At 49.4% G+C, this 72,089-nt stretch overlaps 1 protein-coding gene across 1 annotated transcript; it reads right to left on the bottom strand.

Moving 5' to 3' along the window:
* Positions 1–27,626: 27,626 nt before the first annotated feature.
* Positions 27,627–39,187, bottom strand: LOC144125499 (uncharacterized). The gene is made up of 6 exons (XM_077658940.1): positions 38,913–39,187; positions 38,057–38,150; positions 37,447–37,522; positions 35,257–35,386; positions 28,870–28,905; positions 27,627–27,781 (listed from the first exon to the last, which is right to left on the bottom strand). The coding sequence occupies exons 1-6, from the start codon at positions 38,926–38,928 to the stop codon at positions 27,627–27,629; spliced, it is 507 nt and encodes a 168-aa protein (XP_077515066.1). The 5' UTR covers positions 38,929–39,187.
* Between the last annotated feature and the right edge of the window lie 32,902 nt (positions 39,188–72,089).

Genomic DNA, 72,089 nt, shown 5'->3' with positions numbered 1-72,089 from the left:
AAACAGCGTAGGTACGACATAAAGTGACGGGACATATAGGGTGCTGATGTTCCGTTGATCAAACGCATGAACAAAGTAGACCACATCACAACTCTCTCTCAAATTCAAAGACCCACTGCTAAAGTGCACCGAGCTAGCATGACCTGCGCAGAGATTTTTCTGCCACGACGTTTCAGCGCACTTTAAAACCCACCCACATTTCCCGTCCAAGACACTGCCCCGCTTCTGTCCGTGGCGACTCGACTCTCCTGTGTTTCGTCCCATCTCGACAACACGGACAGTGAGAAGGCAGGGGAGAATCATGAAAGACCAGAGGAGACTTTTGTTGTTGTTTTGTCTCTAGCGCGCACAGTATCTGTTTATTGGATGCTATATGATTCACATACCAGATGTTTTTTTTCCTTTGTACCAGTAGCAAATAAATTATTGTCTGAAATACAGTTTGTAAAAATACTATAGTGAATATATATGAAAATAGAGTCGTAAAAAGAAGGAGATCACAGAAGGAACAAAGGGGTTTCAAGTTACACATTTCTGTCTACTCTGATACAACAGTATGGCACAGCGAGAAACAATTATTGCCCACAGCAGCGCCCCCCGCCCCGCTGTTGTTCATCGCGGAGAGTAGGAGGGGGTCAGCATGTCGATTCCGGTCGAGCCAATTGAGCGCCTTCGCCCTTTCCAAGCCAATCGGCTGACACGTGTGCTTCTTCTCTCTCGCCTCCTCTTTTTTTTAACCCAACGAAATGGGAGGGAAACTAAAACGACCGGAGCTTTCGTTGCTTCAGCCAGTAAACACCAGTACCCGCGTGCATTTCAGTTCCTCTCAACCACGTTCTCAACCAACGAATGCACTTGTTCTTTGGCGCTATACTCTTTTTTTTGCGAGAGGTCACGAGTATTTGACAATTACAGTGCTACACGCCCGACTCGGAGGTGCGTTGGCCTGCTCTTTCGGCGCTATGTAAATGTGTACGTGAAATGACGAACCCAGCGGCGGATGGCGGCCGACAGAGTTACATTACCGCAACGTGGCTACACACGTGGGTGAGTAAATTGCATTTGTGTGCGAGCAACTCGTGCGCGCCGGAATTTAATGCTCGAGAGTGAGAATGGTGTGAGGGAGTTCCCACGCGACGACACAGGCGCGAACGAAAGACACGCAGAAACCGCGCCGCCACCGGTACGCACGGGAGGCGCTGAAGTCGCGACCCCTAATGCGATGAGCGCACGTCCATGGCGTGGCGAAAGAAAGCCTCGCGTTCTGGTGGTTACCGTCTTCGTTGGAGTCTTTTGTTGCAGGTGCGTTCTTCAGCGCACCGTGCGTGCCGCGTGGGCCGCGAAAAGCGGAAAGAATAAACGAAGGGAAACGCAACGCAGCTGCCCGACAACAGTGGACGCGCACGCACACACACACAGATTAAGACTCTCTACAGCGGAAGCCCTGAGTGTGTTCCGTAGGAGGTGTGCGCGCTGCCCGACCACAACGTGACACACTGTCGTAGTATACAGACTGGAGAGAACGGACAGGCCAGCGGCGTGGAGAGCGGACCAATCCTGCTCCCCCGAAACAGCAAAAATACGTGTACTCTCAATGTAAGACATCTAAAGTTACCCAAAAAGTTACAGACACCAAGCAGGCATGCGGATACCTCTGCGAAATGGAAGACATGATTAATCAGGAGTTTTCGGCCCTGACTTGATCACAAAGAGCGAGAGGGGGCCCCTCGCGCGTGGCTGCTGCATGCGCGGCCAGTTAGGAACGGGCCGTCCAAACACAGGCTGCGCCAGCCGCGCAGCACGGAACGCCCTCCACGCACTAGCTCGGCCCTCGGGGGAGGCTGCAACGTCGTCCCACGGCCGACGGGAAAGGGCACGCTTCGGGTTTGTTGCCGGAGGCTTTTCCCGCAAATGCATGACGCGCCAAAGCGGCGCAGCGTCGGAGAGGTCGTGGCCGGCGTGTCGCAAAGCAGTTTTAACTGTCGCAACGATTCGTGATAAGCCGATGTCTTCCACGGCGCAACTTGGTTTTAGCGCTGCGAAGCGTACACACGCTCTTGCTCATCGTTTCTCCCTAGCGCGACTGCGGGGTTTGATTCGGTAACGAGGCTCTGTTTTCGTCGTCATTTCGACGCCTGCCAGAGAGCGTCACGGCAACGCCGCCCGCGGTCCTGCTTCACTCGGCGGCTCTTGATCGACACGTGGAATAGGGCGCGGAGCGGTAGTACGCATAGGACGACGTTGCACTCCCGGGGCTGTTCACACGTTCAGCGTGCGAGGAGCGGGCTAAACTTCGGAGTGCATGCTTTCTTCTTCGCCCACTGGCTTCGTGGGGGAAAACAACGAACCACGAGGAACGCCAGGCGATAACGCTCTGGGGTGGAGCCGCGGCATAATTCGACATCTACGGTCAACAGCAAAAAGAAAGCGAGAAGCCTCCGCCAATTTTGCGAAGCGCAGGAAAAACGCAGTTGGCGGAGTTTGCGCGCCTGCGTTGGGAGGAAGCAACAAGAGGTTTCTAGAGAGCCCTGCGTGCTCACAACAGCTTGAAACGATATGTCGTCACATGCTCTAACGGCAACTGCTTCGCGCGTCCGCTATACGCGACACGCCTGTACAAAAACTGCGTTTGAAAGCGGTTTTGAACGCTCGAACCAAGAACTGCGTGCGCAACGAAACAAGCACCATGTACAGGGTCTGTGCAATTCAGGCGTTCGAACCAATGGCGCGTATAGAAACTGTACACAGTGCGTGTGTGTCTCGCGAGTATGCAAAATAACGAGCGGCTCAAGCGTCGCTAGGGACAACTCAGGATGCTCTAAGAACAGCGGCGCTCCGGCGGTGGCTGAAACCGAGGCGGCCCTACGCCATAAGGACGGACTGCAGCAGCATCTCCCGGTGCGAAGTGCGCATGTGCCGGATCAGGGTGGCCTCCTCGGCGAATTTCTTGTGGCAGTGGCCGCACATGAGAGGCTTCACTTGAAGTGAATGGAGCGCAGGTGTCGGTTGAGGTCCCCTGCGAAGAGCACCCACTTAGCACCGATGACCCCCGCAGGGAAAAAAACTTCTCTCGTTCGCCACTAGGTGGCGCTGTCTCGACAGACGCGCTCTGCATTGTTCCGAAGAATAAGAGCGAGGCGTAGCTCAGAAACACCCTTATCTTTGTGACGTCGCTTGGTCATTGCGCTGACGTAGAAACCAATTAGCAGCAATTTATGTATCATGGAGGATTTCCAGGATATGTGTCACAGCTGCCCGTCGTCGGCGTACTGTCCCATTACGGGAAATCTAATGGTGTCACCGCTGCACTGCCATGAGATCCAAGTGGGCCTTGGCCGTGCGGGAATTGGTTACATCACTACCCCACCGCAGAAGAGCTCGTTAGGCCAGCTGGTAGACATATACAGGGAGAGCATTCTGGATAAAATAGGAGCACACACTCGCTGCGCAGGAGTACGTGGTGGTGCTCGTCCTGATGTCCCCTCTAAGGAATGTGCGTTCCCCTTTACGCCAGAATGCTCTTTCTAGGCTAGTTGTCTCCGTATGGCTTGTGGACACGCTTAGCCAACTTGGAGGACATGACCCCATTCTCACTGCCACCAGGTGAACACGGCTATGTGCAGAAGGTTATCACGTGATCCTGGAGTGGTCACATCGTCAGTGTTCTTGTAACGAAAAACATGCTATAGCTGCCGATACCAGAGAACATGGGCAGTGCTATCGTCTCCGTGGGCTAGAGTGGGTGCACTGAAGGCGCGGCGTTAGAACGCGGTCCTGTGGTCCTGTCGTCCAGGTGGGTGAGGGTGAGGTGTAGGGTGGGGCGCAATATAGCTATAAATTGCACCTCTTGACATGATAAACTGCTGAAGACACGTGTGTTATAACAGTGGCATAGAATCATATCGTCGAAAGCATAACTGCCACAGATTCCGTTAAACGCAGAAGACGAAATTACAGCTTTTCATGTTGAAACAATCTGCCGCAACTGCTACGACTACAGAAGGAATCTATTTGTCCACAACTACGACAACAAGCAAGGTGCATGAAGTGATACCATGGTGAAAAGATCGCAGCTTAAAAGACACTGCAGCGGCACATACCTACGGGAAGCCACGTTGCTTCCATGGGCACAGAAACTAAAAAAAACAGTGCAAGACAAATCGGAACGCTATTGCCTTCCCTACAACTTCGAATAATGAAGGAGCCCACCAAGACAACACCCTTTTAGCACAAATGCGTCCTAAGAGCGAGTTTCTTGACCTCATGACTAGAGGTGGCAACCAGCCGGTAGGCCGCATTCCTGATTTTGAAAATGGCCCTGTGAAGAACTGAAGGAGAGGCACTCAAGACCTGGAATCTAGAGGTAGGTGGGTATGTGGTCACTCCCGTGGGTCTCCACATCACAAAACCACTGGACACGCCGGCGTAGAGACCGCGAAACTAGCGTCAGGTCTAGACAACTGCTGTATGAACTGCCTCGCAGGTATGTCGGGCTGCCGTCATTCATTACCGAAAGTTCATTTTCTGAAGAAAATAAGGCCAGATTCCGCCCTCTGGCGTTGACTATAGGACTTCCCCACAGTTGGTGTCGGGCGTTGAAATCTCCGCTAATAATCCAAGGAGCCCGGGTTGCCTCCATAATTGTCTTCAAGCTCTCGCAGTCCAATTGAGAGGAGAAGAAGACATACGCCGCAATCAGTGTGAACTCTATGGATCCCTTTTTGACAATGAAACATACGTACTGATGGTCATTGTGGGGTTGAACTGGGCAGCAAACGTACGTTATATCGGTGCCGATGTAGACCAGAACATTGCTGCGCTCCCCGCATGTCGGAACAAAAAAGGGCTCGTACCCGGAAGTCTGATTGCTTGAGATAAGTTAGGTTCACATATGACTAATATGGGGAATTGGTTGTTGAAAACATATTGCCGAAAACTAGCGATTCGTTACTTTAGGCCTCTTGCGTTCCACTAAAAGACCGCAACGCCCCTGACTTCCTCACGAACCGTGGAAAGCTGGTCAGCTATTATGTTTTAAAGATCTTGTAGTGCTGGATCCAGAGAGTCCAGAACCAGTAAGACGCTTCGGGCGGTTGACGATTGCAGGGCCTGTCTCAGATGGCGAATGGCATTGACCACCGTCCTGAGCGATCTTGCTCTGGGAGCGCTTCTCTAACGACAGGTGAGCTCGGCGATGGGAGCTTGCGCTAAGGAGGCTCAGTAGGACGTAACGGTAGAAGCGCTGGGCAAGCATCCGCACACGAAGAGGTCTGATTATTCTTGGCGATATTTCGCGGACTGGACACACTTGTGCGTGGCAGCACGGGATTAGGTTGATAAGTAGGTGCCGTGCGCGCGTCGATGTGGTTGCTTTTTGCAATACACTTTCTTGAGTTCTTGCGGCGAGAACGTCTTTTCCGAACTGTCGCGGCAGCTTCACGGTGCGTAGAATTGTCCCGAATCATTTGCTTTAGAACGGCACGCTCGTTTTTAATGCGCGGACAATGCTTAGATGAGGCGTCATGAGGCCTCTTGCAGTTGAAACACTTAAGCACTTGTGCATTACAGGACTGAGCGCCGTGAGCTCCGGCACAACGAGGGCACACTCGTGTTGTCGCAGACCCCGCTCACATAACCCAGTTTCAAACATTTGTGGCACTGCAGGGGTTTCGGAATGAATGGCCGCACTGCATGACGGAAATGGCTCACCTTCACGTGTGATGGAAGGCTGTCGCCTTGGAACAAAATCTTCACAGAACGGGAATTGCCCAGACGTGATACCCGTAGAATTACGGTGCCATCATTTGCCCTCTTCACGAGTATGGGAAATGATCTCGCGTGATAGCCTCGTCGACATCATAAATTACGCCCGAAGAGGGGGATAACAGTACGTACTGATAATGCGCCGAGCTGGGTTATAACCCGCAGTGGTTCCAACGCAGCCGCGTGGTGGACATCAACGGCTACAATGTTCTTCCTCGCATTCACTGGAACGTCTTTGATTTCGCTAGGCACGAGGGCTTCGAGTTCTACAGAGACGACTTGCTTGTTAAGCCGCCTCATGTTGTGGGTTGACTGCACAGGAAGGATGAGGATGGTGTGTGCCGGTGTGTTGCCACATGTTTGTACAGTGGACTCACTGGATGAAGATCCAGCTCTGAGCAGTCTTCTCTTAGTCCTCCGGCTGATGTAGGCCTCAAAGCCGTCCTCACTGCTGGCCTCGCTGAGGTACTCGATGGTGCATCGCCGTCGGGTAGCTCGGATGGCTACACCGCGTCCTCGACGAGCTCGAGGAGGAGGCCTCCAGGCCATTCGGATGCCCCAGAGGGTTCAGATCTATCGCCGTATGATGGGGGACAGCGTCCCCGCAGTAAACACGCAAAAACACAGAAAAAAGCTGCAGGCTAAATGAAAGCTGTTGTTGTTGTTGTTGTTGACCTCTCACAATGGCACATGCCCACAAGGGGGATTGGCCATAACCAGGCGGTGACTATTTAAATGACCAGTTGCATGTGGCAAGCATGGGATGACCTACCAAAATTTGGATCGCACAGTTTCGGTAGCCTAGGTGGTTGCAGGAGGTTAGGGGGGTCATACAAACTAAAATTTAGGCAAAAAAGGGGTAGGGATTACTATACGGGGTTGTAAAAACCGAAATACAGAAGCTGATAATGGGATGGGCAGGACGAAAGCTCATGATGGTAGACGTTTTGATTCTAGGAGATAATTTTGAACAGCAGAGCAAACATTCCCATTGGTATGGCCAAGCATAGAAGCGCCAAGTAACAGAACAACCGCAGAAGACAGGCGCAAACTGAGATTCTGTATTGGAACTTTTAATAGTCGCCTCCTAATCGATGAGTAGCGACGGCAAAAAAGAAGAAAGTGCTCTATTGTTTCCGGATCCGCACAATACGGACACAATGGGGAGATCGCCAGACCACGCCTGTAGAGGTAAAAATTTAGTTGCGGCACCCGGCAACGAAGCCTCGTGAAGGAAACTTCAAGATTGCGCGATCGCCAGACTGAGCTTCTCTAAGGGAACAGTAGGTGCTGGAAGTCGTCCAAGGAAGTAAGCGCTGATGCGCCCAATTCGTTCATTACAGTGTACCGTCGAAAGCGTGCCGACGTGATGCAAGCAATTGTTGGAAGCGATTCAACAATCGGTCCACTCAGGGCTGCCTTCGCTAAAGCGTCAGCTGATTCATTTAATATAAGACCCCTGTGCCCAGGAACCCAAAGAAATCGAATTGATGTGATGTGTGGAGGGATCAGGAATTTTAGTATCCGAAAGAGCTGCGATTCAGCGGACGCCGAGAGGGAAGTGCATAAAGTTAACGAGTCCGTAATTAATATTACTGCTGATAAAGAAATTGGTAACTTGAGCAGAGCGAGAACCACTGCTAGAAACTCAGCCAGATAGATAGGAGTGAAATCTTGGAGACGGAGAGAAAAAGACCAGTCAAGGGACTGGGAGTAAATACCTACACCTGCCTTTTCTGCACACACCGAGCCATCAGTCGCAATTGCATCATGTGAGCTGAAGGTCGACATATAACCCTGCAACATACCATTTAACCATGAGAAAGGCAGTAAGTTTGCATTACATGGATAAATGTCATCGTGGATGATAGACACAGTTGCGGGGATGGACCGCACCGGAACAATTTCAGGTATTCGCACGTTGAGTGGGCCCAGCAAAGATTCAACGAAACAGATTTGGGGAGTTTGAAGGCGAGACCATCCGACACCCAAGAACTCCGCTCGCTGCCCTAGGAAGATCAACTCGGATGCATGCTGCTCCGAGTCGCAAAACTTTAAAAATGTTTGTACTGTCAAAAGGCGAAACCATGCAGTAAGAGACGGCACCCACGCTTCCAGATACAAAACATTGTTTGCCACGTATTTAGGGAGACCCAAACACAGGCGCAGAGCTTCTCGCTCTAAGAGCTGAAGTGGGCGCAGTTTGTATGCAGCTGCTCCAGAAAACAAAACGCAACCGAATTCCAAGATTGGCCGGATATACATTTTGTAAATCAGCAGAAGAGCATGACTACGCATACCGCAGCGAGGGCTACACATCCTTCGCAGAAGGCCTACCGCCCGAATCCCTTTCGCAGCAACCTGATCTATATGTGACCGCCAAGAGAGAGGAGTCATAAGTTACCCCGAGATACTTTAGGGAACATACCTGAGGAATGACATGATGACGATAAGACAATGAAATGTGTACCTGTTGAGTAACCGGAAAAGGTAACAAAGCGCACTTGGTTACATCAAGACTTAAGTGTAATTCAGATAACCATCGGTCAAGGGAATTTAAATATGACTGTAAAACCATATACACAGAATGTAAATCACTCGCAGCAGCAAATAAAGCTATATCGTCTGCATACACGTACGTAGTCACGTCAGGGGAAGTCGGAATCGAACTGAGTAAGAGGTTGAATAGAACAGGGGAGAGAACTGCACCTTGAGGCACACCTCTAGATTGATGAAATTTCCTTGTAGAAACTCCGCGTTGACGACAATAAAATTCTCTGTCAGCCAGGAAAGCTGACACCCATTCCACAAAATAACTTGGCAAGCCCAGAGCCCGTAGTCTGTACATCAGAGGCCCATGTTCGACACTGTCTTATGTTTTCGAGATGTCTAGAGTTACCAGCGCAGCATACTGTCGACGCTGGCGCGCTAGTCGGACACGGCTTTCGAGGTCAGTATGCGCACACCATACAGACCACCCAGGCTTGAAACCAATCGGACCGGGGTTAAGTAGTCCCTTTTCAGTAATAATGGGCATGATTCGTCCATACAGCACGCGTTCAACCAATTTCACCAGATACGATGTCAATGAAATTGGTCGAATGTTGTCTAAGACCAACCCTTCGCCTGGCTTTTTAAGCACAGCAATAATTTTGGAAACACGCCATACATCCGGGATCCATGGGGTTCTAATAGAGTAATTTACCAGCTCCAATATAGCATTGGGGGATTCGTCGAACAGTATTTTAATCATCGCATAGGTGACACGGTCAGGACCGGGAGCTGCAGAAGGTAACCGATTTATCACCTGGGAGTGCTCAGAAACCGAGACATTAAGGAAATCATCATAGTGATTCCCAAGCAGTTGTGGGCGAGAGAGCGCAGCCGAAAAACGGTGTTCCAAGCCTTTGCCAATTTCTTCTAATGACCTGGCAAGCTTTACTGGAGTCAGCACATTAGAGGGAATGTTGTGAGGCGGTGGCAGCCTGTTCCTTGACCTCAGAAAGCGAAACAAGGCTTATCTGTTATTAGATTTTTATAGATGGTCATAATTCTCTTCATCATATTTTCTTTTGCCCTAGCGACTGTGCGCTTGAAGGTAGCTGCAAGAAACTTATAATCGATCCAATTCCGGGGACATTGATTATGGATAAGTTTCTTCCAGGCTGCCTTGCGCCGCCTATAATACTTTGAACATTCTGCATTCCACCAAGGGCTCAGAGAAATGCCTATGCTATCGCACACTGTAAACTCTGATTGCCTCCGTACCCGATCTAAAATAGAGCATAAGCCTAACACCCTGCTCTCCTGAGACAAATTCGGCAAAGAGTGTAGTTCTGAACTGAGTGAACCTTTGAACTTGTTGTAATCGACTAGGGTGCAACTGAATCCGCCGATAGAAGTCATCGGACATACAATGTCAAAAGTGAGTGGGAAATGGTCACTGTTTGTTGCAGAATCAACCGGAGTCCAGGAGGAAACTGCTACCACTGGGGTTGAAAACGTTAAATCCATTGCTGATCGGGAGTGCCCACGGAGAAAGGTCGGAAAACCAGAGTTATGACAGTTTAGGTTATTCATACAAGCCCAATCCCATAAACGCAAACCGCACTGGTCTGTTCGATAACCCCAAGTCAAGTGATGCGAATTGAAATCCCCAACAAGCAACAAATGTGATCTGCTGACAGAGAGTAAGGAATCTAATGGCTGTGTGTCATGAACCCCAGATGGAAAATATACATTTGCGACAGTAATGGGATGGAAACCAGGAACTGAAAGATCCACTGCCTGAATTTCGCAATGAGCGTCCACACGCTGAAACACCAATCGTGCCTTGTGACAGAATCTGGATGAAACCAACAGAAGCAAACCGCCCCCCCCCCCCTTGATGGGCGGTCCATTCTAAAAATTCGATAATGTTCCATTTGAAATGAAAACTCTTTCGAGAACCAGGTTTCTTGAAGCGCAATGACATGAGGAGAAAATCTATTTGAAAGAGTTACTAAATCAGTGAAGGCTGATTGAATGGAACGGCAGTTCCACTGCAGCACTCTCAGAGACCCTATTCTGCCGAGAAATCTGCAGCAGCAACTGCCTTTTCCAAAATGCTGTGGTGACCAGTTTTTTCTGAATTACTCTTTTTGTTTTGGATTGAGGGGAGCTAGAAGGACCAGCAACGGCCAAAGGAGACCGGCTACGTTTCTGAGCTCGAGCATCGAGCTCCATCAGCTCAACACACCCATCAATTGCTCCGGTCGTGACTTCAGGTACATGAGTTGGAGGCGTGCGCTCTTTTTGCAGCTGCATTGAAACAAGGGAAGGCGTCTCCGCACTGAGTTCAGTAGGTACTGTAGGATCCACGGATGACTTCAACGCAGCATTGGAGGTCTTTATTGAAGAGGTCATTTGCGCCACCATGACTTGCGATATGCACTCTGTTACTGAATTCACTAGCTGATCTGTGACTATGGCCATTGCCTTTTAAACCGCTGTAGCAATCGCATCTGACAGGCTTGAATTCACGACCGCAGTCGTCTGCCGTGCTGCCACACTTGAGTACCCGTACGTCCTTTCCTTAACAATAGCCATAGCCTCGCGCCTTGAGCACCTGCGCTTTTCTAACACTTCGAGCACCTTAACCTCCTCAGCCCTTGCAGGACAATTAGAATATGTGGCGGAGTGACTACCTCTGCACAAGCAACACATCTCATCTTTTGAACACCTTCCTTCACGGTCATGATTACCACCACACACACTACACCTTGAGCTCGACTTGCAGGCGTTCGCGCTGCGGCCAAACCTCCAGCAGTTGCGGCATTGAAGTGGCCTTGAAGAATACGGATCGACCCTGAAAACCAGGGGCCACACCTTCAACTCAGATGGACAGGAGAGAGCCGCAAAAGTGGCAATTACCGGTTCAGTTGGAAGTTTAGTTTCCTCGACGACCCGAGTGCACCGATGTACAGAAATCACCCCTGCGGAGGAGAGTTTCTCTAGCGTTTCCTTAGGGCTAAGGCGTGGGTCAACCCCTCGCACCAGACCTTTAGAGCACGCCAAGTGCGGCGGTATAAATGCGCTTACCGACTGGCTTCCTAAAGCTGTGCACGTTAACAAATCCATGATGCAGGCCTGGTCGGCCGACCTGCACACCACGCCTCCTCTGCCGTACTGCCGGCCATCACAGATTTTTAGGAAGTGAGGCGTAATCGCCTGTAGCGCAGTCTGAACCGCATCCGGGTTATTGAGTCGAATGGCGCCACCATCCGATGGAACCAAGGCCACGGGAATAGTGCCGACGCCACCCAGAAAGAAGGCGTCCAGGGGGCGTTGGTTAGGGGGGAGGCTGGCCGACCAGGGGGAGTTCCCCTGGCCAGGAGAGGATGTCGACATGCGCCCCTAGCGACCTGCAAGCGCCCTGTAAAAGCGAAAGACAATCAAGCAAACAGAAGCTAGAGATACGAACAGTAACCGCCCAGTGAGACCACACCCGCCTGTGGTGTGTGGTCTTGACCACAGCTTCCTTGACGGACGCAGCCTTTTCTTCGATCTCTTATTCGGATCCTCTTCTTTTCCCACAACTAATAACACCTCGCAACTAATCAAAGCGTTCCACAAGGATGCACTTCGTCGTCTTCTTCCCTCCTTTCCTCAAAAACTAAACAAACCAAGTGAGCCGACGGCGTTCATAGAGTTCATTGGTGTTGACAACTTTGCAAAGGACGTTCATTTTCACGAAAAGAAAGGCGCACAACCGGCTACGTAGGTCAGTGGAGACCTGAATCTCGCTTTCATGTAAGTGGCGTTCGTGTCCAAATGCAAAAGCCTGCTTTGATGTTAATGGTTAATGGCAGTTAATGGTTGATCACGAGCGACTGATCACGAGAGATTGATCACTAAATGAACGCTGTGGCCTAGCTACAGCTGCAGTGCCGCATGTCAGCCACAACGCTGCCAGTGCTAATGAATTCAGGCCACATTTTTCTCACCACCGCCACATGTATCAAAGCACGAATGAGGCGTCCGCATATCCAGGGAGCCAGTTATCCGACCTTCGTTTGCTCAAAGCCATCGCTATCTAGAACATTGTCAAATGAACACAGTGAATGCCGACATCTTTCGCTTTGTATATCGTGGATCAGCCGGTGGACTCAACGCACGCTACAATATCTATTCGTATTTAGCGCTGGAATTAATGATGGCTTGCGTGTCATAATTAGGTTATGCATTTATTGCAACTTTGTAAAGGCCGCTGTTGTTTTCATTACTGGCAGTGCACTTAAAGCATTGCATGAAATATTTATCAGAATTCACTTAGGCCGCAAACCAGCATTCTGGCTGTTATGCGATTAGTGTAATGGCAGCCACGTGAATGGACCGTATTGCGGGTGCCTGGAGATTGAAAATTGGTTTTTGAGGAAACGAAATGGCGCAGTAACTGTCTCACCTATCTCGGTGCACACCCGAATCGCGCCGCAAGGGAAAGGATAAAGGAGGGAGTGAAAGAAGACAGGAAAGTGGTGGTACCTTAGCGATGGTGCCGTAGCGGAGGTGCGGGTTTCTTCCCTTATAACGCTAAGCTATGATGCACCGGCCTGACATCAATAGACAGAGGGTCTGGGAAATCTATTAAAAATTAATGTGGATTAGCCCAGCTAATCCCGGATATACAAAGCAAAAGCGATATTGAGGTCTCCACTGACCCACGGAGCCGGTTGTGCGCCTTTCTTTTAGTGAAAATCTGTTGTCAACGTCAATGAACGCTATGAACGCCGTCGGATCACTTGTTTTGTTTGGTTTTCGAGAAATGGAAATTGCACACTAATCGTCTCACATATCTCGGTGGACACCCGAACCGCGTCGTAAATGAAGGGAGGGAGGGAAAGAGGAAAGACAAAACTGAAAATTGATAGTTTGATTTTGAGGAAAGTCGCAACGCTGCGCAGCGGCGGAACGCCTGTCGCTCGGTCCTACTACTGGCGCATGCGCAGTAGTGACTAGGGAGCGAGAGAGAGAAAAACAAACGGATGGAACCAGGCTACGGAGATGGCGGCGGCCACCTGCGCCGTGCGTGACGTCACTCGTGCTCCGACATACGCCGGCTTCGCGAAGCGCGTTGTTAACTAGCGTAGTGAAGCTTTTCACTTAAAAAAAATATCTGCGGCTTAACTTCTGCTGATAGGATAGGATAACTTTATTGAGCTCTAGCTTAAGTGCTTTTATGCGGTTTAGGAGAGCCCATCTCCGCAACGGTCGGTGCCCCTATTCCAGCGCTCCGCTGGATGCTGCCGTCAGCTGAGCTCGCCGTATCAGACCGATGTGGTCATCGCGGCAGTCGCTGGAGAGCATACCCTCCCATTGCTCCGCACTTGGGTTTGGTATAACGGGAACGACGTCGACTTTTGAAGCGACAAGCTTCACTAGGATCGTCAACACCGGGCTTTGCGTGAGCCACACAACAGATTTGCCACAGCTGCGCATGCGCGAAACCGAGTGACGTCACGCGGAGCGAAGGTGGTCGCTGCGGCCGCAGACTTCGTAGCCACCGCGCGCTGACTCTGTTGCCTGACCGTGAAACCGAGTGACGTCACGCGGTGCGCAGGTGGCCGGCGCTACCGCAGCCATCGTCACCGCCGCGCGCTGCCTCCGTCGTCGGACCTTTAGCCATGGAAGGAGGAGAAGAAGACCCAGACGTGGTAGCGTGGGAGTTGGCTCAAAAGCAGCGAAGATATGAAAAGTGCAAGGCTAGACAAGCGGCTGAAACGCCAGAATCACGAGAGGCACGCCTTGCTAAACGGCGGCAAAAAGATCAAAAACAAAACACGTGATTTGACGGCATTCATAGAGTTCATTGGCGTTGACAACTTTGCAAACTCCGTTCATTTTCACGAAATGAAAGGTGCAAAACCGGCTCCATGGGTCAGTGGAGACCTCAATCTCGCTTTTCGCTTTGTATATCCTGGATAATCTGGGATAATCCACATTAATTTTTTTACTCACTTTCTCCTAGCTGTTTCTCCTGTGCACAGCTGCACGCTGCGCCGTTCGCGCACCCCCCCCCCCAAGCCCCCCCCCCTACGATCTTCTTTCCTCTACCTTGCAGCTGGAAACTTTTTTTCCGACCACAAAAGCTGTGTAAAAAAATGGCTCTCCCCCCTTCAGCCACCACCCCCTCCTTCCCTTATCACCGTCGTCTCCCATGTCATTCTTCACAGTGCTATGCATCGCCACGACACATTCTTGACTGGACGAGTCTTGCGTTGTCTCGCTCGGCGGCGCCCAACCGCACGACCAGCGCGACGAAAGAGCATACACAATCGAGCTGGCTCCGTTCGTAGTCTGTGCAAGCGAAAACCGACATCTGATACTATATAACCTTTTGAATCTTTGTAAATAATGGTGTATATATGACCTCTTCCTGTGTTCTTTCTTGCTGTCCCCTCACCTCTTTCATTTCTCTTCTTCATACTGCCTTTTATCCTTTATTTTCGCTGCCCCAGCTCAGGTGCCGCCGATACAGTGATGGCAGATGCCGCGATGAGCAAAAATTTTTTAACTTCCTTTTTATTATAATATTATCATTAAACACTTACTACTACTATATAACCGCGTCGGAGCTCTCAGAGGCCATGTTACGCCGCCATTGACTTCAAAACGGTGGCAACCAGTCATTTTCGCAAGAACGTCACGAGTGTGCATCGGCAGGCGCGAATATTTTTAATTCCAAATTTCTCGCTGATAAATGTGTCCTTTGCTGCCGGACAAAACGTCAAGTTTTTCAGAAAGAGCCAGAAAATTCATTTTTACTACATCGCTGCTGTGGCCTAGTTATAAATAATAGAAAAAAGATTGTGGTGGTCTAGTGGCTTGAGCATCCGCCTCGCATGCGGGAGGTTTGGGGCTCAATCCACACTGCCGCCAGGTATCCACCGGTGATACAACGGGTACAACCCTGGCCTGGTGGTAGGCTTATTCGAGGAGAATTGCTTGGGAAACGCGTCTTGGAGTCTACCTTGTGTAACAAAAATATCTTGCGCCAGGGCACTCTTGGCCGAAGCTGCCCCTGCGCCATAAAAATCCATTATCATCGTCATCATTGTAAACTTTTTACTGAGAGCAATTACGCGATGGAGCAGTTCTCAGTATCCATATAACGTTAAGGGACATGAGACTATGATGCGATGTAGTCTATATAGGTCAGACTTAAAACGGTGAAATCATTGCAACAGGGCGATAAATTCAGCTGTCACCAACAAACAAACGCGTGTAAGAACGAAAGAAAGCTGCTGTTGGTGGTGTTAATGTGAAGGTGGGATTAGACTTACTCGATGTGTTGTCACAAGACGCCTATTGCTACTGTCATTGCAATTGTGCAAGTGATAGGTTTTGTGTCGCATTTATACTTGAGGTGTTCGGAAATTTTATTTTATGCTTTATGGAAAAGAAATAGAGTTCGGCAGCTCGTCCTCCGGATAGCGCTTATGCAGCGACTTCCGATGATGTGGCCTTCACTTTGCATATCGGTCGCGGCCGCCAGCTTTTAGCGGGAGCACGATCCATCCATCAAAGTTCCCCCATGAAGAATTAGAACGTTTTTTCAGTTTTTCTGACGGAGCATTTGATCATCCACGCTTCTCTTTGAACTAATGTCTACAGGGAGGTTATTCTCACAGATTGGTAACTTCTGTTTACAATGCTCCATTCATGGATCAGTGCAGTTTACTTTTATGCTTCCTAACCGGTTTCAATCTTTTGCAATTTTCACATTCTCCAGGGCTCTCTTCCGAAAGGTGGTGTCACGGCACGCTTTAAATCTTTATAAAGGAAGGAGGAAGAATTGGTGGTGGGGGGGCTCTTCATAGGTAAAATACCACTGTGATTTGCGGTTCTGCATTCGAAAAGCAGTCATTCAGCCTTCACAAAGTGGGGCTGTGAATTGCCCTCGATATAAAGTATAGCCAGGTGCAATTGAAATTCTGTCCTTGATCATACCTTAAGTTGCTGTCTTGAAAATGCCTCAACATTGAAAGAGGGACATAAAACGATATCCCGCTATTCTGGCTTGTGTTTGCTGGCCACGGGCCGCAAGAGGCAAAGGCGGCCCCTGCCAGCTCTCCCACCCCCCTTTTACCTTCTCTGATTTTAAATATTTCATTCAAGTATGAATTCAAAAATTTCAAATATTTACTTCAGCAGTCGCCACGTTTGATGACAATATTCGTCCACTGGAAGGGCAGAAAGTCGCACTGTGATGATTGTAAGTTTTCTCATGTACTTAGTTCAGTCCAAGGTTCAGCAAGACGGACTTGATAATGGTGGTGATGATGACTTGATTTCAATGCTGAAAAAGCAACTTGGCCAAAGAGCGCAATAACTGACGGGTTCTTGGTATGCACGAGGTAGAGTCAGAGACGCATATTCTCAAGCATTTAATCCCAGAGAAGCCAAGTACCGGGCTAGGAGAAAACTTGTTACCATTGAAAAATCGGTGGGTACTCGTTGGCCAGACTTGGGACTTCAGCATGACTAGGTGCAGCTGGCGTTACACATTTCCTGGGGCAAAAAGAAAAGCAAACGTAGCGCAATGCCACATTCATGCTGTGTGTTATTATCGTTTTTTTCCAACACAGACTGCTTCAAAGTATGCCCGAATTTTGTGCAGATATTCGCACGAGACACCGCGCCCACACAGCGTGCAAGGGCATCGTCGTTCTGATTACCCGTGCATATGTTTTTCACACTTTCTCTGAGAACACGAATTTTTGAAGGAAAACCGGTCTCAGGTTGATTTTTGCCACAGCAGTAATGAAGAATAAACAGGAAAATACGGAACTTAATCCGAAGGCAAAACTATCGGGCATGGTGGAAGCGAAAGTAAGGCCAGTACACAAGAGCACATTCATCCGAGACACAATGTCTGGACTTCAAGCGAACTTTTGCTAGAGCACAACCACCAATGAAACCACAGGGGAGTCACACAGGCAACATAAATGAAAGATCAAACAAAAAAACAAAACCAAAAAAGGAACGGCAGTTTCTTCACACGCTTCCTGAAGAAAGCACTGCTGTCTTCAAACCACAAACCTAATATTCGTGGGGTGTGTCTGGTTTGTCCGCTGTCAGGATTACAGTGATGTCCCTCTTGCCTGCAAGAACGCAAGCAAGAAATATATATGCTAGAATAAATAAACGAAGTTACGCCAGCATATCAATTAGACCAAGGCGTGCGAGAGAGTTTGTGCGCCTCTCCCGCACGCTAAAGAGAAGGTCGTCGTATAGGCCGGCCAAGCAGCCACCACTGACATGCCCGTTCGCCTTTCTACTAAGTGGCAACTCGAGAAGCACGCAGGGAGCTTCGTAAGCCTTACCTTTGAAATTTGAGACTCCCCAGGAGACTCCGTCTATGTCCGGCACTCAGGACGCTGGTTACTGACGTGTTAACGGACTCTGATAAAAGCCAACGACGAGATGGTGGTCGGGAAAAGAGACGCTTAGCGTCCGCCGCCTGTGACCTGCACTCGTTGCCCAGATAAGACTGAATGGACAGTGCGCTGGCTCTCTTGAGCCTGATGCCTGCCTCGTCCATTGAGATTGTAGTGCTGGCAACGTGCTACACGTACAGTGTTATGCAACGGGGCTCATCTTTTTGCAACTAAAAATAAAAATGAGCACCCTCTTTTTTCTTGACCCGCACAGTTCACTGGAAATAATACATTCATAGGTGAGAGGCCTCTTTCAAGCTTTCTTGCTTGTTTTCCCACCATGCATAAACTAGTTGTAAGTCTGCGCAGTGTGTCGTGCTGTGTGTACCTTGAATTGACAACGTTTTTGCAGCGGTAGGTGCATCAGCCCAGTTTCTCCGGTTTTCCATCGTCGTCGTCGCCCCGTCCGCATGCCCCTTTTCCCCCACGTTGGGGAGACTCAGAAAGGGGGGGGGGGGAGAAAAGACAACTATATGCACAAGCACGAAGCCGAAGGCTCATGTTTACGGCAACTCTATATACTCTGGTCTCCACCCTCCGGCGAAGGCCGATTTGGGCAACCGGATTCAAACCGGAGGCGCTAACCCGTACCGTGATGCTGTCTACGCTTCCTCTCACCCACGAATCCGCATAATTATTAGTATGCTACTGCAGCTTATTTGTGTTTGATCAGTGGCAGTTCAGTGGCAGTGGAAAAGGAGCTCAGTGGCAATCATGCACGGCGTCATCATTTCGCGCACCACCTTGCGCGGATCTCTCGCCGTACCTTGGGGGTAAGCGTGTAGACATTCAGGTTAGACATTCAGGTCGTTATTATAAGTGGTAATCCAATGATTTCCGGTTTCATGACATCAAATCGAGTCACAGGATGAAGGGCATCAAGATAGTTTATTGTGGTTGAAACTCCCGTTAACGATATATTTAATACTAAACAAATTCCGAATATAGCCACGATTAATTCTAGCCACAGAGATGCATTTCTCAGCTTTGATAACTACATTATTTGAGTCTGGTTTTCAGCGGGACTACCTCTTAAGAAAATAGCAGTGATTTTTTTTAAAGGAAGCACAAGTTTATTATTAAGACTCTGTACCGCCTCTCATCAAGTTGTGGTTTTCTTTGCCTCAGATGGTTTTTGTTGAGATTTCTAGTATCCTGGAGGCCACAGGAGAATGCCCGGTGCAGCACGAGCAAAGCGGAAGCTGTAGTACACGCAGCGTTCCTGATACTCGGCCAATAAAAAAAATTGGCTGTGGTTTAGCTCAGGTTAAACCTAGAGTGACGAGATAGCTACATCTGGCCGAGTGGAACCAGCCCAGTCGAATTGCGAAGTCAGTCTTTCGCCGCTCCGTTTCGCTGGGCGTTCCTTCTTCAGCTTCGTCCCACTTGACACGGTGCATGCGCACAGTTGTTGCAGCTGTTGCGCGCCGCGCCACCTGCAGCAGCAGCTGCTCCGCATCACGTGACAAACCACGTGACCAACGGCCGCACCACGTGATCAACCAACGTGACCAACCACGTGAAAAACGGCGCCGCCAAGGAGCTCAAGTGGGGCCACGATGAAGGGTCGAAGAGGTGGCGTAGTGTAGCTATCGCCACAAAACGTCGCTTGCGTCGGTATTATTTTTTTTGCAGCGAGTTTCTGCGAGTTGTGACATGCCAGGCATGCCACGACCGTAAATTTACTCACTCGCACGCGGGCTTACGGCAGAATGTTCCCTAGGCGTGCGCTCGTGGGCCCACTCATCTCCCCTCTCGTGTAAGAAAGGCCACCCCGTGATGCCATTCTATTTTCATGACAATACGAGCACCATTTTAATGCGACAAGGAAGGGAAACGGCCTGAACGAAAGCAAGAAAGATATCTGGTGGCAGGTGTGGTTCGGGACCGCTTTAACAACGCGAAGTGCCCAGTCCGACGGAGAAACGTCTCCTTGGTCGCCTGTGCAGGAGGCGGTCTTCACCGCACGCACAGGACTTCGGAACGAAGCACGCTTGCCGTCAGCGTCTTTTTTTTGTGTTTGGGAGCGCGGTCGAATGCGACGCACGCGTGAGCCCCGATGGCCGCGAACGCATGGGGCCCGCTACTTCAAGGAGGTGTGCATGCGTCTCGTACGTCGACGAGGTGCACGTGAACAACATACCGCAACAAAAAGACGGACAATAAGGCACAACACGAGCTTTTGCTGTCCTTTCTTGTCACTGTCTTGTGTTTTGTGCTGCGCTCTTTGTTCACGTAGAACACGAATAATAGCTAACCCTAATGCGGACTTTGCTGGCGTCGATGATATGCCACGGCTACTTAACGTAATAAAGAGATAACACTGTAACCGTTGGCCGTAGAAAGATTAGGGTTGTGTAACGTCATGTTCACGAAGTTGTCCACATGTGTTCGTATGCGAGATTAAATTTCAGTTGGTGGGCGCTTTAGCTGTGATCTTTGTGGCTTATGTCGACTAAGCAGCCTACGGGCCAATCATAATACTGCCTTAGTTAGCGCTGCACCATCATGATTGCGTTGGTCACGAACAGGTCTTACGCACAGAGACGTATGAACAACTTCGAATGCCTGACCTCGGTCCGTATGCTGCCACGACGGAAGGATTGGTACTATTCAGAGGGAACTATGCGGTTAAAATTTTCAAACAGACACAAATTTATATTAGATGAGGCAGACATAAGTTTATTATAGACGAGTAGGAAGACGAAAGGAATGAGCTTCGAGTGGATACGCTTGTTTTAGCATATTTAGTTGTCGCAATACCCGCTGCAGTTTTTATATGAATGTCTGTCTCGATGCGCCAGAACAACAAATACTGAAGTGTTGTTCACTTACCCGAAATGCAGATCTTGCCCAAACCAGCTTCGATCAATATAAATGTCTGGCGAATGTACCGACAGAGAGCTTTTAGCGCATGTCTTTGCACGATTTAAATGTATAACTGTTTGGAAACAAGAACGAAAAAAAATAAACTGCCGGTGTTATCTTGTCTCTGGCCCCCATTGAATTCATAACTACTGGAGTTTGCAACCAGTGCGTATTTTTGTGCTTATTGCAGTTTGTAAATAACAATGAAATGCCCTAGAGGTACAGACAAAATCCACCGCATTACTCCGAGAAACCCTTTTTTTTACTGGCTAACTTTTGCTTAGTTCGTAATCGAAGCTGGCGGGCCCGGCCCACGTTTTAAACTAGCTTTATTCTGCCTTTGCGTTCTGTCAATGAATAATCAAATTTTGGCAGAGCCACTTAAGACTCCTTACGTGTGGGAATGCGAAAGCATTACTGTCTCTGGGTGCGTTGGTTACGCGTAATGTTTGTACGTGCATCAAAGTTCTCTTCTGCGAGTTTGTGTGTTTGCGTATTGGTTGCACAAGAGACCGCAAACTTTCGGATCCTCTCGCTGCACGGCAGCGAGGCCGGCCGAGTTTGCGTGTTGTGAACGCAAGACGTAGGTAGACCTTTGGTTGTTTGTGACGCCCACACACACACATACACGCGTGCGCGTATGGCACCACCCGGAACGCTGTACGACGAACGGTTGCATCACAATTTTGGTACGAAAGTCTGGAAGGCGTAAAATTGATGGTGAATATGTCGTCGGTTTGAATCTCTGTCGCTAGTTTGCCTTCAAAGTGACTTGCACATGTAAGGTTTATGCAACGAGAAATCGTATGACACCACCTGCAACGCTGTACCCCAAACGGTTGCATCACAATTTTGGTTCGAAAGTCTGGAAGGCATAAAAATGATTGTGAATATGTCGTCGGTTTGAATCCATGTCGCAAATTAGCCTTCAAAGTGACTAGCACATGTAAGGTTTATGCAACGAGAAATCGTATGACACCACCTGCAACGCTGTACCCAAAACGGTTGCATCACAATTTTGGTAGGAATGTCGGGAGCAATGCCGCCACATGGAGGTCGGCCAGTGGCGAAGAACGACATGTATAGGATTATCTGAGGTGGCAGCGCTCGTCTTGTTGTGCATGTCATACGGCCGCTTGATGACGTCACCCAATATTTCTTGTCATCGGTGGGAGTTTCTGTACCATCTTCGAGTAGACACACACACACACACACACACACACACACACACACACACACACACACACACACACACACACACACACACACACACACACACACACACACACACACACACACACACACACACACACACACACACACACACACACACACACACACACACACACACACACACACACACACACACACACACACACACACACACACACACACACACACACACACACACACACACACACACACACACACACACACACACACACACACACACACACACACACACACACACACACACACACACACACACACACACACACACACACACACACACACACACACACACACACACACACACACACACACACACACACACACACACACACACACACACACACACACACACACACACACACACACACACACACACACACACACACACACACACACACACACACACACACACACACACACACACACACACACACACACACACACACACACACACACACACACACACACACACACACACACACACACACACACACACACACACACACACACACACACACACACACACACACACACACACACACACACACACACACACACACACACACACACACACACACACACACACACACACACACACACACACACACACACACACACACACACACACACACACACATGCCACCGGCTTTTCTCGTAATCGGGATAGTAATGCTTTCCCTAAAGAGATTGTACTGCCTAGTAATAACCGAGAAGAAATCTTGAAATGGCTAATGGTAAAAGCCTTAAAGAAGGTCAGGTAGCCTCAGCGGCTATCCTTGGCTGGCCAAGGATCCTGAGGCTCCCAACCGATGAAATAAAAAACTTCAGCCTTTGTCTCAGGGATGACAAAGTGGCTGAGGTGTATCATGTCATAAAGCGAGCCAGTGGTTCAAAATTTACAGTTTTTCAAGTATGCCTGCTTCTTGTACAAAGCTAAAGACGGAAGATATGCTAACAGTGGCATTATCATCTAATAGTAGTGTTGGATGAAAGGGAATGTATTCATTGTAAAATTTAGTATAGTACATTTTCTTAGTTTTTCCAGTTTCACACAAGAGAACAAAATGTGGTTAACCGTCAGTTCATTTCCGCATTCTTCGCAAACAGTCTTGTCTTGTTTTTTGGCATGAAGTGGTGCGTAAAGTGCGCGTGGCCTATTCGGAGACGGGTTAAAATAACTTCCTTGAAACGTTCCTAGTGGATGCATGTCTTAAATTCACCTAAAACCACCTTTACCAACTGCTTTTTATTATTCACTTCGCGATTCCAAGCCGATTGCCACTTTGCCTGTAATTTCCGTTGTAATAATATCATGCAATCATTAAAGGGTACATTTACTTTTTTATTTTCTTGCCACGAGCTTTAGCAACACACAAATCTGCTTTCTCATTACCTTTTATTCCGACATGACTCGGGACCCAGCAGAGTTTAATGTTGTGACTTGAGCTGTGGCTCTTGCTGTGTTTCGTATGATGTCACCAAATATAGGAGTGATAGCGTTTCTAGAGTGGAGAGCTGTAAGTACGCTTACGGAGTCTGTGTAAATAATACTGTTCGTGGGGTTCTCGTTTACTATCTTTTTTACGGCCACACAGACTGCGTAACATTCGGCAGTGAAGATGGATGAGCACTGCGGAAGTCGTACTGTTTTCTCCGACTTCCCTCGGACCACTGCGCTTCCTACGTAAACGTCCGTTTCTGAACCATCAGTGTAAAATGCTGTAAAACTACTGTATTTTTCTTCGAGCGCAAGGAATTATTGTATTATATGTTGTTGTGGAGTGTGTTTTTTTACGGAACTGTGTAAAAGTGAAATCACAGATTGCAGGAAAATTGCACCATGGAGGCAGTGGATCTCGTCTTCGAGCAATGGCAGGTAATGTGTCTAGTACGCCGAGGTTTTGGCACATCTCTTAAAAACGCAGGAGGAGTGGCCTTATAGCTAGTGGTTTGTTGTTAAACAGTGTTCTTGATGGACACTTTGTGACTATGGGGTAACATAGATGTTTGGGAAGCCAACGGATTTTTAAAATGTACGAGCAAGTGAGCATGGTTCTTCGGTCTGTAAGTGATGGTTCGTTGGTTTCTACATAAAGACTGTTTGTGGGTGACGTCCTGTATGCACCAATGGAAAGACGCAAACCTAAGTTATGTGCTGGATCCAGTCGTTTAAGGTATGATGGTCTCGCCGACCCATACACTGTACATTCATAACGAAGGGTAGAGCGTACTACAGAGCGGTAAATTTTTAAATGACATGTCCTGTGGGCACCCCAGTATTTTTGTGACCGTACTTTGAGTATGTTAAGGGATCGGTAGGCTTTCTTTTTCAGTGCATTTATATGAGGCATATGCATTTATATGCACTATATGCATATATATGAAGTAAAGCGTTGCTCGTTAATAATAACCAAATACTGCTCAATCAGATCGGCAGTGCAAGGAGGTTGAAGGAGCCCAGTGGCAACGGGTGGAACGCATGGTGAGGGCTGTCTTGCCTCCGTCTAGCGATACCTGCACTGAACGTCTCAACGCAGACCCGAGAGGTCCAGCGGGAATGCTATCCGCCAGAAAAAAAAATATACCGAGGATGCATGACACTTGGCGACAGAAGTGGCAGGTGTCACTACCTGTTAGAATTTTATTGTATAAGAGCCTTATTTTCTTACATTCGAAGAGTCAGTGCTTGCATTACCACAGTTCCCGCGAACAAATGCAAGTGCCCTTTGGGGCCTGGCGCCAAAGTTTGAGCAACGAGAGGTGTAGTTTCCATCGCTTGTTCTCCTGTTTTTATTTTCAATTCGAGCCTGGCCACAGTTCTTCGATAGGAAAGCAGCCGTGAACTGAAAGCCAAATAGCCAAAGCCCGAAGCAAAGGCGGACTGCCGACCCCATCTCGGTGGTCATCCACGTAAATTCAAAAGCTTTGATGCATGGAAAAACAGCGTAGGTACGACATAAAGTGACGGGACATATAGGGTGCTGATTTTCCGTTGATCAAACGCATGAACAAAGTAGACCACATCACAACTCTCTCTCAAATTCAAAGACCCACTGCTAAAGAGCACCGAGCTAGCATGACCTGCGCAGAGATTTTTCTGCCACGACGTTTCAGCGCACTTTAAAGCCCACCCACATTGCCCGTCCAAGACACTGCCCCGCTTCTGTCCGTGGCGACTCGACTCTCCTGTGTTTCGTCCCATCTCGACAACACGGACAGTGAGAAGGCAGGGGAGAAACATGAAAGACCAGAGGAGACTTTTGTTGTTGTTTTGTCTCTAGCGCGCACAGTATCTGTTTATTGGATGCTATATGATTCACATACCAGATGTTTTTTTTCCTTTGTACCAACAGCAATTAAATTATTGTCTGAAATACAGTTTGTAAAAATACTGTAGTGAATATATATTAAAACAGAGTCGTAAAAAGAGGGAGATCACAGAAGGAACTAAGGGGTTTCAAGTTACACATTTCTGTCTACTCTGATACAACAGTATGGCACAGCGAGAAACAATTATTGCCCACAGCAGCGCCCCCCGCCCCGCTGTTGTCCATCGCAGAGAGGAGAAGGGGGTCAGCATGTCGATTCCGGTCGAGCCAATTGAGCGCCGTCGCCCTTTCCAAGCCAATCGCCAGACACGTGTGCTTCTTCTCTCTCGCCCCCTCTTTTTTTTTAGCCCAACGAAATAGGAGGAAAACAAAAACGATTGGAGCTTTCTTTGCTTCAGCCAGCAAACAAAAGTACCCGCGTGCATTTCAGTTCCTCTCAAGCACGTTCTCAACCAACGAATGCTATACTCTTTTTTTTGCGAGAGGTCACGAGTATTTGACTATTACAGTGCTACACGCCCGACTCGGTGGTGCGTTGGCCTACTCTTTCGGCACTATGTAAATGTGTACGTGAAATGACAAACCCAGCGGCGGAAGGCGGCCGACAGGTTTAAAATACCCGCAACGTGGCTACACACGTGGGTGCGTAAATTGCCTTTTTGTGCGAGCGACTCGTGCGCGCCGGAATTTAATGCTCGAGAGTGAGAATGGTGTGAGTGAGTTCCCACGCGACGACACAGGAGCCAACGAAAGACACGCAGAAACCGCGCCGCCACCGGTACGCACGGGAGGCGCTGAAGTCGCGACCCCGAATGCGATGAGCGCACGTCCATGGCGCGCGCGTGGCGAGAGAAAGCCTCGCGTTCTGGTGGTTACCGTCTTCGTTGGAGTCTTTTGTTGCAGGTGCGTTCTTCAGCGCACCGTGCGCAACGCGTGGGTCGCGGAAAACGGAAAGAATAAACGAAGGGAACCGCAACGCTGCTGCCTGACAACAGTGGATGCGCACACACACACAGATTAAGACTCTACAGCGGAAGCCCTGGGTGTGTTCCGTCGGAGGGAACGAGCGCGCTGGCCGACCACAACGTGACACACTGTCGTAGTATACAGACCGGAGAGAACGGACAGGCCAGCGGCGGGGAGAGCGGACAATCCTGCTCCCCTGAAACAGCTAAAATACTGCACTCTCAATGTAGACATCTAAAGTTACCCAAAAAGTTAGACACCGAAAAGGCATGCGGATACCTCTGCGAAATGGAAGACATGATTAATCAGGAGTTTTCGGCCCTGACTTGATCACAAAGAGCGAGAGGGGGCCCCTCGCGCGTGGCTGCTGCATGCGCGGCCAGTTAGGAACGGGCCGTCCAAACACAGGCTGCGCCAGCCGCGCAGCACGGAACGCGCTCCACGCACTAGCTCGGCCCTCGGGGGAGGCTGCAACGTCGTCCCACGGCCGACGGGAAAGGGCACGCTTGGGGTTTGTTGCCGGAGGCTTTTCCCGCAAATGCATGACGCGCCAAAGCGGCGCAGCGTCGGAGAGGTCGTAGCCGGCGTGTCGCAAAGCAGTTTTAACTGTCGCAACGATTCGTGATAAGCCGATGTCTTCCACGGCGCAACTTGGTTTTAGCGCTGCGAAGCGTACACACGCTCTTGCTCATCGTTTCTCCCTAGCGCGACTGCGGGGTTTGATTCGGTAACGAGGCTCTGTTTTCGTCGTCATTTCGACGCCTGCCAGAGAGCGTCACGGCAACGCCGCCCGCGGTCCTGCTTCACTCGGCGGCTGTTGATCGACACGTGGAATAGGGCGCGGAGCGGTAGTACGCATAGGACGACGTTGCCCTCCCGGGGCTGTTCACACGTTCAGCGTGCGAGGAGCGGGCTAAACTTCGGAGTGCATGCTTTCTTCTTCGCCCACTGGCTTCGTGGGGGAAAACAACGAACCACGAGGAACGCCAGGCGATAACGCTCTGGGGTGGAGCCGCGGCATAATTCGACAGCTACGGTCAACAGCAAAAGAAAGCGAGAAGCCTCCGCCGATTTTGCGAAGCGCAGGAAAAACGCAGTTGGCGGAGTTTGCGCGCCTGCGTCGGGAAGAAGCAAAAAGAGGTTTCTAGAGAGCCCTGCGTGCTCACAACAGCTTGAAACGATATGTCGTCGCATGCTCTAACGGCAACTGCTTCGCGCGTCCGCTATACGCGACACGCCTGTACAAAAACTGCGTTTGAAAGCGGTTTTGAACGCTCGAACTAAGAACTGCGTGCGCAACGAAACAAGCACAATGTACAGGGTCTGTGCAATTCAGGCGTTCGAACCAATGGCGCGTATAGAAACTGTACACGGTGCGTGTGTGTCTCGCGAGTATGCAAAATAACAAGCGGCTCCAAGCGTCGTTAGAGACAACACAGGATGCACTAAAAACAGCGGCGCTCCGGCGGTGGCTGAAACCGAGGCGGCCCTACGCCTTGAGAACGGACTGTAGCAGCATCTGCCGGTGCGAAGTGCGCATGTGCCGGATCAGGGTGGCCTCCTTGGCGAATTTCTTGTGGCAGTGGCCGCACATGAGGGGCTTCACTTGCAGGTGAATGGAGCGCAGGTGTCGGTTGAGGTCTCCTGCGAAGAGCACCCACTTAGCATCGATGACCCGCGCAGAGAAAAAAACTTCTCTCGTTCGCCACTAGGTGGCGCTGTCTCGACAGACGCGCTCTGCATTGTTCCGAAGAATGAGAGTGAGGCGTAGCTCAGAAACACCCTTATCTTTGTGACGTCGCTTGGTCAGTGCGCTGACATAGAAAGAAACCAGTTAGCAGCAATTTATGTGTCAGGGAGGATTTCCAGGATATGTGTCACAGCTGCCCGTCGTCGGCGTACTGTTCCATTACGGGAAATCTAATGGTGTCACCCCTGCACTGCCATGAGATCCAAGTGAGCCTTAGCCGTGCGGGAATTGGTTACATCACTACCCCACCGCAGAAGAGCTCGTTAGGCCAGCTGGTAGACTCATACAGGGAGAGCATTCTGGCTAAAATAGGAGCACACACTCGCTGCGCAGGAGTACGTGGTGGTGCTCGTCCTGATGTCCCCTCTAAGGAATGTGCGTTCCTCTTTACGCCAGAATCCTCTTTCTAGGCTAGTTGTCTCCGTATGGCTTGTGGACACGCTTAGCCAACTTGGAGGACATGACCCCATTCTCACTGCCACCAGGTGAACACGGCTATGTGCAGAAGGTTATCACGTGGTCCTGGAGTGGTCACTAAGTCAGTGTTCTTGTAACGAAAGACATGCTATAGCTGCCGATCCCAGTGACCATGGGCAGTGCTATCGTCTACGTGGGCTAGAGTGGGTGCACTGAAAGCGCGGCGTTAGAACGCGGTCCTGCTGTCCTGTCGTCCAGGTGGCTGAGGGTGAGGTGTAGGGTGGTGCGCAATATAGCTATAAATTGCACCTCTTGACATGATAAACTGCTGAAGACACGTGCGTTATAACAGTGGCATAGAATCATATCGTCGAAAGCCTAACTGCCACAGATTCCGTTAAACGCAGAAGACGAAATTACAGCTTTTCATGTTGAAACAATCTGCCGCAACTGCTACGACTACAGAAGGAATCTATTTGTCCACAACTACGACAACAAGCAAGGTGCATGAAGTGATACCACGGTGAAAAGATCGCAGCTTAAAGGACACTGCAGCGGCACATACCTACGTGTAGCCACGTTGCTTCCATGGGCACAGAAACTAAGAAAAAACAGTGCAAGACAAATCGGAACGCTATTGCCTTCTCTACATCTTCGAATAATGAAGGAACCCACCAAGACAACTCCCTTTTAGCACAAATGCGTCCGAAGAGCGAGTTTCTCGACCTCATGACTAGAGGTGGCAACCAGCCGGTAGGCCGCATTCCTGATTTTGAAAATGGCCCTGTGAAGAACTGAAGGAGAGGCACTCCCAAGTGTTCCGTTGAAAACGTCCAGCACCACAGCTCTCCTCGAGTTTGGCACTGATTGCGCTCAACCTCAAAGCTAATTCTTTACCTCTTCTCCTTAGTCTTCACCAATATTCCGACTGTCGCTTGTCCTCTCCTGCTTTCTCCAAAGGCTCAGATGTCTTTAAAGATTGTAACTTTACTCGTGTCGAATATTTCTGTTTTTAGCTGTGAGCATCTATTTTTAGACGCCGCTTCAGCTCTGGGATTCAGAGTCCATATTGTTTATTTGCTCACTATCCGGTTGCCGCAAGTGGATATCTCGTCGCCATTGCTTTTGCTTGAAGGTTTTCTAAATTGTGAATACAGCCTTTTGTCTCGTCTTCCACTTTCAACTGAAAGGAAATAAAATGGTCTGAATTTGAATCTGAATAAAAAGGCGAAAGCACCTCGAAGACGTACGAGTCATTGTAAAGAGAGAGCCCAGTACATGTGTTGTACTTCGATTTGTCTCTACGGTGCGGGCTTATAATTGTCAAAGATCGAGGTTCGCCTCTCCCCCCCTCCTCCAAATACAAAATTTCACTATCACCCGAAAAAAATAACTCAGCTCTTTCCCGGAGGCCAAAATACTATTGCATAAAAATATTGCTACGCATCACATAAGAACATCCTTAAATAATTAGGAGCACGAAGAAAAGAGTATCGAAACCCAGTCAAAACGCACTACAGGATTCTAAGACAAAAAATTTCTGTAGTCTGTAGTCTTGTCGTATTTTGGGCATGTCTTGTGTAGTCTGTCTTGTCTTCTGTAGTCTGTCTTGTCTTTTGTAGTCCTGTCTTCTGTAGTCTGTCTTGTCTTTTATAGTCTGTCTTTTGTAGTTTGTCCTCTCTTTTGTAGTCTGTCTTGACTTCTGTAGTCTGTCTTGTCTTCTGTAGTTTGCCTTGTCTTCTGTAGTGTGTCTTGTGTAGTGCTCGTACACTGTGTAACAGTCGTTACTGTCACCTGTCAATTAACACAGGATTTGTGTTCTGGAGTAGGCTATGCACAAAAATGCACAGCTTGTTAATGGTCGCCTGTCAACACAAGCTTTGTGCATTCCAGAGTAATTCGTGCACAAAACCACTAGAATTGAAATGAAAATGATCAATATTTATTTACTGTTTCGTGTTTTTCGAGCTTGCTGATGCATGCTGTCCAGCGTTGTCCTGGCCGCAGGTTCCTAGATACATCGCCCATGAGCCAAGAAAAATGGTTTTTGTCTTGGCTGAAAAAAACAAAAAATAGAGATCACCGCTGCTACCTGCGCAAAAAAAATGTGAAAGCGTTGACGCCCCCTCGACACTGGTCGCCTTTCAAATTTGGCGCCATGATTGTTTTCTCGTTGACTTGATTGGTTATCAATTAACTCTTATTTTACCCTCACTTCATCCCAGCAACGATTTCGAGTTTTCAAATATTCCTCCATGGATCGTTCCTGCCCACTCACTGAATACTTGCCCAGTCTAATCAGGCATTCATTGCCTTTCGCTTCTCAATAATTACCTAATTGCCTCTAATTTATCATTCTTGTTCCTATCTCCTGGTTAAGTATAGGACACTTATCACTGGTCACGTGATTGCTCATTTCGAGTTTTCAAACTTGGCGCCAAGCTTTGGCTTTGTCCATACTTCCAGTTTTTTAAACTTGGCACTATGCTGTAGCTCCTACTTTCAGCGTTTTCAAATTTTGCGGCACTTTTTCTCTGGTCCAGCCAGCCACTTTTGGACATTTTTGGCTGCAAATAATTATCCGATTATAAAATTTTCTTTTCGAGCAGCATCCTCACATCATCCTCTGCCAATTACACAACCAATCGTTTTCTCGTTGACTTGATTGGTTATCAATTAACGCTTATTTTACCCTCACTTCATCCCAGCAACGATTTCGAGTTTTCAAATTTTCCTCCATGGATCGTTCCTGCCCACTCACTGAATACTTGCCCAGTCTAATCAGGCATTCATTGCCTTTCGCTTCTCAATAATTACCTAATTGCCTCTAATTTATCATTCTTTTTCCTATCTCCTGGTTAAGTATAGGACACTTATCACTGGTCACGTGATTGCTCATTTCGAGTTTTCCAAACTTGGCGCCAAGCTTTGGCTTTGTTCATACTTCCAGTTTTTCAAACTTGGCACTACGCTGTAGCTCCTACTTTCAGCGTTTTCAAATTTTGCGGCACTTCTTCTCTGGTCCAGCCACTTTTTGGACATTTTTGGCTGCAAATAATTATCCGATTATAACATTTTCTTTTCGAGCAGCATCCTCACATCATCCTCTGCCAATTACACAACCAATCGTATGACGCTATCTCTTCTGAGTTGCCCACAACTGCTGCGGACACGATCCCCGGCAACATAGCCTAATAAACTCACTTTATTCAAAATGTTGTAATACTGAACAAGGCTTATGACTGGCCGAGTTGGTACTGACTCACCTTAAAACCAGCCAGAACACACAAGACGACATGAGCTCAAGAGGCGGGACTAACAAAAATTTAATTGAAGATTTTGATTATTTGATTTCTGAGGGTTTAACGTCCCAAAGCGACTCGGGCTATGAGGGACGCCGTAGTGGATGGCTCCAGAAATTTCGACCACCTGGGGTTCTTTAGCATGCACTGACAACGGACAGTGCACGGGCCTCTAAAATTTCGCCTCCATTGAAATTTGACTGGTGCGGCCAGGATCGAACCTGCGTCTTTTGGGACAGCAGCCGAGCGCCATAACCACTGAGCCACTGCGCGGCATCTTTGAAGGAAAGCCGCTAAAGAAGACCCGCGAAGAGATACAAGCACACAATAACCCACAGCAGTGAAAGGGCGAAGTGCAATCAAAGGTCACTGGCATACTAATGAATAATCTAAAAAAGCAAATTCCTTACGGTGAAGGTTTTTCGATGGCTTAGCCACACGTGTCCTTAGCCTTACCGATGTAGTAAGCCTCAACTATCTACCGACAGATTTATCCCTTCCATAAACCACTGATGTGTCGTGGAAATTAGGCGTGCAAAGAGACAGGTCATCCTCAGATTTGCATTCACAAGATTTAGTGTGCAGTGCCAGATTAGAATTTGCCTTCCCCCTATAGAGTGAAAGTGCTCAGTCAGGTGCAAATTCAGATATCTGCCCGTCTGCCCATATTAGTTGCAGCCATAAGGCAGTGGAATGCAATAAACTCCATTACTTTGCAAGTGGTGAACCCTTTTTTGTGACACTGTCCATTGTGGACAAGTACCCAGTTTTATCAAGCCTTTTTAATGGCGGCGCAAAGGCCTCCTGTCTTGCACTTCGCTGTTAAGACAACAGCAGCATTACGCTTTCCCGCGACTTTCTTGAGACTGTGAAATACTGTGGAGGTAAGGTGTATCAGCATCATCGGAGTATGTGCTCCTTACCCTCGAGCGAGTGACAACATACTATGAGAGGTTGTTGAGATGGGCAAGTGGGACCCCAGCTGCTTGGAAACCTGCTACAACAATGCGTCCTCAGCAGTGATGGCATGACTTATCTAAAGCTGATGTCATGCACACGATTGCACACCCATCAAGTGTTTCCATCTTTACTGACCTTAACCAGCGACAAATACACCTCTTCACCATCCTTCCCCAACGAGTGGTCCGACTCGTAGCTAAAAAGAGCCTTCCCCGATCTTTAGCTGTGGCCCCGACAAACATATTCGTCCACAAAGTGCAAGTCTGCATCAAGAAACTGCTAACGGTTCTGCTTAGACAATTCTGATGTAAAAGACAGGCCTTGACCGCATGCCTTAAGGACTCCTAAAACATCTTGTGCCAACTTATCTGAGCCTTCTATGTCCAGAAAAATTACAGTCATGAACATAACGAAATGCTACTATCCCAAGGTCTTCATAACAGGCCTCTAATGCCTTATCGACTTTAGACAAAAAAAAATGTTGCTGCGCAAAGGTACGACCTGCGTGTAAATACCGCCCTGCCAACTGACAAATGCGGATTTGCAGTAAAAGGACAACAGCCCCAAGAAGCCAGCAACCGAAATCACACAATCATCTGTAAAAGCATGTTCATTGTTCACCCTGATGCAGTTTGCACATGCCTCAGAGGTCTATCATGTGACAATGAATAGTGCAGGCCCTCCATGTCGATGCTCACTGCAGAGCACCTGCCCAGGTTGCTGTCCACAAGAAACTAGAACTCCACAGAACTCCACTTTTGTGAGTTGGCAAGGCGGTATTTACATCAGAAATCAGGCATATGCAGAGGGTCCCAGGTTGCACTGTTCCTCCGCGACATTCTTCTATCCAGAGTCGATACCGCATCAAAGCCCTGTTTGGAAGGCCTCGGCATAGTAGCATTTCATTATGTTGATAGCTACCTAATTTTTTTACACGAGGGCTCAGATAAGTTGGCACAAGACGTTTTAGAAATCTTTAGGCATGTGGTCAAAGCCTATCTTTTACGTCTGAATTTCACTAAGCATAACCGTTTGTAGCTTCTTGACTTAGACCTGCGCTTTGCGGACGACCACATATGTTGGCGCCAAAGCCCAAGATCAGGAAGCCTCTTAGCTACGAGTTGAACCACTCGAGGCTGGTGAAGGACAGGTTGGCAATCACATGCATCACGACCGCTTTATGAAAGTCATGCTATCACAGTGCTTAGAATGCATTCTCGGAGCAGGTTTTCAAGCCAATGGCACCTGGGTTCCCACTTGCCCATCTTGCGCACCTGTCAGAGTGTGTTTTTACTCTGTCGAGGAACGGAGCACCGTTCACATGATGCTGACGTAGTTGAGCAGCACAAAAAGACGGGCTCTATACCTTACATCCACGCTATTTCGCACCATTTCAAGAAAGTTGCACCAAAGTATGATGTTGTTGTTGTCTTGACCGCTAAAAGTATGGTAGGAGCCCTTTGCTTCTTCGTTCAAACTAGGCTTGATACAACTACGGGTAATCGTCCGCTGTGCACAGTGGCAGATAAAAAATGTTCACCACCTGCAAAAGTAAACCGGTTTTTTGCATTCCACTGCCTCATGGCTGAAACTACTATGGGCAGACAAGCAGAAATCTGAATGTGCACCTGGCTGAGAGCACTTTCACTGTATAGAGAGGAAGGCGAAGTTTCACCTGACACTGCACGTTCAATCTCGTGAATGCAATCGGATGACGACCTTTCTCTTTGCACGCCTGATTTCTGCGGCTTATCACTGGTTTAGGGAAGTGATAAATCTGTCCAGATATAGTTAAGGCTTACTACATCAGTAAGGCTAAAAACAAGTGCCTGGCTAAACCGTTGGTGAACCTGCACTGTAAGGAATTAGTTTTTTAGATGGTTTACTAGTACGTCAGTGCCTTTCGGTTATTTTTTGCCCTCTCACTGCTTTGGGGTCTTGCATGCTTGAATCTCTTTGCAGGTCTTCTTTTTCCACTTTCTTTCAATAAAATTTCAGTTGTTAGACCAGCCTCATCTTGTGCTCATCTCCTGTTTTGTGTCTTCCGGCTGGTTTTAGGATGTAATACTGAATGCCGAAAGAAAGCCATTTTAGAGTCCATTGCACTTATAATGGCCACAGCTATAATGAATGTTCATTTATTACAAAAAATAGTGCTTACTTCATTAATTTTATGCATGAAGTATATGACACTGCATCAAAATAAAAAAAGGACTAAGCCTCTAACCCTCATGGCCAAACTGCAGTTACAGAAAACGAAAGGACACCATAAACATGCCCCACATGCAAAAGCTTGCACTACAGGCCAATGCAGAAATAAGGTCAGATTACTTCCCAAACTGCATGATACTGCCACGCAAAGCAAAGATTGTGACAGGCAATAAAGGAGCAACAAAAAAGCAAACTGTAGGTAGCAGCCAATCTCATGCAGACAAGCTACAAGGTCAGGCCAACATAGATGTGGAAGAAATTTGAAAAAAAAGCCAAAACAAGCACGTAATAATTTTTAAGGTTTTCACAGCCCTTTAAATGGCAAATACGTTTCTGAAAAAACATAACAGAAGCGGCAATTTTTTTTCGGAAATCAATTTTTTTCATGAACTTTATTATTCTTGAAGCATGGGCGGGCATAGAGTAGTCAGATTAGTGCATGCGTTCCTAAGCAATGCCATGCCAAAAACTGTACTTACAGAAAAAGCTTGCCTTACTGAGTGAATACCACTGGCCATCCACTAATTTCTCAGCCTGCTCCAGGCCCCTGGCAAAAATCACACGCAACTTGGTGGCTTGCACAATTTCCATGCAGCTCTTGGTCTTTAGCTGGAAAAAAATTGAGGGATCAGTGAGATATAAAATTTTACATGCATTGCTTTGTTTCAATAACCAACTAAGAAAGAAACAGCGGTTTCTGTGAGCGCAACTATTTTTTCACACAAGCTTTCTACAGTAAACCTCGTTTATCGCGACCTAATTCACACTGACTTTCTGCACGGTCCCAGCACTACTGTGTATAGCGCTATGTTTTCAAATGCTTGTTAGCTCTGAGCCCTTGGGCTTGCACTTGTTAATGCAGAAAACCTCGGAAAGGCCAACCAGAGCTTCGAGCTTTAAGCCATAGGTATTCAGAAGCTCAGTGGTCTGTGGGAGAACTTTTGGCTTGGTGACACAGTAGCAAATGCTGCTCCAGCTACTTTCACTCCATTGCAAAGAACTCGCACAGCAGAGACCTGTCCTCTATTTTGCATTGCAGAAACAATCACTGAAATTCAAAGCACGCATACTAAATGCACACCTACCTTCCAACACAGCTTCATAATAATGGGTATAATTATTGGAATGAAATACCAGTCAGTACATGTAGTTTTCAGTTTATCCAAAAATTATAAGCAACCGACAAACAATAAACATTAAAAGAGAAATAAAATAACCAGAATTGTTTAAAAAATCTGTCAGAAGAATTATGTGACATCCACTACACTCCAGCAGTTCTTTGCCTTTGTGCACCTTCAAACCACAGTTTCTTACAGGCACATTTGCACAGAAATTGGGTTGAACCTGATCTTTAAGAACCTTTTTTGATGCAACAGTAGGGAGAAACCAGGTTTTACCCAAAAACGAAGCGCCCTACACATTGCATCACAAGCCTAGATGGTGCACTTGAGTCACCTCTTATGCTTATGCAAGAAACAGGAACATAATTCTCATGACTAAATAAAAAAAAAGGAAGTGCAATGCATGTGTAATGCAGAGAAGATATAAGCAATACCACACTAAAACACTGGGAGGATTCCAAGAGTAGGTGAATGCATGAATAGGTGGCAATCAGATGGCTAAATGAGATTAGGAAATTTGAGGAAAATGGGCGGTAGCATGTGGCACAGGACACAGTTACCTAAAATGAACTAGAGAACCATTGTTTTGCACTAATTTTAACAGCACATTCACATGACAGACAAAATCACTAACTCCAGGAACAGACTGAGCATCATGCAACTTAATGTCAATCACCATTGCAAATGGCACCAACACCGCAGACTGCACATGAGGAAAATTAGACATATTTTTGCTCCCAACTTTGAGCAGCAGTCAGCTGCGCTTTTAGGAGCAAAGCTCTAAAGTACGGCAACATTGGTACGTTGTTTTACTGACATGAGGGTGCTTGTGAACGTGCAAGTCCCATGTTTGTTTTGCACCAAATGTGTTAGTTGCGAGGTATGTTTAACTAAAGAGGGGCATCTAACATGGGCATCAGCTCTTCATTACTTCCATTCTATATCCCTCGCTTATATCACGGTTCAAGTGTCCACCAAAATGTGAGACAGTTGCTGTTACATTTCCTTGGATTTTCCTTCAACTAATTTTAAATTTTTAAAGTATAAAGCGTTAAGAAGGTAGAGGTACAAACTGTGCAGTATAGCCATATGCTATGGCAATAAACCAGCAATAAATCAGTGCTGACAGCAGCTTGCAAAGTGCATTGCAAGGATGCTATATCATACAAGGATTGGTGTCATCGTGCAATGTTACATTGCTGACTGACAATTTGGTCTCTGTATCAGAAATACTGGTAAACCATCATTGTAGAGCACAATGATTTTAAAGGGATAAATGAACATATAGGTCCTTTTCGAGGACACATATGCTTACCAGGCAACAGGTGTGCAATGTCAAAGCACGTTTATGTTAACAGCAGCTGCGTCAAGAGCTACATCAGCGACTATATTTTGTACAAGTCTACAGTTCCGGTAATTATAAGCTGAGGCACTGCTGTGAAGTGCATGTAGAGTTTCATGCATTTCTAAACCTAGCTGCAAGCCTATATTGAAAATATTTTTCTAAATAGGCCGCTAAGATATGCATCACTGAAAAAGAATAACTACCATGAACGGATCAGGAGGGATGACACAGCCGAAGGCAGGAAGCACGCATGGCCCAATAGATGCTGGCCGCTGGCAACTGCAAATAAATACATCCAGAGCAACAGCTGTCAGTGGCTGTAGCCATGTCATGAATGACAAGAGAGGAAATCGTCTACTGCTTTAAAAACTAAACTTAGACGTAATATAAGTAAATAAAAAACCAATGAGCTAGCCCATGACAAAACAAATGAACAGATTTTATGTAATGCACCCATATACATTCTTTGAGAAGAGTCACAATGACTGTTATAACCACACTGAAAGATGAGCTGGCTGAAATACCGCACACCAATTTGAATATAGGATGTGCAGGTTTTCATAAATTCCTATCATGGTGCCTTGCACCAATGTCTAGGTATTAAATTGAAAGTTGCAACCAGTCTGCCTTGGTTAAATGAGAAGAGAGAATGGAAAAAAGCATGCCTTCACTAGCAGGAAGCTTGATACCTCACAGCACAGCTTGGCATCATAGAAAAATTGCTAGCGCATTTAACAAATCTGCATACAATTAAAAGCTGCACAAATTTGTTGACTGGCAATGCAAGTAAAGGCAAGAAAAACAAAAAAATACCAAAGAACACTCGTGAGTGCGGCGAAGGGAGGTCTGTGGGTAGGATCCCGTGCCTGGGAAGAGTTCCGAGCTCGGAGAATCGCCGGCACCACAGCTGATGGCACGCAACCAAGAATAAATAACAAAGCGAAAATAAGTAACAAAAAATCTATCGACAATCGCGAACGAATTGAATGCGGGCCGCAAAAGCGAGGGATACAGCAAAAAGGTAGAAATCCTAAATAAGTGTGCAGTTGCATCTCCGACAGCTCGCAGTGCTCAGAAGGAGAGGAAGCATCAACGTTTACAGCTCAGGAGAAGCAAGATTGATCTAACTTTGACATAACACTGCCTCAAATCCTGTTCCACTGGGGAAGCACAGACAGGTTTACAAATGACAAGGCGATGAATATGAACTAGCCTTTTGCATGCGATCACTGTCTCAAAATTTAGTATGACGCATATTAAGGCACAAGCACTAATCCGATGAGTACTAACCCTGAGCAAAATAGTGCGGTGTCTGATCGCAGCTGGCCTAGCGCGAGCGCTCCGCCGCACGGCACTTCTCGCTCATCGTCTTCTACGCAGTGCAAATCCATGCTTTTGCACCGAGTGTCGAAGCGCTAGCAAGCGAAAGCGTAACTCTGTTGTGATATCTGGTGCCATTTTTATTTTCCACGGCACGCGAGTAATAAATGCACATAAAGACAAAGAGAACAACACTTGTCATGCAGGATATAGGCCCTGCTTTTTTGGCGCCGCATTATAGCTGCGGCTACCGCAGGCGGACTGCCTCCACTCACATCCCTATATAGCCGCATACAAATAGCACGTGTGAATAGAGATCATTAGCAAAGAAACGCAGAGCGGGACTCACCGGCCATGCGATTCATCCAGGCTTAGTAAAACGGCGCAGGAGTCTTCGTTCCCCTAACAGATGAAAAGACGTCGCAGCACTCTTTCTTCATGGCTTACCCGTTGAAACTCGCCAATATTGACAGGCCGAAATCCTGGTCGTTGGCTTCCAAAACACACTCCTGCTCACCTTCCTATTGAATGAGTTCTTCACACGTGTCCGCCGTACAAGTAATCAAGCAATGCCTCAAAGAGGCAAATAATACAAAACATAACGTATCGGTTGCGCTGCAATGGCGCCGACGGCTGCGCTTTCGTGTCGGTGAAAATTTGCAACCGACAAAAAAATTAGTTTTTTAAACCATGAATACTTATATTATCTTCACAACAAAGACATTGCATTTATTTTAAAATATTTTTATATTATTTAAGAATACTAAAGCGCTTTCAGTTACTTTTTCTGGTATGTGGTTTGTAGAAGCTGCGATCCTGTGATCCCCTGAAGTGACCCGGATGCCTAGCAGACGACGGAGCAGACGACGGTGTTGACAGATTGCAATTTCGTTTCATGCCAGATAAAATCACTAAGTTGCGACAAAAACAGCGAAGAAAAGCGCCGTATCTCAAGCTGGCGAATATCGTGGATAAGTTGAACGCAATTGGCACGATGGAGAGTAGCTGCTATGCATTAATTTGCGCGACACTGGCACGCTCACCGGAGATCATGAAATTTAACAGCTTAATCGGTGACCAGTACAAGCGGAGTGCTTTGATATCAACTGCGTTACGAAACTACGTCGATACTTGCGTCTCACTTTAGCTAATATGCAACAGCGGCTAGCACTCGCCGCATCCTGATCGCGTGTAGATTAACAAGCAAGAGCCCACTAGCGCATCGAAGCAGGCGTGTTTTCGAGTTCGTATCGTTACGATAAATACGAGTTGTTTCGGCACGTACTGGAATTGAAGTTCTCAGCCTGTGCGTCACGGACGGTGACGATGGCGTCGCGGACGATCTTAACTAAGACTCGCCGCAACGCAGCCGATAACCCAAGGATATGTGCGTTAAAGGTTGTTCACCAGTAGTGCAAACGTGGGCATAAAGTATCGCTCAGTCGCAGCGCCAGTCGCTCGCTTCTCGATTTTCCAGCCTTCCGAGTGAAGGTCGCAACCTGTTGAGCCAATCAGTGAGCCAGCGGGAGTGAGCGAGGCGAGCTTTCGGGAACGACGCCGCCCGCGGGCGCGCCGGGCAATGAACTACGCGCTACCCCCTGGCTGCCCTAGTCGTCGCTAAGCCTAGCAGGTTTCGCATCAATGCAGCAGCTGAGTGCACTTCGAAACTGGCTAGCGCTGAGGTGCTGCTCTCGTCATCGTTTTACTGTGAACCTCGTCTCATAGTAAAACAAAGATATGCTCGGTTTCCGCGACACCTTCAGGAGCGGAGCCAGCTGAGGCCAGGAAAGCCGCGATTGAGCAGCAGCAATTAAAGGCGCCGTGGGGAGACATTTGTTTGTATTCCTGTTATCGCTTCTACCAACGACTCGATATTGGCCAACGATACTCCATCCGACGGCTTAGTATGGACTTGAATAAACATTACTGTCGCATTTTTCTGACGCTGGCGGCCGGTATTCAGGCTGGCATGCCGCGCCCGTACGTTATCATGTCACTCAACTGTATGGCCGTGGTGCACATCAAAACCTCCAGACATCCTCCTTTTCGCGCAGATTGTCATAGCACACAGTCACACTGGGACCAGAGTAGTTTAGAGGACCGAGCGCGGGTGCACAGGAGCTAGACTGTGTCAAAGCAGGTGAAACTCTTTAAAGCGCGCGGTTGATATCAGTCCCAAGACTTTATTCTCATTTCGACCGAGAATCAAATCGGTTCAAACTCGCCGGCCGCCGCAATTCACCTTCGGCTGCATACGCTGCTGTCTATATTTAGCGACATTTTCGTGTCACCGTCATGAAATGTTGAGGGAAGGCAATGAACGACATCGTAAAGTATTTTTTTTTTGCTTTGCTATTTTATGATAAGCACCACGTCACTGCCGCTAAAAAAAATTCTCCGCCAACACTGCATCAGCATTGGACTTAAGAGCGTTAGCTACGAGAGCTCCAAGTGTTTAGATCGAGGTCCTAGATCGGGGTGCTCAGCAAACGTGAAGAAGACAAAATACAAACATCTGAGGGCATTTCGTTTCGGAAACATTCGTTCTAAGATACAAGCAGCGTCATCTACATCAAAGATTTTGCACTACTATTGCGATTTACAGCCACCTTCGCTAAATCCGGTATGTTTCCTCCTTATATATCAGTTAACGAATTTTATAAACGTGTGCATTACAAGATGAATTGTTTGACCGCATCCGGAACCCTCTGCGACAAACGATTAGGCCTTATGGCTGTCTGGAAGTCCCCGGAATGCACAGTTTGGGGGCGAAAAGGTCGTCGGTGCGAATCCCACGCATATTTTGGGCTTCATGTAAATATTTATTTTATCCTCAGGAACATGACAAGTCAAATGACACCACTTCGATCGTTATGCGTCAAACGGACGGCCCCCAAATTTGATGCAAATGGGGGTCCCCGGGGTTCCACTTCGATAGCCGCTATACTGGCATATGTAAAACGAATCGAAGGTATCTGTGACAACTGAGGCTCTACGCGCCCGCTGTTGCTATGTGATATAGTGTGGTAACTGTCTTGGCTAGTTTGACCTTCCCTGCAGACAGACGTGTCCTTGACAAACGTAAGTAGTAAGAGCTGACGCTCTTAAAACTGAAACGCGCCGAAACTAATATCGGGGTTGCCTTGAACATTTATACAGAGAACTGCGTGCATGTACACACATGCTGCCTTTGTGTAGCCGGATGGTTATGGCGAGTAATTTTCCCTGATTGACGACTAACGACATTCTTTTCCGCGACGCATAGAAGTGTCCTTGGTTTTTTTCTGCGCATGTAGTAGTAGCGGTACATTATGTTACATTGCTTGAACATGTCACAGAAGCCAAGAGGACACTGACTTTCAGTAGCGCCATTCGACTTGCGCACACCGATTGGTGTGCAGGCGCTGTCGTGGCTGCAGCTACATGCCGCCACCGCAAGCGCGGGCGGGTACGCAGGCACCGCTGGCTTCGTCGCTTGTGCATGCAGCTTTTTGGGCTTTCAAAGCCGCATTATACTCTTGAGCATGCACTACTTTCATCACATTTTCATGTGGGAACAGAAGGGAATTAGGTGAGTGCTCGAGCAGTGCCTCTCCTCTAAGCCATTTCTGGTTCGGTGAGAGAGCCAGGTCGCGGGAAGCAAGTTGAAAACTAGATTCGCCAATGTGAATGAGCACCTCATTTCGCTCTGTGCCCGTCACCAACAGACCAGAGCACCTCGCATCCTCTTTGCGACTCGCCACAGTGAACGCGCTTTGAAGCATCTTTTGTCAATTTGATCCTATCGCTGTCACACGACCGCATGACAGTATTTCTAGAATTCTGCAGTAAAATAATTACCCTCACCAGGAATCTGTCGTATGACACATCCCACGATAGGTATCTATCGCGCGGCACAATCCACGACAGGTATCTGTCGCGCGACTCATGCCACGACAGGTATCTGTCGCGCGGCATATCCCACGACAAGCTCTTGTGTCGCGCGACAGGCCGCACGACAGGTAATTTTGTCGCGTGAAAAGAGGCGCGATAGAAGTCTGTCGCGCGACTGAATCCACGACAGGCAACTTTGCTGAGGCACGCAATCTCTGTCGCGCGGCACTACTCCCTCTGTCGCGCGACAGTACCTGCGACAGAAACCTGTCGCGCGACAAATGCTGCGACAGGGACCTTCTTCGCACGACAAAATGCAAGAAACATGTCTGTCGTGCGGCAGGACCCACTACAAACAACTTTGTCGCGCGAAAGAACCCACGACACGAAGCTTGTCGCACGACACATGGCCCGACAAGACAGCTTGTCTTGCGACACAAAATTGTGTCGCGCGACAGATGCGCGACAAAAAATTCTGTCGTCCGTTTTGATCGGGAAGCGATTCGCTTTGAAAGCTTTTGAACACGCGCGCATCGATCCTTGTTTTTCAAGCTCGAATCCTGTTCTGCTGTTGAGCAGTTAACCAGGGCACGCGACTATCCACTGCTGTGACTGTGTTTTCAGCGTCCGGCTCCTGAGTTCAAGGTCAGTTGATCGTATCCAGCCATGGTAGTTGCATTTCGATGAGTATATGAAATGCAAGAACGCCCGTGGGCTGTGCGATGTCAAGAAGCATTAAAGATTCCTAGCCGGTCGAAATTAATCCGCAGCCGTATACGCTGCGGCATCTCACCCACTTCTGGCACTTGAAGACGTTACCGTGGATTCCGAGAAGGCAGAGACCGGAGACCCTATTTCTTTAGGGCCAAAGTTCTGCCTGGACCCGGGAATGAAGACTGGAAAAATCAGCGCTGCGTTTATTCCTTCTCTGTCTTGTCTCACGTAGCGCTGGCTGTAAGTATAGAAGCTTCCAGATATAATATACCATGCCAAGATGCGCAACTTGGTGTCGGTATAAAAGAACGAATGTAGTGAGCAGGGCACGTTGTCTGAGAAAATGTGTTGAAGAAATTACGTAACCATGTTTTTTTTTTCAGTAATCGTCAATATATGTCTGGCACGTCTTGCACCAATCTCTGAAATATCAGACAAGTGTTCACAAAATAGGGACTAGCCGCCACGGTGGCTCAATGGTTATGCTTCTAGGCTGCTGACCCGAAAGACGCAGGTTCGCTTTCCCCTGACCCGAAAGACGCAGGTTCGCTTTTCCCTCACCTCTTTCATTTCTCTCCTTCATACTGCCTGCTTTCCTTTATTTCCGTTACCCCAGCTCAGGTGCCGCCGCCTAAGTGATGGCAGATGCCGGGGTTTGCAAAACTCTTTTAATTTTCATTTTTATTATTTTTTATCAATAAACACTGACTACTGCTACATCCCGGCCGCGGCGGTCGCATTTCGACGGAGGCGAAATGCTAGAGACACGTGCACTGTGCGATGTCAGTGCACGTTAAAGTACCCCAGGTGGTCGAAATTGTCCGGAGCCCTCCAGTGTGGCGTCACTCGTAACCTGAGCTGCTTTTGGACGTTAAACGCCATAAACCAAACAAAATAAGGAGTATCACGGAAGCTGAATAAGGAACATTCTGATCAATACCTGAGAAACTAATCGTCAGCTGCAGCGGGCGGCACTCGGAAAGTGAAGTGCCGCATGTAACGAGCAGGTGAAGGACGAAAGGCAAGACTAAGCGGTGGGCACCAGAGGTGCGTGCGTGGCATCTGTCACTTCTTCGTGTGCTGTTTGCCACGTCATGCTAAGCCAACAGGCCCACCCATCGACTGTCTTGGATGGAACGTCGGGGAAGAGGACCCTCTCGATGCACCAAGGCATTTATCGTGTTGGTCACACGCTGCCGTCTTCTGCACGGGCTGTTATGTGGGCTAAGCAGTGTCCCGAAGCTGTACGCGGGCTATAAGGGACGCCGCAGTGAAGGGTTCTCGACTAATGCCGGCCACCTGGAGTTTTTTAATGTGCACCGACATCGCGCCACACACGGCTCTTTTTGAATTTCGTCATCGATCCCTCAACCCTATGCTCAGCAGCCAGACGCCAAAGGCACTGGTCCATTGCAGCGGGTCCAGAAGGCTTTCTAGATCTGTTTTAAATGAGGCTGCTCCCGCTAGACGCATATACACCCCGCTTTTTTAGTGTCATTGTATGTGCTTGATGCGTGACTTTGTCTCCGTCGAAGGGGCTGAGGTGGGCATCAGGACCGGCCGCATCCACGCCCGTGGGCCCGTTGGCATGGAGGGACTGCTGACCACCAAGAGGCTGCTCAGGGGAAGCGGAAACGTGGTCCAGGACTTTGGAGAGTCGGGCACCATGAATTACCTGCACGAAAACCTTCCCGCATCCTGACTCCTTGGACCTTCCTCGCCCACTGCTTCTTGTACATAGTCCTCGTTCATATACGCTTCGAAATAAATGGGAACGCGCACGTGAGTAGCTGGTGGTGCATATTAAAGCGTTCGGAGGCAACGGTGCATGGGAAGCACGTGCTCGCACCGATAACGTACAATGGTTCGCGTGGATCCGTTTCAAGGGTCGACGTATCTCTCAACCTCGCGCTCTCTTTCAGCGCTTCCTGCCCGACGTAAGCTCTTAACTCTGGTAGTGCACGCAGTACTTCCATGGATGAATTCTTGCGTTATCTGTGTAGCGAAGTGCCTTCATTTTTGCTTCTACTTCGATGGCTGCTTCTGTTGCGAGTTAACAGATATTGGGCTTCTTTGTAGGCGATTTCCACAGCACTTTCTGAGAGCACCGTTACATAAGACGCGCGCGTAGTTAGCGCAAAGCGCTGAGGCTAGTACACCCTCCACCAAGGAAATAAAAAAAACACACGCGAAACAGGTAGAATAAGTCATTCATTGACAAGAGCGTGTTATTTAGCAAATGGATTTTGCTGCGCGTTGTTAGGGTCTGACGTATGTTTTGCATCGATGTTTTGCTTTTTCGTGAGACCTTTCAAGAGATGAGTCACAAGGGCTGGTGCTATAATGGTAGAGCGATTTATTGCGACTACTGTAATGCGGCTTTCTTTTTTTTCATCCCTTAAATAACGGGCATGCCGAACGGAACTGAACAAATATATTGGAAGTAAATGCGAAAAACAGTTGACTTATTTTTTTATGCGTGTATACGCCCGCGACTTGCTCAGACGGAAGTGGTCGACTGTGTCGGCAGCGGATGAAGTGACGAAGAAATTGGGTTTGTAAAAGAAATCGGCGTTTTCCGTCAACCGGTCAGTCGATTTGTACCAGGCGCCAACACAGGGTAAAACCGAATTGATGTACAAAAAGCGGAAACAATGATGATAGACTGCGCGTGTCATTAAAAATTTGCAATGAGGAGTATATTTCAAACAATGAAGAAATTTCTGTCAACTTTGACCTGAGCTGGATTTCAGGACCGAATGTGATTTTTATAGATGCTTTTGAGGGGTCTCAATATTCGCCCATCGAAGCAGCGTACAGAAGAGGCGGCAACCTTTTTATCGCCATCAACGCTGCACGGCGGAGATGCAACAGGGTATAGCAGCCGTGTATGGTCCGTCATTCCTGCAGCAAGCAACGGGCTTGTTCACGGTACAAAAATTAAAAAATCTGGCGCTAAATGTGAGGCAAAATTTCGCGGGGGAATTTTCTACAGGCGCGGTGAGCAACTGTTACCACAGTCGCCCACTCTACTGATCCGCCACGTCACATTGATAAAGCTGCACTCAAGTGCTCTCTTATAAAAGAATACGAGTAAGTCGGCTTTGTGTAAGATATACATAGATTAAAATGCGACTATCTTGCACTGTCCCCCCCTCCTCCAGCTTTTGATCGCGCCCCTAGTGGCTGACGGCAGTAGTTTTTATGCGCGAAGTGTAACAATCACAGCGCCGCCTGGGCATTGATGATTACCTAATGGGCTGCGTTAGATCGCAGAAAAAAATAGGTACGGATTTAACGCAGTTAAACCGAATAGACGTGCGAAAACATTTGTTTAGCCTGATTGGCTCATAGTTTTGCTTTGCTGGGGGATGTCAGGCGACGATATTAGACTCAAGATAAGCTCTGTTTGAGGTTAAACTGCAATGTTCCGTTCGCGCCGCAGATGGAAGTTGACGGTGACGACGACGTGCAATGCACAGCGAGAGAGGGCGCTGCGGTTTAACAGTGGGCATGATCGGCTGCGGCGATGGCATAGTGCTCTGGCCAGCGAAGCTGGTGTGTTCGCTCCGCCGCGAATTCGAATCCCAGTCATGGCAATGTTTATTCTATTTACTTATGCTGTGCTCTTGGCACAAACCCACAAAGATCGCGAGATCTTGCTCGGGGTTTGCACATCAGAATAGTGCTTACGCTCTAAAACACTCAGTAGCGACTACAGTACGCGGCCAAGATTCTAAGGAAACACGAAATCTCATGAATAAGAGTTCTGACATTCAGCTCCCGCGTGAAAACCACCGCATTTGCGAGCGAGTCTGCTGCCTTGCAATGACGGCGCCTGCGTGTAACAATGCACTAAAATTACTGTAGTCTAATAACACAGCTAACACGGAATTTTAGGCACGTGTTTTGGCAGCTATATAGCGGGTTTAAGAACTTACACTGACCTGCCTAAACTTCATACTAGCTCATATTGCGATTCCTGCAGTTGTTGAAGGTTCGCTTCTGTTGTATGCGTTGTAAGCTCATGTCATGCTTGAAAAACTACACATCCAAACTGTTATCTTACCACTATTGCGTTCACTTGGGGATCCTGCGTAACTCTGTGGGATTTTGCCCTCAATGAAGAATTCCACGGATACCGGCCTCCCTTGCGGCCTTGCGCATTGGAACGAGGTTTTGCTCCGCAGGTTATGCCTCCGTGCCGCCCTCACCCCCTGCGGTGACGTGGTCGCGGCCGGCAAAGTTCCATGCCCTCTTTGGCGACTCCTGCCCCTTCTGCCCTTCTCCAGCCTGCGAGATGTGCCCACTCTGGACCTGAGGTTGGATCCGGGAGCCTAACCACGGGACCTTGGCGGACCTCATTCGGGGATATCTGCAGGCCACATATATCTGCAGGCCACTTCTAGCCCCAGAAGGCATGAAAAAAGGCTTTCGGCTGAAGCGCGCCATGCGTCAGGCATGCACAGAGAGTAAAAAAACACAATTAAAAACGATGTTGCTCAATTCTCACGTTGATTCACATAACGCTTTCGCCCTCCTGTAAATCTATAGAATACAGTCTATCTGACTTATAACGGCCGCAGTTATAACGAACGCTCGCTTGATAAGAACGAGGATGGAACTACCGCCAAAATATATATTAGGGCTATATGGCACTACCCGCCGCGGTGGCTCAATGGTTAGGGTGCTCGGCTACTGATCCGGAGTTCCGGGGTTCGATCCCGACCGCGGCGGCTGCGTTTTTATATAGGCAATACGCTGAGGCGCCCATGTGCTGTTCGATGTGAGTGCACGTTAAAGATCCCCAGGTGGTCGAAATTATTCCGGAGCCCTCCACTACGGCACCTCTTACTTCCTATCTTCTTTCACTCCCTCCTTTCCCTCTTTTTTACGGCGCGGTTCAGGTGTCCGAGGATATATGAGACGTTTCCTTTCCCCAAAAACCAATTATTATTACTATATGGCACTACGTCTCAGATCAAACGAACTACCGAGGCTGCACCTCTCAGTTGTAACGAATGAGGAGGCTCTGTAAACTTCCCTCCGCAGTTGGAAAACGCCGCCTGCCGCCAGTGTGGAGACCGAAGAGCGTCTCCTAGCTCCGTATGTCCCGAAAGAAGCTGTCATCCCCCTTCCCCCCAATAAAAAAACAATAACAATGTCGCATTGTAACTGCAGTTAACCGCCAGCCAGGCGTGCCCCGAGAGGAAGCATGGTCAATCGCTGCATGTGTGTGCCGGCTGGGCGAAGAGTATCTCAAATGGAACCAGAAGAGGGGTAAGCACGAGACAGGGGCAACGTTGAAAGCGATACTACTGCTCACGGCAGGTCGCCAATTAACGACAGCGATTTACAAAGTTTTAATTCCAGTCACGAGGTATGTCTTGCTGGTCTACCCGGTCAGATGGCATGCGTCGCCAACCGAGTAGAAAATTCGCCTTCTGCTCTGCTTCCGCGTGCAGGCAGCTCGCAGACAGTAGACAGTCTCCGTCAGCCTTGTGTAGAGCGGTAGAGCAGTGCGCACCAATTAATGAAATTAGTGGTTTTTGAGGAAAGGAAATGGCGCAGTAACTTCCTCACTTCTTGGTAGACTTCTGATCCGCGCCGTGATGGAAGTGAGACGCAAAAGGCGCCCGCGCGCTGTCAGTGAACGTTAAAGATCCCCAGGTGGTCGAAATTATTCCGGAGCCCTCCACTACGGCTCCTCTGTCTTCCTTTCTTATGTCAATCCCTCCTCTACCCCTTCCCCTACGACGCGATGGAGGTGTCGACCGAGATGGTGAGATAGTTACTGCGCAATTTACTTTCCTAAAAAATCGTGGTTTTGAGGAAAAGAGATGGCACCTCAACAGCGTCTGAGGGAAGGCATAACGGAGGGAGTGAGAGGAGGAAGAGAGAAAGGTGCCGTAGTGGAGGTCATCCGAATAATTTCGACCAACTTGGAATCTTTACCGTGCACTGACATCGCACAGCGCATGGGTGCCTTTTGCATTTCGCCTCTATCGAAACATGGCTGCCGCGGTCGGGTTCAAACCCAGGTACTTCGGCTCAGTAAGAGTGAAATCAGTCGGAAGCCACTGTCTTTCGAGTAAAGTGCTAGTTCCTACATGGTTTTAGGTCTAAGTGGCTGTACTGCCGCGCGAATTTTTTGTGAAGAACATTGTAGCTGCGGCGAGGTGTCGCTTTACTTAGAGCCCAATGCGCTGCTGGGGCGCTTTACACAACGATTACTCGTACAGTAAGTTTAGTGTGGAAATGCGCTGTGGTAGCTTTGTCGCTGCATCTTTACAAATTGGTCGAGGATTAAAACGAAGCGCCCGACCTACCGTCAGTTGTCATGAACGCTTCCATCACTACTGGAATTGACGCGTCCCTATAATGCGGCTTGTCCGCACAAAGGGGTTCGCTGGGGAGGGCATGACCGCACTGGAAAGCTTAGAAAGCGGCTTGATAGGAGACTTTTTAAAGAAATCAACGCCACTTTTGTCTGACTGTATTTTTTGGCTTGGCACGGGCACGGGCAAAGCACCTTATACTTCGTTCTTTTATCGTGCCACAATATATTTTGTATTTTTTCACTGTAATAGAGCAAGTCGACCTACTGCGAACTTCGGATACAGCGAACGGATATAACGACCCTCAGGTTCGTTATAAGTGGGCTTGACTGTACTTGTGTGCCCAACCACGAGCACGAGCACCATTGTGGCCTAGTGGCCACGGTATTCGGCTGCTGGCCCAAGGTCGAGGGATCGAATCTCGACCATGGCGGCTGCATTCGATGCAGAAACTTTCGCTTGTTGCGCGATGCAAGTGCACGGTAAAGAAACCACAGATGGTCGGAATTAACCCGGAACCCTCCACTGTATACGTCTCCACCAGTCCCGTGCAGCTTGGGGACGTTGAACCCCAGATGTCAGCCTGACTACTCTGGGCGCGTTTAGCGCAGTAAAGACACTCAAAAAGGGCCCGTTACTAGTAATGAAGTGAAAATATCGTGTGATATAATGGAGCCGAAGTCAAACTGCTGGCCTCTCGCTTGAAAGGTAACCGCTTTGCCGACTGAGCCGTGGAGGCACCCGCAATCTTTATTAGATAAAAAGAAAAACATCGGCCTCCCCTCTATGGCCGTATGCCACTTACCCTGACCGGGTATCTCTCCTCAAAACTCAGGGTGGTAAATTCAGGATAGTGTAACCATTCGGGATGTTGACCTTGCGCCGAAAACAGCCTGCTCTGTAACGCATGCTATGTCCGCGAAAAATAGGGTCGGCATTGATTATTTTGTTGACGACCTTTCATGCTACTGTTCCAGAGTGAGTAGCGCAATTGACCCAGAAATGTCACATGGCGCGCGCGAATTTTACAGCGAGAACCATATGGGTGTCGTTGTGCTTGCGGCGGTGGCCTGCTGAGTAACTCGGGGAACGAATTGCAGCGCATGACTGAACACATAAGCAGGTGAAAGTAGAACGGCAGGCTTTAAAATTCATATAAAGAAAACTAAAGTCACGTTGAAACCACACCTACAATATGCGGTCGGACACTGGAAATGTTTTTGGGAGGAATCTGGGCCGAGCAGTGCCGGCATCTCCGGATCATGGGAAGGAAACTGCGAAGTGAAATTTTAAAATTGGGATTGTGTAAAACTGTGGCTGCTGATCTGTAAAGTTAAAATAGTGAAATAGTGTAAAGGAGCTGGGCAGAGTGTAAAATTGGGAAATAAGACTAGGAAAATTGGCTATGATAGTGAGGCCGCTGCTGGCGCAGGGCATTGCGGTTTGGCGTGGCTCTTGTCCCGAAGGCGAAAGGCACCGCGGTGGCTGAGTTGTTATGGCGCTCGGCTGCTGGCACGAAAGACGCGGGTTCGATCCCTGCCGCGGCGGTCGAATTTCGATGGAGGCGAGAATTCTAGAGGCCCGTGTACTGTGTGATGTCAGTGCACGTTAAAAAAACCCAAGGTGGTCGAAATTCCCGGAGCCCTTCACTACGGCGTCTCCCATAGCCTGAGTCGCTTTGGGAAGTTAAGCCCCCATAAACGTAACGTTGTCCCGAAGGTGAAGCGGGCAACGTCAAACTGTAGAGCTGAGTTCGTGAGCGACACCATTCACGCGAAGAACCAAATGCCGTAGGACGGAGACAAGATGCGGGCTTTGCAATAGTACAGAGTAGATCACACTTGTCTAGAGCGCTCGGGCGGTGCGCTGCAGGGCAAATGAAGTGAAGTCTTTTCGCACCTGCTTTGCTAGCTCTAAGGCACTGGCGCCTGTGCGGTTCACGTGTCTATTCTGCTGCTCTCCAGCGCAACCATTATCAGTGAAAGTCAATAGCTGCTTTAGAATTCCGCTTTATTTTCCCCGGAGGGCACCTCTCGAGCACTCTAGACAAGTGTGATCGACTCTGTACATGAACGAGCCTACCTGGTGCCCTATTACAAGTCCTAGCCGTTCAGCTTTCCTTCTAGCTACGGTATTCAGACCGTGATTTTTTGCGTCGCAGATCAAATACGGCTCGACATCCGCGGAAAGATCCGCGCACAAGAGCAGCAGCGGGCCTGTTTCGCCACTTTCGGGCCCACGTGGCGATATAACAAACGATAACTACTACGTAAAAGATGAACCATCGCCCGTCGGTGGACTCGTAATCTTTTGAGATAAGTTAGGTAATGATGGAGTGCTTGCGCTATTCTTGCATACGCCGACCGATGCGTTCTTGCCGTACCGTTATCTAATCGATCCGTGACCTTCGGCGTGAGCCAGCTGGGGTCTTGACGCGTACGGAGTATCTTGCAAAAGCAATGCGCACCTACGGCATGCAAGTTCAGAAGGCACACGTGAACATATTTGCAGACACTCAGAACCACGTGGTCGCGATAGCAAAATTATTAGTAGTAGTAGCAGTAGAATCACTTTTTTTGGCCGCTCAAAAATTCAAGCAGCATCGGGTTCAAACCCGACCGCGGCGGCTGCGTTTTTATGGAGGAAAAACACTAAGGCGCCCGTTTTCTGTGCGATGTCAGAGCACGTTAAAGAACCCCAGGTGGTCGAAATTATTCCGGAGCCCTCCACTACGGCACCTTCTTCTTCTTCCTTTCCTCTTTCACTCCCTCTCTTATCCCTTCCCTTACGGCGCGGTTCAGGTGCCCAACGATATATGAGACAGATACTGCACAATTTCCTTTCCCCAAAAAACAAATTATTATAATTAAGTCAAGCACCACGAAGACAGCGGGCCAGCTGGTCTTGCTGGTTGTGTGTTTTAGGAACAAAGCCTGTGCCGGTGTGAGCAGCACATTGAGTTAAATTTGAGAGAAAATTTTATGGACTAAGGGGACAGAGAAGGGTGTTTAGGTTTGATTTATGGGGGCTTAACGCCCCAAAGAGACTCAGGCTATGAGGGACGCCGTAGTGAAGGGCTCCGGAGATTTCAACCACCTGGGATTCTTTGACGTGCACTGAGATCGCACAGTACACGGGCCTCTAGAATTTTTCCTCCATCGAAATTCGACCGCCGCGGCGGGATCGAACCTTCGTCTTTCGGGTTGGCAGCTGAGCGCCATAACCACTGAGCCACGGCGGCGGGAGAGAAGGGTGTGGCGAGGATATAGTTTGCCTGTTATCGACACGGAGGTTGGAGATGTCTTTCCCGTATAAGGAGGGTATGGCCAGTGAATTGCAGGGTCCCGGTTTAATGCATCCCGGGCTAGCTGTTTTACCAGCTCATCGCCTGCAATTCCGGCGTGGCCGGGAATACAGGATCCATGTGGAGGTGCAGTGAATAGAACTGAGTGAACCTGCTAATTCGTCGCGGACCATGTATGGGTAGATTGCGGCCGTGCTTAAGGGCTCGTACTCCGTGAAGATGATCCATGTAAGAGATGTATGTAGTATCGATGCAAGCTCCTGAATACTTAGCACTATTAGTAAGACCTCCAGGGTAGCAGTGGAGGGTGGAAAGAGTACGGTCCTAGGGCGTGATGATCTGGCGTTGGGTCTCTTAACGGAAAGCGATGGAGAAATCTGCCATGCCTACCTGGATGCCAGCCACTTCTGTGTTAAGGATCACATGGTGCTCATTCTGGGATGGGTGCGAAATGTAGCTTGGGGAAAGGAAAGGAGTGCCTACGATAGATGGAATATCGAATGGAGAAATAGCCGATTGCTCGAGGAGCCAGCGACCACGCGGAAGCCCTAAAATGCGAGAAATCTGTCGGTCCCTGCATGTGCTGTTGAAGTAGTTGTGAGAGTGTGAGAAAAAGCCCTGCTTCGTAAAGACGTACGTTCGATGTATACCCTGACAGGTGGAGTGCAGCCTCTTATAAGGGGTTTAATGCCGATTCGATTTAAGTCTTCTGCCTCCGGGTTAACCTTATACACGGGATAGTATAAAGTGTTTTAACTTCAAGCTAGGGCATGTATAAGCTGTTTCGACTGGCCGTCGCAAATCCCAGCATTCTGTTTTAAAATGCGTCTGACCATGCGTGTGAGGCGGCGCAAGTTTCAATCGTCGCTGTGACAGTCGATTGAGAGGAAGATTCGTGCATTGCATTCCCAGCTCCCGCCATGTAGGTACATGGAAAAACTCGCGACCTTCCACGAGGTGTATGGGAGAATTGTGTTGTCTTTAAAATTTTGTGTGGGAGCGCAAAAGTAATTCCAATTTGCCTGCAGCGGAAGCGTGGCCCATAGCGGCGAGATGAACCTCACTACCGCGCCAGAAAAATCAGAATAACTTTGGCTCGGTAAGTCACGGGCACACAGGTATCTTTTTTTGTCTGCGAATATGTAATTGTTTCGCACCATTACCATCACTGACGAATGGTATGAACGAGTGATTTAAAGCGTGCAGCCTCTACAGACAACGCAAACGCCTTTTCGCAAATTAGGGTATGATTACTCCAGCCTTCTTTGAGCGCCTATAGCTTTATGATTATTTTTTTATTCGTGTCTGAAGTAAATTAATTTAAACCAAAAGTTTAAAACTGCACGTTAACATTTATTAACGCACTCTTTCTAAGTATCGTTCGCTGATTGCTCAGGGATATCTTACAAGTTCACTACAAAGAGACTTGCAATGTCAAAAAAAAGAAAACAATAGGGCTGTGGATTTGTAAACGCAGAGGTTAAGCCAGCCTCGAGGCTTTTTTTAATTTTTAGGCTCATATATGAAACGCTCATTTGTTTAATTGTGATTCATGTGGCCCATATAATACACGGTTTGAAGTGAGGGGTTGGTGGTTGGAGTAAATAGATGAATTTTTTTTATCAATACCTTGCTTTGCGCATGATGAAGTGTTTTACTGCGTCGACAGGAAGGTGATTCTAGTCCATGGCTGTTCGAACAACAACAAAAAAAAAAGGCGGCGTGAAGCGCGGTTATTTTCAAGTATCGAGTGGTAGAGAGAGAGAAAGACGGAAAGGCAGGGAGGTTAACTAGGCAGCGCCCGGTATGCTACCCTACACGTGGGAAGGGGAACGGATTGAGAGATGATAGAAAACGGAGAGAACAAAGAGATATGATCACTTTTCCACGTGTCCGTAGGCCGTTACCTGTAGGGTACACAGGGCACACACTGATTGTTCACAATCTTGCACTCAGTCCTGAGTCCTTCAAGAACTTGAAAAGTGCCTTCAAAGCTGTCCTCTGCGATGAAGGCTTACTCCAAGGACCCAGAATCTTGGCTTCAGTAAGGGGCCGAGGATCTAAACGGCGGAGTGTTGCAGCCAGGAGTGCACGCTCACGCTGAAACCGAGGGCAGTTACAACGAAGGTGTTCTATAGTTTCGGCGCACCCACACATTTCACACGCAGGAGAGTCTGCCATTGCGATTAAGTGGGAGTTTGCATTTGTGAACTCCACTCCCAGCCACAGGCGACACAACAGCGTAGCATCGCAGCGGGGGAGCCCGGATGGAGGGCTGTGTCGGAGTAAGGGGTCTAGGCGGCGCAGACGGCATGTGGAGCTGTTAGTAGAGGACCATGACGCTAAAAGCTCTCTTCGGCTAAGCATTCACAGATGTCTTGCTGCGTCGGCTCTTGTCAACGGTATCTGGATAATGTTGGCACTGCCGTGAGCCGCTCGAGCTGCAGCGTCACCTGCGTCGTTTACAACAATGCCTGAGTGTCCCGGTATCCACTGGAAGGCGATGTCATGACCCTCTTCCTGCGCCTGGTGTTGGAGATGTCTTAATTCAGCTACGAGTTGATCGTGATCACCATGGCGTAAAGCAGAATTAAGACACTGTAAGGCTGCTTTTGAGTCACAGAACACAGCCCATTTGTGGGATGCTTGTGCACCAATGTACTGCACAGCCGCACGAAGAGCGGCCAATTCTGACCTGGTGGAGGTCGTCCGATGCGCAGTTTTCTGAATAATACTGGACTGTCTCGCAGGAATGACTACGGCGTGGGTTTAACTTGTACCTGAGACCGAACCATCTGCATACACATGAGTGCGGTCACTATATGCGGCGTGGAGTAGGCAGAGTGTCAACTGTTTATTGGCAGGTGTCGATTAGTTTGATTTTTTTCGTTATGCCTGGAATTGTAAGGCGCACGTATGGCTCCCGCAGACACCACAGCGCAGAGGAAGGCCGTACTGCCGGGGTGAACTGCGATAGGATGGACGACTGGTGGGCTGCTAGAACCTTTGAAAACGCTGCCTGTGGTCTTAGATTTGCCACTGACACAGGGTGGTGCTGTTGAATCCTTGTTAGATGCCATATATGGACCCGCAGGGTCTCAAGGGTTATATACGTCGAGAGTGTGTAGTCCTGGGCGATTGCAATGGTAGCAAATGTTGATGCACTGCGAGGAAGACCCAGGCATGTGCGAAGTGCCTGACCTTGTATAGCTTGCAGGGCACGCAAATATGTCTTGCATGTGCTTGAAAGCACTGGTGCAATATACCGCAAAAATCCGAAAAAGAGTGCTCTGTAGAGTTGCAGCATTGACAGAATCGATAATCCCCATGATTTGCCGGCAAGAAATCTGAGCAGGTGTGTGATAGAGATTAGTTCTTTCTTTACAATGCTGCAATGCGGGCTCCATGATAAGTTCTGATCTATAACAATTCCACAAAAACGATGAGATGCATGATAGGCAATGACACGGCCGTCAATAGTTAGCGGATATCGAGTCATACTTTTGCGCGTGAATGCCACTATAACGCACTTCTCGGCTGACACGGTCAGACCTTGCTCTCGGATATAGGAGGAAGTTATGGTTGCTGCCCTCTGAAGTCTTGCTCGCACCTGGAGACGCGTCAGAGAGGAGGCCCAGATGCAGATGTCATCGGCATACATAGAGATATGGACGGTATTAGGTAGGTACTCCTGGAGTCTTTTAAGTGTTAGATTAAACAATGTAGGACTGAACACTCTGCCCTGGGGCCCGCTCCGGTAGGTGTAATGCACGGGTGTGGAGCCCTCTTCACACATAATAAAAAAATGTCCTTTTGGTCAGATAGCTTTGGATCCACCTATACATCTGTCCACCGATTCCAACAGCCTCTAGCGCATCAAGGTTGGCCTCATGTGTCACATTATCGTATGCACCTTTGATGTCAAGAAAAAGTGCCGCGCACGTGCGCTTCTGGCGTTTCTGTTGCTGTACCGCGGACACCAGATCAATGACGTTGTCTATAGAGGAGCGACCCCGTCGGAAACCCGCCATGACATTAGGATACACGTTATTGTGCATAAGGTACCACTCAAGGCGCACCAGAAGCATGCTTTTCATGACTTTTCTCATACAACTGGCCAAAGCTATTGGACTGTTCGAGTGGGGATTTCCCTCGTTTTAGTAATGGTACCATGCGACTGGATTTCCACTGGGGAGGGACAACTCCGTCTTGCCACGAGTGGTTGTAAAGGCTGAGTAGCTCTCAACGTGCGTCGTGGCCAAGGTGGCACAGCGCAGCATATGTAACGCCATCTGGACCTGGTGCAGACGAACGCTTACATTCTGCCAGGGCAGCATCAACTTCCTCACGAGTAAAGACAACATCCATCGATGAACCCTGTGATGCAGGAGGAACACGCTGGGACCCCGAGGTAGTCACTGCACCCGTGGTCGTCCTACAGAAGTCAGTTGCAACTTCAGTCTGATGATGGTTTTGATGTAGAGCCAATGCATAGAAAGGCTGTCTTTGCTGTGGAAGCGGTCGAAGCCCCCGCACTGTCCGCCAAATGAGGGACATGGGCTTTCGAGGATCCAGAGATTGGTATAAGGTAGAAGGGACTTCCAGCGCTGTTCCGCCAGCGTGTCCATTCGTCGCTTGATTTTACTCTGCACACGACGCGCCTCTCTGAGGTCCCTTACGCATTTGGTCCGTATGTAACGTCTTTGTGCACGCCGACAAATAGCACATAGGTGGTCTAATACGACATAAAATTCGGTGCGCATTCTAGTTGACGTGAGGAAGCCTCTAGCAGCCTTCATTGCTATTGCTATAATGTCCTCCAAACTGGAAGTAAGGACTTCTTTACACGCCTCTTCCATTCGAGTTTTAAATGCCGTCCAATCGATGTGCGCGTGTTTAGCTGGGCCGGACGCCCCAAGACCTGGAATCTAGAGGTAGGTGGGTATGTGGTCACTCCCGTGGGTCTCCACATCACAAAACCACTGGACACGCCGGCGCAGAGACCGCGAAACTAGCGTCAGGTCTAGACAACTGCTGTATGAACTGCCTCGCAGGTATGTCGGGGTGCCGTCATTCATTACCGAAAGTTCATTTTCTGAAGCAAATAAGGCCAGATTCCGCCCTATGGCGTTGAATATAGGACTTCCCCACAGTTGGTCCCGGGTTCCCAAGGAGCCCGGGTTGCCTCCTTAATTGCCTTCAAGCTCTCGCAGTCCAATTGAGAGGAGAGAGGTGGTGGTGGTAGTGGTTTTATTAAAATAATAGTAAAAAGGAAGGAAAAGATTTTTGCTAGCCCCGGCATCTGCCATCGATACTGAAGCACCTGAGCTGGGGCAGCGGAAATAAAGGACAGCAGGCAGAATGGAGAAATGAAATGAAAGAGGTGAGGGGACAGGAGTAGAGGACAGGGGGAGAAGTAATATGTACAAACTATTTACACAATAAGTAATGTGTCCAGGTTGTGCGCATGATTAGTTCAGTTTAGAGAAATTAAATCACACACGCGCACAGCACTGTGTAGGTTACAACTGGAGTGGGGCGTCCAGTTATTAATCGTTCAAGGTAGAACTTGCGGAGCGTTCGGTCACTGCGTGTAACTACCTGACGGAGAACAGACGGGACGTCAAGCCCGTATGTTCGAGGACTGCACAGAGGCTCACCAAAGTTCGCTCACGAGTGCGCGCACTGCCCTGCGGCCACAATAGCGTCCCGTGCGTCAGGGGGCTGGCCGTGAGAAGCGGCCGCAGGCTCGGGCCGCGCTGTACGGGACGCCGGGCAACCGGATCGCCGCTGCCGCTGCCGGCGCTGCCGTTGCTTCTGTGTCTGCTGCTGCTGCTGGGGTGTTCCCCTGACGACCTGCGCATAAGAAAGAGCGCGCGGCGTCTGCTGATGTTGCTGGGCTGGGGCCGCTGTCTCAGCCTGGACGACGGCTCGGACAACCCGCCTGGACATCGGGGCCATGGATGTGGCCATTAAAGTGGCCACGTGACGCTCTCGCTGCCAGTGCGGGCACGCTGGGTCAATGGCTGCGTGCCGCCCCCCGCAGTTAATGCAGCGGGGCTTGCTCGCGCAGGTACCAGGCTCGTGTGGCCCGCCGCAGCGCGTGCATCGGGCAGGAGCACGACACACCTCAGTGGCATGCCCCAGGCTGGCGCACTTGGCACACTGGAGCGGCCGGGGACGGCAGGGGCGGACCGCGAGCCTGCGCTTGAATATGGTGATGAACGCCGGGGGTGTCGGCGCCGCAAAACGGAGAGCTAGTGTGCTGCCCGACAGAGACGCCGACACCATCGGTACCGTTGACTCCGCCGCCGCTAGCAGCTCCTCCGCCGTCCTGCGCCCGTCCACACCGAAGACCAGGCCGGAGCTTTGATTCCGAGGAGAAGGCTCCTTGGCGCAGACCGGCACGCCGCGGATGACGGCCGTGGCGAGCAGGGCCTGGAGAGCATCGCTGCTCCCCGCGTCCACTGCCACCACATTCCGCCGCATGTTTACCCGGACGGCGAGGACGCCCGGGCGGGATCCGATCTCCTCGGCCAACTCCCAGCCCTGTTCCCTGGTGAAGGCGGTGCCCCGGTTCGCCGGCCGAAACAGCACCGTCCCCACCAGGCTGGACGGGACCTCCACGGCAGCCGCGGCTCGCTCCAGGGCAGCTCGCCGACGCCGCTGCGCCTTGGTAGTGATAATGCGCCACGGGACCAGGCTGGCCCCAGCATCAGCGTCGCCGCTGCCTGCGGGGCATTGCTGCGGCGCGCCGCGGAGTTGGGCGCGCTCGGTGCCAGCAGACGAAGCCCCAGCCGCAGCCTGGTCTCGTGCGGCGGGATTTGGTGAGGTCGCACCCGTTTTTCTTCCGGACGCCGTCGCCCCACCAGCAACAGCAGCAGCATCAACAGCAGGCTGGAGGTGGGCTCCATGGGGCTCCTGCTGGGAAGGCCCTGCTCCTTCGAGTGTGGAGGGAGAGGGGGCAGTGACGGTGGGGGGCCTTCGAGCTTCCCGCTTGGCCACCGCGATGTCCCTTTTGGTTTCCGAGTCCCTCTCCTCCTCGGACCCCGTTGAGCGTCGCCGTTTCCGGAGAGCAGACTCGTCCATTGGGGTGCACATGCTCTCCTCGGCTGCAGGTGTCCGCGGTGAGCCCGCAGCAGCAGCATCAGGGGGAGAGGGCATCACAGCCGGTTCCCCAGGAGCAGCAATGGCGGCAGGAAGCGCAGGGGTGGCCGGCAATGGCGGGGAGGGAGCCGCCATGGAGTTCTGCGTCTGGTGAGCGAGCGCCATGGCGTCCCGCAAGGCTAGAACGCGTGGGTCCGCCGGCGACACGTCCAAGGTCCCTATGACGGACTCAAGGTTCTCCGAGGTGGTGATGAGCGCCGCCGTCAGGCACCTCACCGTGTCCCGCAGATCAGCGATCTCGGCCTGCATTCGCCGAATGGTGCTGGACGACCTTCCTCTGGACGGCGTTCGTCTCCGTGATCGTGAGCGAGAGCGGCCTGCCCTGCGTTGCTGATTGTCACCGCCAAACACAGGCCTTCGCTCGTTCACGGTGTCTGTGGCCTCCATGGGGAGACCCCGCAACGCCGCGAAGCCTTAGGCCCAGCGTCCGAAGGAGCAGAGAGCTAAAAAACACGTCCGCTCGCTTCGAACGCCCACCGAAGAATCCCAGAGGAGAGAGAGACATACGCCGCAATCAGTGTGAACTCTATGGATCCCTTTTTGACTATGAAACACACGTACTGATGGTAATTGTGGGGTTGAACTGGGCAGCAAACGTACGTTATGTCGGTGCGGATGTAGACCAGAACTTTGCTGCGCTCCCCGCATGTCCGAACAAAGAAGGGCTCGTACCCAGAAAGCCTGATTGCTTGAGATAAGTTAGGTTCACAGATCACTAATATGGGGAATTGGTTGTTGAAAACATATTGCCAAAAACTAGCGATTCGTGACTTTAGACCTCTTGCGTTCCACTAAAATACCGCAACGACCCTGACTTCCTCACGAAACGTGGGAAGCTGGCCAGCCATTATGTTTTAAAGATCTTGTAGTGCTGGAACCAGAGAGTCCAGCACCAGTAAGACGCTTCGGGCGGTTGACGATTGCAGGGCCTGTCTCATATGGCGAATGGCGCTGACCACCGTCCCGAGGATCACGAGGGCTTGGCGATATTGTTCTGGGAGCCCTTCTCTAACGACAGGTGAGCTCGGCGATGGGAGCTTGCGCTAAGGAGGCTCAGTAGGACGTAACGGTAGAAGCGCTGGGCAAGCATCCGCACACGAAGAGGTCTGGTTATCCTTGGCGATATTTCGCGGACTGGACAGACTTGTGCGTGGCAGCACGGGATTAGGTTGAGAAGAAGGTGCCGTGGGCACATCGATGTGGTTGCTTTTTGCAATACACTTTCTTGAGTTCTTCTTGCGGCTAGAATGTCTTTTCCGAACTGTCGCGGCAGCTTCACGGTGCGTAGAATTGTCTCGAACCATTTGCTTTAGAACGGCACGCTCGTTTTTTAAGCGCGGACAATTCTTAGATGAGGCGTCATGAGGCCTCTTGCAGTTGGAACACTTAAGCACTTGTGCATTACAGGACTCAGCCCTGTGAGCTCTGGCACAACGAGGGCACACTCGTGTTGTCGCAGACCCCGCTCACATGACCCAGTTAAAAACATTTGTGGCACCGCAGGGGTTTCGGAATGAATGGCCGCACTGCATAACGGAAATGACCCACCTTCACGTGTGATGGAAGGCTGTCGCCTTGGAACAAAATCTTCACACAACGGGAATTGCCCAGACGTGATACCCGTAGAATTACGGTGCCATCATTTGTCGGCTTCACGAGTATGGGCCAATCATCTCGCGTGATAGCCTCGTCGACATGATAAATTACGCCCGAAGAGGACTCGTTCCCGAAGAGGGGGATAACAGTACGTACTGATAATGCGCCGAGCTGGGTTATAACCCGCAGTGGTTCCAACGCAGCCGCGTGGTGGCATCAACGGCTACAATGTTCTTCCGCGCATTCACTGGATCGTCTTTGATAACGCTAGGCACGAGGGTCTCGAGTTCTACAGAGATGACTTGCTTGTTAAGCCGCCTCATGTGGTAGGTTAACTGCACAGGAAGGATGAGGATGGTGTGTGCCGGTGTGTTGCCACTTGTTTTTACAGTGGACTTACTGGATGACGATCCAGCTCTGAGCAGACTTCTGTTAGTCCTCCGGCTGAGGCAGGTCTCAAAGCCGTTCTCACTGCTGGCCTCGCTGAGGTACTCGATGGTGCCATCGCTGTCGGGGTAGCTCAGACGGCTGCACCGCTTCCTCGACGAGCTCGAGGAGGAGGCCTCCAGGCCATTCGGATGCCCCGGAGGGTTCAGATCTTTCGCCGTATGATGGGGGACAGCGTCCCCGCAGTATACACGCAAAAACACCCAAAAAAGCTGGAGACTAACTGAAAGCGTTCCACAAGGATGCACTTCGTCGTCTTCTTCCCTCCTTTCCTAAAAAACCAAACAAACCAAGTGAGCCGACGGCGTTCATAGAGTTCATTGGTGTTGACAACTTTGCAAAGGACGTTCATTTTCACGAAAGGAAAAGCGCACAACCGGCTACGTGGGTCAGTGGAGAACTGAATCTCGCTTTCATGTACGTGGCGTTCGTGTCGAAATGCAAAAGCCTGCTTTGATTGCGTTCCGCACACTCTATAAGCAGGTCGCCCTCCCTACCACCCTGTGTGGCACGCAGTTAATGGTTGATCACGAGAGATTGATCACTAAATGAACGCTGTCTCCTAGCTACAGCTGCAGTGCCGCATGTCAGCCACAAAGCTGCCAGTGCTAATGAATTCAGGCCACATCTTTCTCTCACCACCGCCACATGTATCAAAGCACGAATGAGGCGTCCGCATATCCAGGGAGCCAGTTATCCGCCCTTCGTTTGCTCAAAGCCATCGCTATCTAGATCATTGTCAAAAGAGCACAGTGAATGCCGACATCTTTCGCTTTGTATATCCTGGATTAGCCTAGCTAATCCACATAACTTTTTTTTCTTTTTTTGGGGTGTAAGAAAGTTCTTATCGCGGAATGGAGTGCGCGGTGAATTCTTGTACGCGTCTAACAGTTGAAACCAATCACGTAGAACACAAAGGAAAGGAAGGGTGTCTCGACTGCATTTGGAGCCGGTGGACTCAACGCACGCTGCAATATCTATTCGTATTTAGCGGTGGAATTAGTGATGGTTTGCGTGTCATAATTAGGTTATGCATTTATTGCTGCTTTGTAAAGGGCGCTGTTGCTTTCATTATTGGCAGTGCACTTAAATCATTGCATGAAATATTTATCAGAATTCAGTTAAGCCGCAAACCAGCATTCCGGCTTTTACGCGACTTGTGTGGAGGCAGCCACCTGAATTGACCGTATTGCGGGTGCCTGGAGATTGAAAATTGGTTTTTGAGGAAAAGAAATGGCGCAGTAACTGTCTCACCTATCTCGGTGCACACCCGAATCGCGCTGCAAGGGAAAGGATAAAGGAGGGAGTGGAAGAAGACAGGAGAGTGGTGATACCTTAGCGATGGTGCCGTAGCGGAGGTGCGGGTGTCTTCCCTAATAACGCTAAGCTATTATGCACCGGCCTGGCATTAATAGACAGAGGGTCTGGGAAATCCATGAAGATTAATGTGGATTAGCCCAGCTAATCACGGATATCCAAAGCGAAAGCGATATTGAGGTCTCCACTGACCCACGGAGCCGGTGTTGCGCATTTCTTTTACTGAAAATCTGTTGTCAACGTCAATGAACGCTACGAACGCCGTCGGATCATTTGTTTTGTTTGGTTTTCGAGAAATGAAAATTGCACACTAATCGTCTCACATATCTCGGTGGACACCCGAACCGCGTCGTAAATGAAGAGATATAGGAGGTAGGAAAAAGGAAAGAGAGAACTGAAAATTGAAAGTTTGATTTTGAGCAAAGGCGCTACGCTGCGCAGCGGCGGAACACCTGTCGCTCGGTGCTACTACTGGCGCATGCGCAGTAGTGACTAGGGAGCGAGAGAGAGAAAAACAAACGGATGGAACCAGGCGACGGAGTCGGCGGTGGCCACGTGCGCCGTGCGTGACGTCACTCGTGCTCCCACCTACGCCGGCTTCGCGAAGCGCGTTGTTAAATAGCGTAGTAAAGCTTTTCACTTAAAAAAATAGCTGCGGCTTAAATACTGCTGATAGGATAGGATAACTTTATTGGGCTCAAGCGTAAGTGCTTTTATGCGGTTTAGGTGAGCCCATCTCCGCAACGGTCGGTTGCCCCTATTCCAGCGCTCCGCTGGATGCTGCCGTCAGCTGAGCTCGCCGTATCAGACCGATGTGGTCATCGCGGCAGTCGCTGGAGAGCATACCCTCCCATTGCTCTGCACTTTTATTTGGTATAACGGGAACGACGTCGTCTTTTGAAGCGACAAGCTTCACTAGGCTCGTCAACACCGGGCTTCGCGTGAGCCACACTATAGATTTGCCACAGCTGCGCGCGCGAAACCGAGTGACGTTACGCGGAGCGCAGGTGGTCGCTGTTGCCGCAGACGTCGTAGCCACCGCGCGCTGACTCTGTCGCCTGACCGTGAAACCGAGTGACGTCACGCGGTGCGCAGGTGGCCGGTGCTACCGCAGCCGTTGTCACCGCCGCGCGCTGCCTCCGTCTTCTTACCTTTAGCCTTGGAAGGAGGTGAGGAAGACCCAGACGTGGTAGCGTGGGAGTTGTTTAAAAGCAGCGAAGATATGAAAAGTGCAAGGCTAGACAAGCGGCTGAAACGCCAGAATCACCAGAGGCACGCCTTGGTAAACGGCGGAAAAAGGATCATTAACAAAACACGTGAGCCGACGGCATTCATAGAGTTCATTGGCGTTGACAACCTTGCAAACTCCGTTCATTTTCTCGAAATGAAAGGTGCAAAACCGGCTCCATGGGTCAGTGGAGACCTCAATCTTGCTTTTCGTTTTGTATAGCCTGGATTATTTGGGATAATCCATATCAATTTTTTTACTCACTTTCTCCTAGCTGTTTCTCCCGTGCGCAGCTACACGCTGCGCCGTTCGTGCCCCCCCCCCCCCCTCCCCAAGCCCCCGCCCAAGATCTTCTTTCCTCTTCGTTTCAGCTGGAAACTTTTTTTGCGACCACAAAATCTGTGTAAAAAAAATGGCTCTCCCCCTGCAGCCACCGCCCCCTCCTTCCCCTATCACCGTCGTCTTCCCTGTCATTCTTCACAATGCATCGCCACGACACATTCTTGACTGGACGAGTCTTGCCTTGTCTCGCTCAGCGGCGCCCAACCGCACGACCAGCGCGACGAAAGAGCATACACACTCGAGCTGGCTCCGTTCGTAGTCTGGGCAAGCGAAAACCGACATCTGATCCCATAAAACCTTTTGAATCTTTGTAAATAATAGTGTATATATGACCTCCTGCTATGTCCTTTCTTGCTGTCCCCTCACCTCTTTCATTTCTATTCTTCATACTGCCTTCTATCCTTTATTTCCGCTGCCCCAGCTCAGGTGCCGCCGATACAGTGATGGCAGATGCCGCGGTGAGCAAAAATCTTTTAACTTCCTTTTTATTATAATATTATCATTAAACACTTACTACTACTATATAACCGCGTCGGAGCTCTCAGAGGCCATGTTACGCCGCCATTGACTTCAAAACGGTGGCAACCAGTTATTTTCGCAAGAACGTCACGAGTGTGCATCGGCAGGCGCGAATATTTTTAATTCCAAATTTCTCGCTGATAAATGTGTCCTTTGCTGCCGGACAAAAAGTCAAGTTTTTCAGAAAGAGCCAGAAAATTCATTTTTACTACTCGCTGCGGTGGCCTAGTTATAAATAATAGAAAAAAGGTTGTGGTGGTCTAGTGGCTTGAGCATCCGCCTCGCATGCGGGAGGTTTGGGGCTCGATTAACACTGCCGCCAGGTATCCACCGGTGATACAACGGGTACAAACATGGCCTGGTGGTAGGCTTATTCGAGGTGAATTGCTTGGGAAACGTGTCTTGGAGTCTACCTTGTGTAACAAAAATATCTTGTGCCAGGGCACTTTTGGCCGAAGCTGCCCCTGCGCCATAAAAATCCATTATCATCATCGTCATCATTGTAAACTATTACTGAGAGTAATAACGCAATGGAGCAGTTCTCAGTATCCATTTAACGTTAAGGGACATGAGACTATGATGCGATGTAGTCTATATAGGTCAGACTTAAAACGGTGAAATCATTGCAACAGGGCGATAAATTCAGCTCTCGCCAACAAACAAACGTGTAAGAACGAAAGTAAGCTGCTGTTGGTGGTGTTAATGTGAAGGTGGGATTAGACTTACTCGCTGTGTTGTCACCAGACGCCTATTGCTACTGTCATTGGAATTGTGCAAGTGATAGGTTTTGTGTCGCATTTATCCTTGAGGTGTTCGGAAATTTTATTTTATGCTTTATGGAAAAGAAAGAGAGTTCGGCAGCTCATCCGCCGGATAGCGCTTAAGCAGCGACTTCCGCTGACGTGGCCTTCACTTTGCATATCGGTCGCGGCCGCCAGCTTTTAGCGGGAGCACGATCCATCCATCAAAGTTCCCCCATGAAGGATTAGAACGTTTTTTCACTTTTTCTGAAGGAGCATTTGATCATCCACGCTTCTCTTTGAACTAATGTCTACTGGGAGGTTATTCTCACAGATTGGTAACTTCTGTTTGCAATGCTCCATCCATAGATCAGTGCAGTTTTATTTTATGATTCCTAACCGGTTTCAATCTTTTGCAATTTTCACATTCTCCAGGGCTCTCTTCCGAAAGGTGGTGTCAGGGCACGCTTTAAATCTTAATAAAGAAAGGAGGGAGAATTGATGGGGGGGGGGGGCTCTTCATAGGTAAAATACCACTGTGATTTGCGGTTCTGCATTCGAAAAGCAGTCATTCAGCCTTCACAAAGTGGGGCTGTGAATTGCCCTCGATATAAAGTATAGCCAGGTGCAACTGAAATTCTGTCCTTGATCATACCTTAAGTTGCTGTTTTGAAAATGCCTCAACATTGAAAGAGGGACATAAAACGATCTCCCGCTATTCTGGCTTGTGTTTTCTGGCCACGGGCCGCAAGAGGCAAAGGCGGCCCCTGCCAGCTCTCCGACCCCCCTTTTATCTTCTCTGATTTCAAATATTTCATTCAGGTATGAATTCAAAAATTTCAAATATTTACTTCAGCAGTCGCCACGTTTCATGACAATATTCGTCCACTGGAAGGGCAGAAAGCCGCACTGTGATGAATATAAGTTTTCTCATGTACTTTGTTCAGTCCAAGGTTCAGCAAGACGGACTTGATAATGGTGGTGATGATGACTTGATTTCAATGCTGAAAGAGCAACTTGGCCAAAGAGCGCAATAGCTGACGGGTTCTTGGTATGCACGAGGTAGAGTCAGAGACGCATATTCTCAAGCATTTAATCCCAGAGAAGCCAAGTACCGGGCTAGGGGAAAACTTGTTTTCATTGAAAAATCGGTGGGTACTCGGTGGCCAGACTTGGGACATCAGCATGCCTAGGTGCAGCTGGCGTTACACTTTTCCTGGGGCAAAAAGAGAAGCAAACGTAGCGCAATGCCACATTCCTGCTGTGTGTTATTATCGTTTTTTTTCCAACACAGACTGCTTCAAGGTATGCCCGAGTTTTGTGCAGATATTCGCACGAGACACCGCACTCACACAGCGTGCAAGGGCATCGTTGTTCTGATTACCCGTGCATATGTTGGTCACACTTTCTCTGAGAACACGAATTTTTAAAGGAAATTCGGGCTGAGGTTGATTTTTGCCACATCGGTCATGAAGAATAAACAGGAAAATACGGAACTTAATCCGAAGGCAAAACTATCGGGCATGGTGGAAGCGAAAGTAAGGACATTACACAAGAGCACATTCATCCGAGACACAATGGCTTAACTTCAAGCTAACTTTTGCTAGAGCACAACCTCCAATGAAACCACAGGGGAGTCACACAGGCAACATAAATGAAAGATCAAACAAAAAACAAAACCAAAAAAAGGAACGGGAGTTTCTTCACACGCTTCCTGAAGAAAGCACTGCTGTCTTCAAACCACAAAACTAATATTCGTGGGTGTGTCTGGTTTGTCCGCTGTCAGGATTACAGTGATGTCCCCCATGCCTGCAAGAACGCAAGCAAGAAGTCTGTATGCTAGAATAAATAAACGAAGTTACGCCAGAATATAAATTAGACCACGGCGTGCGAGACAGTTTGTGCGCCTCTCCCGCATGCTAAAAAGAAGGTCGTCGTATAGGCGGGCCAAGCAGCCACCACTGACATTGCCGTTCGCCTTTCTACTAAGTGGCAACTCGAGAAGCACGCAGGGAGCTTCATAAGCCTTACCTTTGAAATTTGAGAGTCCCCAGGAGACTCTGTCTATGTCCGGCACTCGAGACGCTGGTTACTCACGTGTTAACGGACTGTGATGAAAGCCAACGACGAGATGGTGGTCGGGAAAGGAGACGCTTAGCGTCCGCCGCCTGTGACCTGCACTCGTTGCCCAGATAAGACTGAATGGAGAGTGCGCTGGCTCTCTTGAGCCTGATGCCTGCCTCGTCCATTGAGATTGTAGTGCTGGCAACGTGCTACACGTACAGTGTTATGCAACGTGGCTCATATTCATGCAACTAAAAATAAAAATGAGCATCCTCTTTTTTCTTGACCCGCACAGTTCACTGGAAATAATACATTCATAGGTGAAAGGTCTCTTTCAAGCTTCCTTGCTTGTTTTCCCACCATGCATAAACTAGTTTTAAGTCTGCGCAGTGTGTCGTGTTGTGTGCACCTTCAATTGACAACCTTTTTGCAGTGGTAGCTATATCAGCCCAGTTTCTCCGGTTTTCCATCGTCGTCGTCGCCCCGTCCGCATGCCCTTTTCCCCCACGTAGGGGAGACTCAGGGAGGGGGGGGGGGAGAATAGACAACTATATGCACAAGCACGAAGCCGCCGGCTCATGTGTGCGGCTACTCTATATACCCTGGTCTCCGCCCTCCGGCGAAGGCCGATTTGGGCAACCGAATTCAAACTGGAGACGCTAACCCGTACCGTGATGCAGTCTACGCTTCGTCGCACCCACGAATCCGCAGAATCATTCGTATGCTACTGCAGCTTATTTGTGTTTGATCGGTGGCAGTTCAGTGGCAGTGGAAAAGGAGCTCAGTGGCAATCATGCACGGTGTCATCATTTCGCGCACCACCTAGCGCGGATCACTCGCCGTCCCTTGGGGGTAAGCATGTAGAATTTTTTTTGAGATGATTGCCTCAACATTAGACATTCAGGTCGTTATTATAAGTGGTAATTCAATGATTTCCTGTTTCATGACATCAAATCGAGTCACAGGATGAAGGGCATCAAGATAGTTTATTGTGGTTGAAACTCCCGTTAACGATATATTTAATACTAAACAAATTCCTAACATCGCCACGATTAATTCTAGCCACAGTGATGCATTTCTCAGCTTTGATAACTGCATTATTTGAGTCTGGTTTTCAGCGGGACTACCTCTTAGGAAAATAGCAGTGATTTTTTTTAAAGGAAGCACAAGTTTATTATTAAGACTCTGTACCACCTCCCGTCAAGTTGTGGTTTTCTTTGCCTCTGATGGTCTCCGTTGAGATTTCTAGTATCCTGGAGGCCACAGGAGAATGCCTGGTGCAGCACGAGCAAAGCGGAAGCTGTAGTACACGCAGCGTTCCTGATACTCGGTCAATAAAAAAAAAATTGGCTGTGGTTTAGCTCAGGTTAAACCTAGAGTGACGAGATAGCTACATCTGGCCGAGTGGAACCAGCCCAGTCGAATTGCGAAGTCAGTCTTTCGCCGCTCCGTTTCGCTGGGCGTTCCTTCTTCAACTTCGTCCGACTTGACACGGCGCATGCGCACAGTTGTTGCAGCTGTTGCGCGCCGCGCCGCCTGCAGCAGCAGCTGCTCCGCATCACGTGACAAACCACGTGACCAACGGCCGCACCACGTGATCATCCAACGGGACCAATCACGTGAGAAACGGCGCCGCCACGGAGCTCAAGTGGTGCCACGATGAAGGGTCGAAGAGGTGGCGTAACGTAGCTATCGCCACGAAACGTCGCTTGCGTCGGTATTATTTTTTTTTGCAGCGAGTTTCTGCGAGTTGTGACATGCCACGCATGTCACGAGCGTAAATTTACTCGCTCGCACGCGGGCTTACGGCAGAATGTTCCCTAGGCGTGCGCTCGTGGGCCCACTCATCTCCCCTCTCGTGTAAGAAAGGCCACCCCGTCATGCCATTGTGTTTTCATGACAACACGAGCACCATTTTAATGCGACAAGGAAGGGAAGCGGCCTGAACGAAAGCAAGAAAAATATCTGGTGGCAGGTGTGGTTCGGGTCCGCTTTAACAACGCGAAGTGGTGGTGGTGGTGGTGGTAGTGGTTTTATTAAAAATAATAGTAAAAAGGAAGGAAAAGATTTTTGCTAGCCCCGGCATCTGCCATCGATACTGAGGCACCTGAGCTGGGGCAGCGGAAATAAAGGACAGCAGGCAGAGTGGAGAAATGAAATGAAAGAGGTGAGGGGAGAGGAGTAGAGGACAGGGGGAGAAGTAATATGTACAAACTATTTACACAATAAGTAATGTGTCCAGGTTGTGCTCGTGATTAGTTCAGTTTAGAGAAATTAAATCACACACGCGCACAGCACTGTGTAGGTTACAACTGGAGTGGGGCGTCCAGTTATTAATCGTTCAAGGTAGAACTCGCGGAGCGTTCGGTCACTGCGTGTAACTACCTGACGGAGAACAGACGGGACGTCAAGCCCGTGTGTTCGAGGAATGCACAGAGGCTCACCAAAGTTCGCTCACGAGTGCGCGCACTGCCCTGCGGCCACAATAGCGTCTTGATGGAGTCTGGTAGTATGCCCTGCGCCCTATAGGCCGCGAGCATATCGCGACGAGCATCGGCGAACGCGGAGCAGCGAAGGAGCAGATGTTCTAGTGTTTCCACTGCACCGCATCCGTCACACACATCACTCGTCGCGATTCCGTGACGCACCCGTCGTTCCCCGGGCCACACGCAGCCGATGCGCGCGCGGAGGATCATTGCACGTTGCGACCGTGTAAGTGCGCGACAGCCGGTGACACTGTCGATGCGCTCACCTCCCGCGATGCGTGGGTCGGGGTGCTGCTTTCGGAGATGGTCGTGAATTACCGCACGCACGTCCTCCAGCGCAAGGGGCAGATCGCTGGCAGGTAGTTGGTGTGCAGCGGTCGCGAGGTCGTCAGCTTCTTCGTTGCCGGCGATGCCGCAGTGACCGGGCACCCACTGTGCACGCACGGCACAGCCTCTCTGCGCGAGGCGCTCGATGCGCGAGCGAATTTCCCGCACTAGTGGGGTACCGCGGCCGTTAGATTGCAGGCGGCTGAGGGCGGCGCGGGAGTCGCACAGCAGAGCACTCCTGGGCGGCGGAGGGCCGAGGGTGAGCAGCAGGTCCAGCCCGAGCCGGATCCCCATCAACTCCGCCGTGGTGGAGGAGCCCAGGAAGGTTGCGTGTTGCTGGCTGTGCAGTCGCAGGGCGGGGATGGTGGCCGCCGCAGCAAGGGAGCAGCTGTCGCGGGCCACTGAGCCGTCGGTGTACACGAGGAGATGGTCCTGGAGCTCCTCGTGTATGACGGCTCTGGCCAGCTGCTGCACAGCGCAGAGGGGTGTGCTCCGCTTTCCCGCGATGCCGACGATCTCTCGCTGTACCTCCGAGGCAGCAGGCCAGGGCGCGCAGGAGCCGTAGGGGGGTGGGCCTTGGGTCAATTGCTCATACTCGAGCAGCGCCGCGCCCATTCGTGAGCGCGGGTGCGAGCGCATACGCTGCAGCAGCGAGCCGCCGTCCGGTGCGCGGTGAAGCCGGTCGATGTGGTTCAGTGCCCTGCGCGCTGCTTGGAGCTCAAGGGGCCACGCTCCTGCCTCGGCCAACGTTGCGGCGCACTGCGAGTTTTTGGGCAGGCCTAGGCACACGCGCAGGGACTTGCGGTGCTGAAGCTCGAGCTTCTTCCAGCACGGCTTGCGCACCGTGACGAGCGGCAGCGCATAGAGCACCGCCCCCAAAGCTGTGGCATTGTATAGACGCAGCGCGGCTTGCTGGGAGATGCCCTGGCCTCGAGCGGTGAGCTTGTGCACGGCGGCGGTGATCCTCTTCATCTGCAGACAGGCCTTGGTCGCCGCGGGGCGGAAGGAAAGGCGCCAGTCGATGTCCAGGCCAAGGTACCGCACCGATTTACGCCAAGGAATCG

The sequence above is a fragment of the Amblyomma americanum genome, chromosome 1 (assembly GCF_052857255.1).
Source record: "Amblyomma americanum isolate KBUSLIRL-KWMA chromosome 1, ASM5285725v1, whole genome shotgun sequence".
NCBI lineage: Eukaryota > Metazoa > Arthropoda > Arachnida > Ixodida > Ixodidae > Amblyomma > Amblyomma americanum.
Note: the sequence above shows the minus strand (reverse complement) of the source record. Positions and strands in the feature narration are given on the sequence as shown.

Bases quoted from the DNA above. Each gene is read 5' to 3' on its own strand.
- LOC144125499 (XM_077658940.1), bottom strand. The intron at 37,523-38,056 runs GTATTTTTTTGT...ATTTATTTGCAG, and splicing joins GCACTCACGAGTGTTCTTTG to TTGCCAGCGGCCAGCATCTA. The intron at 28,906-35,256 runs GTAAGTACAGTT...GTTTTTTCTTAG, and splicing joins CAGTAAGGCAAGCTTTTTCT to TTTCTGTGCCCATGGAAGCA.